Here is a 66,052-nt window from a genome sequence, read left to right on the forward strand (position 1 = left end):
CCATTCTGCAAGGGCGGTTGACATCCAGGCGTAGGCAGAGACGTTGCACCACTTAGCCCTGGGGTCGAGGAGGGTCTCCTCCTCACCCCACAGGTCCAACACAGCCTGGACCTCAGGTCCAGGATGGGGCCTGGCGCTTGGTGCCGTAGGCGGGTCTGGTGACCCCTCAGCTGCTTCCTCCAGAGCTCTGGGGGTCTCAGGATCCCTGGCTGTCTGCCATCTGGGAAGGCTCGGTCACAGGGAGCAGCTGCAAAGGCATGGGGCACTGCAGTCTGTAGCTCTGCTGCTTCCCACACTCTCAGCTTCCTGCCACAGGGATCCCTGAAGCTTTAAGAATGGCTGGAGGCAGGCACCATAGAATGCTGATTGCTGTGGACAGGGTGTCCCCCAGGACATCAGTGTGGTGCCCCGGAGGCCTGTTCTGTCAACAGAAGCCCCCTTGGAACATCCAGACTGGCTTTCTGTTGATAGAGATCTGTCAACAGAGGCATTATACCTCGTGGGTATCAGGATACAGCTGTCAACAAAAGTGCTGCATTCTGTCAATTTACTGTCAACAAATCTGGACACTCCCTGGGTTTTGTTGACAAACCACCAGTTTTGTCAACAAAACCCTCTGATGTAGACATAGCCTTAGAGCCTCAGCATTCTAGCCCTGCTTTATGTATATACCTAATACAGACTCATCACTTCTAAATACTTCTCAGTCACATACTTCTGTAATTGTTGAATTTAAATATGTGGAGCTTATATTGATTGTATATGAAACAGTATACAACTTGATCATAGCATCAAATAATACAATGATAAATGGATGATAAAATGAACTCTTTCACTACAAATAAAATAAACAGCAAGTCTTCAGGCAAAGCAAATCTCTCTACCTACCACTGGAATGCAGGCATTTAGCTGAAAATAGTATCTTATTAGTATAAAATAAAAAAATTAGTGCTTTTCTTCCATTCATTTCAAAGTACTTTACAAAGGTATCAGAGAGGTAGCCGTGTTGGTCTGTAAGTTAACCAAGAAAGCGTAATAATTACACTAGTGCATAGATTCATCACATTCATTTCAAAAGCACTGTGGATAAGAACTGGGTGTACTATACAAGAGATCTGGTTTCTAGTACCAGCTCTATAAGGGATGATCTTGTGCAATCTCTGTTAAATTATAAATTTTTAAATATGGGCAAATGGTTCTTGCTTCCTAGGATAGCAGTGTGCTGCCTGACGCTAAGAAGTGCACAAAATTAACCTTACTTATGAGATTCACCTGGAGCCCAGAGAACATGCTTGGTTCTTGGTTCAAAAGAAGCACTTGCAGGCAGGAGAATGTTCAGTACAGATGGAATGTTCAGGTATTTTAACAGCAAGCCAACTACTGAGCATGTACAAATAACAACCTTCAGAAGCTATGAATCAACAAAACTTTAACTGATTTTCACTGGGACAGCCAAAGGTATCCCCCGTTCACCCAGCTCGCTCTCTCTACAAAATTTCATGTTCAGGCTTTGAAGTGTGGCAGTGCTAGAACTCTGCAAAGAAATAAGTAGGAAAAATGTTAACATTGGCTGGGGGGAAAAATCTATTTTTTCATTTACCTCACTCTTGGAATTGGCAAAGTGATTTTTGCTGATGAAGAGGCATGGAAAACTACTAAAACCTGGCACAATTATAAGCATTTGGGAAAAGAGGGTTTATAATGAAAATGGATAAGTAACTCTTACATTTGGTGTTGTTATCTTGCTCCTTCTATAAGGCTGATCTAAATAGTTTTTAAGAAAGTATTTCCAAAACCAGTTATTTCCTATGTATGGGAATAGAAATCTGTAAGCTGTCAACTCCAGAATTCCATAAGAACTTTACCTGTGATAAAAGCCTTAACATACAAATCTCATGTAGCAATTATTATAAAACTGTTTATTTAAAAAACTGGGTATGTGTTACGTTACAGTACCAGCAGTATCAAATCTTTGTACTTTATATTCAGAGAAATTCTTTACTAATGGAAATACTAGTTTCCCTTAATTCATTAATGATATATCACTCAATCAACAGTAACAACTAAATGGAAATACTACACAGAAATATTAGCAATAAATGAGCAACATGATTTATCTGTGGTGTTCTTGTTAAGACTATGAAAAAAATCAACTGGCAGTCATACTAGGCAGTGGTGACTAAAATAACAGCTTTGTTTCAGAAGCCTTTTCTAGCTGCGCTCTCATTTGATTTAATGCCATTTTGGGAGATGAGGGGGAGATCTATGAAAAATAATGTGTAAAGAAATAGGTTATATTACTATATGACAGTAAGGTTAAAAAAAGTGAAAAATAAAAAAACGGTAAGGAACAAAGCTGAGAGTCTTGAAAATGTGTGTATTCAGCAGCATGATGTATGGATGTGAAACAAGGATGACAATGAAAGATTCAAAGAGAAGGGTATTGGCATTTGAGAGGAGTTGTTATAGAAAGATCCTGAGAATAGGGTGGATGCAGAAGCTAACCAATGAAGAATTACATAGGAAGATACAGCTAAAAGAGAACCTACTGCAGAAGGTTGTACAATGGAAGTTACAGCAATTGGGGCATATTTGCAGTGTGAACAAGCGAAAAGTCAAGATCCTGGTACTTGGCGTAATGGATGGTTAGAATGGGAGCAGCAGACCCCACAGAGAACGGGTAGATGATATAGTAGACTGGTGCGGAGCTAGTCTACAGAAACTAAGCCACTCCGCACTGGACAGGGAAAGATGGAAGGAAAGAGTGAGGGAGGCACTGGACACCAACAGGCCCCGAGCCTATGGTTGTTGTTGATGATAAAATAACTAATGTTAACTATATGGAAAATAACTTAAACACTCATATACAGTGTTTGTACACAGATATACTTTTCCCTAGTTTTGTGAGTGACTGATCTTAAGACAAGGACCACATTAGCTTATGTATTTGTACAAAAGGCTCCATAACTGACTGGGGTCACTGGGAACTAACACTGTAACAAACAATAATATAGAACTGTAGAATTACGTTAATTTCACTGAGTTTGTGGCTCAAGACAATTATGTGATGCTGCCTTTCAAATTATATAGCATTAATGAACTTGGAGTGTGTAAGTATGATATTAATACCCCAATGCGAGAATTGAGGTAGATGCTCAATTTTACTACTTCTGGTTAAAGAATCATTTCTTTCTCCCACCAACGTGCTGTCAAGGCTCCTCAGCAGGAAAACTGCAATGAATGAGACCATGATAGTAATAGCTTCCCCCCTGGTATCTTGAGATAACTATACATTATACCTGTGTTGATTAAATTTGTATCCCAGTGCAAACAAAAAGAGCACTAAATAAATATTGTAAGTTTTTGGACTCTACTTACCCGCTAACCACAGTAAAGTCTCATCTGTTCCTTTTTTCCTTTGAAACTGCCAGTAAAATTAACTATTATGAACATTTTTCTGACAGCATAGTGACTAGTGAATAAAGGAGCAAGTTCACACCCTTGACATTGTTAAGAAACGTCCTCTCTCTAGTCTTCTCATAAAACTTACAATCCAAACTTTAAAACACCACCCCCTTTTTAATCACTTTTCTCCACTGTCATACCGCTTGGCTACCAATGAAAAACTGTTAAATGTAGCAATGGTGTCATAATCAGTTTGCTTTAGTTCTTCTGTGATAGTATTATATTCACCAATAAGAGTAAGGTAAACTTTAGTATCCCAGGCCTATCTTGGGAAGTCTGCATGCAGCCACTGGTGCCAACAATAGGCACAAATTTGTATCAGTCTAATTTGGGCCCAACTATAAAGATAAGGGTATTAATTTTGCCATAGATAAACTACATCCAAGTACAAAATGAACCATTTAACACAGGCTACAAAGTCTCCTTATAAACACAAGACACCACGATCACAGCTCAAGACACCTGCACCTGTATTCCCCATCTATGCTTTAACCAGGCAGCTGTCTGACCTCTGGCTCACCAACCACTGAATGGGCTACTGTTATTCCCAGCAGAGAGAAGCCCGCTTGCTTTGTCTGAATCAAAGATGGTTAACAGTATGATTGCCTGCAGTTATAATTACCACACTGCTCACTTTATGCACTCCTATTTTATTTGTAAGGTTAAAACTAGAGAGAAAACATTCATAACAATAAAAACGTCTGCGCATGTTAACAAGCTTCCCAGGCACCACCCCAATTCTAGTATGGGCTCTGGGAGGAGCAGCCCTTCAACTCCCAACCCAATGAGTTTCCTTGTAGCTTCAAGTTCATCATAGCTTCAGCTCAGAAGAAGCTCACCAGCTTATACATGAAAAGAATGGCTGGATTTTTCTATTTCTTTCCCAGAAAAATTTCAAGAACATTGAAGTGAAAACTCAATGCAGAACCCAGAATTTCTAATTACTTTTATTTATACATCTATTTATCCAGAAGTTTAATGTTTGTATCTCTGTAAAAGAAGATTTATAAATGGAGGCACTAAAAGAGGAAGTTACTCACCGTGTGCAGTGTGATGGTTCTTTGAGATGTCTCTACCTGTGTGCGCTCCTCTTTAGGTGTATGTGGCCCTTTGTGCCTCTAATCGGTGATTTTTGCTAGCAGTGTCCATTGAGCCCATGCATATGCTCTCCCTCCTGAGGTGCACCAGAAGTGCTTCAGTGGCATAGCAAATTATATATTTCCTGATGAAGCAGGTCCTCAGGAGAAGGGGAACAGGGAAGGAGAGTTTGAATAGAGAAAGGATGCAAATTAAATGGTGTAACTCTTAGAAATGATCCCTGGACAGTTGGTTTAAAAATGGAGTTATATCATCTTTTAGGCCTATAAATAGCCCCTGTCAACTAGATAACAGACACCACCCTCTCTGGTACCTTGTACTCTATGTTCATTAGAAATGCTAAATTCAAGCATCATTCATGCTTCCTTCCATTCAGCTGTGTTGGCAGAGGGTGGAGGGTGGCACAAAGTTAGCTGTGTGGGAAGTGTGGTATTCACCCATATTTTACTTTTCCTATTGTTCATCAGTGTCTGACCATCTGACAATAGTAGGCACACTATTCCCATGAACTTTTACACTTTCTCTTGGTGATAGCTACGCAAAAAGACTCACAGATTTTAAGACCAGAGCAGACTATCATGATCATCTAATCCAGGGGTGGCCAACCCACGTCTCTTTGAGCCATTAAATGCGGCTCCTCCTCAAAGCCGCACACCAGGAATGCCATCTGCTGTTCTCAGCACATGCCCCACTGCATGCTGGGAGAAGCACGTGGTGGCAGCATCAAGTAAAAGCAGGGAGAGGGGAAGCCTGGGGGTGTCTGGCTCTGGAGGAGGGTAATGAGCCACATATATATTTATCTATATCTGTCTAGCTATAAATATATATATATATCTATGTATGTGGCTCTTTGGACTCTATCTGTGGCTCTTCATCTCTAACTGGTTGGCCACCCTGATCTAATCTGACCTCCTGCATATTGCATCCATCCTGCCATAGACTTCTAAACTTTGATTCATTTACTATAGTCCTCAAGTCTTGATTTGAAGACTTCTTGTTACAGAGAATCCCTAATTTACTGCAGTTCAAGCCCCATGCTGCCCATTCCCCAAACTACAGAGGAAGCTTCGCAACAGAACCCCAAGTGGTTCCAGACAATCTGACCTGGGAGAAAATTCCTTACCAACCCCACCTATGGCCATTATTTAAACCTTGGGCATGCAAGTCAGACCCACCAGCTGGACAGCTGAGAAAAAATATGGGAGGGTTATAGCTCAGTGGTTTGAGCACTGGCCTGCTAAACCCTGGGTTGTAAATTCAATCCTTCAAGGGGCCATTTGGGGTCTGAGACAAATAGATTGAAAAAAAAAAATCTGTGAGGGATGGTGCTTGGTCCTGCTAAGAGGGCAGGACACTGGACTCAGTGACCTCCTGAGGTCCCTTCCAGCCCTATGAAATGTGATGTATATATTATAGTGATACAAAGTCCTTCTAATCTAGCATTCCATTTCCAGCAGCTGGTGGTATTTGCTAACAGTAAACAGACCATATGTCAGTACAGGCAATATCATTTTACCATTCCCCTGATAAATTTATCAAGTTCTGGACTGAAACAAGTTAGGATTTTTCCCTCCACTATACCCCTGAGAAGACTGTTCCAGAAATTCACTCATTTGATGGTGAGAACCCTTAGTTGAATTTCTTGACTATGCTTGTTGAGGGCCCATTTGTATCCATTTGTTCTTCTCTTCTCTCCAACGAAAATACTTCTTCTGGCATGATAGTACTGCCTGGGATTGGTTCCCATGCCACTTCACATCGGCAACTCATAGTGATCACATTATCAACCACTATGTGCAGGACTTTCGCCTGTTACTTCCAAATAATATATCCCAAGTTTATAGCAGAAATTCTTGAGTCCCCAGATGAATTACCTTAACTACTAAATTTTACCGCTTATCATTCAAATGTTCAAGGTCATCCAAATGTTTATACAGTATGCCTGTTTTCCTCTGTATTGGTAATACCTCATAACTTTGTCATTTGCAAATTTTAGTAGCACACCTGTACTTTTTGTACCCAGGTCACTAATGCAAATGCTAAATATATGTCCCAAGAGTCATCCCTGAGGAATTCTATTAGTAACCTCCCTGCAGACAGTGATTATCCCTCACCCATCTTTTAATTTTCATATTTATCCCCTTCTTGTCCAATTTAACTAATAATATCCTATATAGAATCACATCAGCTGCCTTACTGAGTTCCAGGTAGGTAAGAGCTACTGCTTTTACTTTGTCTAGAAAAATCACTTATCTTCTCAATGAAAGCTCAAGGTGATCTGGCAAGATTTAACTTTTTTAAAACCATGTTGTATTTTATCCCACTTACCATTCTATGTCCTTAATTACTCTCTTTCAACACTTGTTCTAAGACCTTGTATGCAACTCTAATGAAATTAATGGGATTGTAATTTCACAGATCAGTTCCTCCTCATTATTTAAATATAAATATTTATTCCATTTACAATTTTCCACTCGTAGGGTACAATCCCTGAGTTTAGGAATTCACTAAAAATTCTCACTATTGGGCTTGCCATTTCATGGGCTGGTTCCTTTAAAATTCTATGATGCAAATTATCCAACTTCCTCCCTGACACTTTGGTCACATTAAACTGTGAGTTTCCCTTTCACATCTGATGTGGTAATTTTTATTTTCATATCCTGTCACGAATGAATGCCCATAAAGGGTTAAACCCACAGAGTGGGTTCTCTGCTAGGAAGCAGCCAGATAATCCCAGAGGAGGAGAAAAAGTGGCCTTTTGAATTGAAGCAGTTAACCTGCTGAGAGGAGTCTCTGGAGGAAAGAGACAGATGTTTAAACCCGAGCAGACTTAGAAATTCAGTAAATATCAAGACCACAAAGATCAGGTATACAGATACATTAAGTAGAGAGGCAATGTTTTAGTCAGAAGGGACCAGGGTTTTATTTATTTTTGTGTTTGGTGCGGGACTTCTCAGGCTGGCTAACTTACCCACTTGTACAGTAACTTTTAAACTGAATTCCAGGGAAGTAATCTCTATGCTTTGACCTACCTCTTTTTTTTTTGGCTGTAACACCTCAGCAACAAAGTATGTTTACCACCCAAGTCTTTTGTTATGTCAATACATCACTTTTATTTCTTAAATGCAATGATTTGATCCCTGTGTCCTACAGCAGGGGTGCACAAAATGAGGGGCAGGCCTCCTTATGGGGACATGAAATTTTGTTGGCAGAGCATAACACAAATGGCTGCCAGGTCTCAGGCTCATTCATCTCATTAAAAAGGATGAAATGTTACTATTTTTTAAGTATGTGTATTCACATATCAATTAAAGTTTTACATCCTACAAACTTCATGTTCAGAATTTTTTTTTTTCATATGAACATAACTGAAATTTCCATCCCTTTAGATTACATTAGACAGGTTGGGGAGGGTCCTGCTAATTGCAGGGATGAAAAGTGGTCTCTGACACGAAAAGCTTGCTCACCCTATCCTACAGCAGGGTCTGTGTATATGCATGCCTATGACTGAAAGGTCTATGATGGGTGCAGACCTGTGACTCTCTCCCAGCCCACCCCCCTTGTAAAGCACAAGTAACGAGACACTGTTGAGAGGTTATGAATTTTTACTTAGAGAACAAAATGAAGCAAACAGTAAAGGAGTTTGTGGCAGGAGGGGGTGAGAAAGAGGTGTAGGTATGTCATCTTTCTGTTACAGGAAACACCCCCAGGGGCTGAACAGAAGAAAGCCATGCCCCCCTTCTCCTCTCCTGCATTCTGGGTCACTTAGGGGGAGAAGGGCAAGAGGCTGTGGAACATGGTGAGGAGAGCATGTGGTTCAAGATAAGGCTCTGTGCTCTTCTACCAGGCATCTCAGGAGCTCTGTTTGCTGTAGCATGCGCTTCCACATTTCCTTCTAAGTCTGGACTTAATGTTCCCTGAGCACTCACCTCTCCTTGCAATGCACTATCCTCTTGTGAAGTACTGTTCTCCTCCATACATTTAACTGTGCCCTTGCATGCATTCAGAATTTGTCTTCCCTATTGCACCTTCAGATTTGTGCTAGATTAACAGCTGGAGGTGCAAGGGAGTGGTAAAAACTTGTTGCACACACTGCAACAAAAAAAGCAAAGGCCAGACATTAGGGAGGCACATTCACTGTAGGTGAGAAGTTTTACAACACAAAGCAACTTCATAGAACAGTGTCTGTGGAAGACAACAGGGATGTGTTATGTACAAGGAAAAATTTTTGGTTTTAGGCAGCAGGTACAACAATGAGACCTTAAGAGAGCTGCTTGACTCGGTCTGCTGCCAAGGAATGGTAATTGGGGTATGCTTTCAAACAACGTGCATGTCAGTGGATTCAAAAAACAAGTCCTTCCACTGTGAAAGCCTACGGGGTGCTAGTGGGGCTGTGGCTTACATGGTTGCCACATGCTTTCCCCTCCCCATCTTGCTGGGAATATGAGAGTTTCTCTTTCCCCAGGAGCCCACGGCAGGGCATGAGGGTACAGGCATGGTGGTGCAGCTTGTGCTATTGGGGCTGTGCAGCTCTGACAATCATACCATGCTTCCCCTTGCTCTCTCTTTGCTGGGACAGCGAGTTTCCCTACCCACAGGAAGCCGGGAGGCAGAGCGGGTGAGAGATCAGGCATGGCAGTATTTGCTCTAATTTTTTCTAATCTATGGGCAGAAAAAGTTTTGTTACATGCATCCAGGCATGTGCAGATGTACACCACTAACACAAACACATGCTGCCCACTGTGGATGGCTGTAGGTGTTCTGCTAATGAGCTGGGTGGCACCCTAATCTCTCCTGGATAACCTCCACAAGTGCTCACTTACAGGAAATACTGGCAGTGGGGTTTTTACTATGGGGGGCTGCATGCTTCCATTGGTAACTGTGGGCTTCCCCTCCCCATTTTGCCAGGACAGTGAACATTTCTCTCAAGTTACATACAGGTTCACCTAAGTTGCTGTGTGCAACATCGCCTTCTCTGAAGCAGTGCGGACCAAAGGTTCTTCCTTATGCTGCACTGCTTTGTGCTGAAGCAATAGCAGATCACTTACTGCTATCCTGCCAGGGAAAGGTATCCTGTTGGCAGAGATCAGAATAATGCAGGCTGTCCCAGAAACAACGTGAAAAGGATTTTAAACAAAAAAAAAACCAAAACAAAACAAAACAAAAAAAAAAAACCATCTGAAAGCTTTATTGAGAAGCAGAGGAAGGATTCCTGCTCCATCTCCAGACACATTAGGAAGCTGCTCGGGGGTGCCCAGACTATGTAGTTTACAGAACCTGCCAGAGATCACAGTCAGTTACCTTCATTCACTTGTAGCACATCTAAAAAATGAGCACGCAGGAGGTACAGTCCCAACCATCAGGGTCCAATAACAAAATATCCTCCAGGGTGGAGACTGGCTCCAAAATTTAAAAAGAGCTTGGGCTGTCAGTAAGACTAGCTGCCCCATTCACCTGCTCACCATTCTCCTCCTCTTCCTCACCCACCATGTTGCCAGAGGCAGCCTGAAGTATCCACTGACTCTTTGGGGACAGTGGTTGGGTACCCCCAGAGTCCCATGCAGCCACTCAGAAGCAGTATGAATGTGACAATGACCAGAATGTCCATTTGCTTGCTTTGTCTTTTGGTATGCCTGTCTGACGGACTGTACTGCTGTGCATCCCTGGTGTCTCTCTTTTCCACCATGTCCTGCAAGATCTTGGCATATATGTTAGTCTCTTTTGAAGCTTCACAGTTCTGCCAGCACACCTTCACACTGACCCACCCCACCCCTGGATCTCGTGCATGCTCCATGCTGAAGCTCACCAGCAACCTTAGGCATTCATGGCCAGATATGCTGCTCAGGTGTGCTGTGCTGCCTGCTTGTTACACTGGCCTAACAGGAAATTAAATTCAAGTCTACAGCAGTCATCAGTTTCTTAATTTTAAGCCTTGGCTGTCTTGTTTCGAGAAGATGTCTTTGATTAACTTCTCTGGTCCCAAGCTCATTCCCCAGATCTTGAATAGGTGAATGCAGTAGGCAGCTAGTGCTCCTCACTTTCTGGTTTCTTTTTTGAGTTGGAGGTGGCAGATGGAAAGTGGAGAGAGCATAAAGTGACAAAAAATTAAATATTTTTGAATTGAGGAACTATGTTTAATGTGTCCTAACAAATCTCTTGCCAAATTTCATTTAAATTTGGTAAAGATTTTATACCAACCAGAGATTTAGTCCTAATCCAGGCAAACAGATTAAATCTACCTTGACTCAAGCGAGCCCTGACAGTGCCAAGGTCGTGGTGTCTTGGTTTGCAGAACTGCAGGTGGAATAAATGGAAACTCAGGTCACAAGCTTAGCTAGGGAGTGGCTGCCTTCTGTTAGGCAGGCCAGCAGAAGTCAAAGGATAAATCCAGTCAGAGAGAAACATCTCACCCTCTCTCAGCGCCAGAGCAGCTTGTACATCAAACCTCTCATCCCCTGCCCCACCCATTTTTCTGGTAATGAGCTTAGCAAATGTTTAAAAAAATTAAACTGTTCTTATGTCATTTATTTACTTATGATTTACAAAGCCTTGATTAGACAAAAATAGCATGTTGGTAACTAAACAAACAAAAAAGGTACAAACCAACAGATTATAGAAGGAAACCCTATGTAGTTCTGTAAAATATATCACACCCAGTGCAAGCACTGTTCAGCTTTTCTTATCAAATATCCCCATTACTACTGAAATGAAGATTTCATAAAGAAACATTTTGGTCTAGTTTAAGTGCAGTTACAGTTTTCATACAGTTGAATTATGCTGTAATTTAATTTTGACCACATCATGCTTAGTGTTCACACTGCAACTGCAGGAAATCTGTCAAGAAGTTTAGTGCAATCAGAAAGTAGAATACAGCTTTGAGTATTTAACAGATAGGAGCTATAGACTGCATTAAGTACAGTATGATACATTAATTGGAGCTAAAAGTTTAGTATGCTTATTGCAAGTTTCATTTTTAAACAAGCGGAACTTCTCTGTGAGTGTTATTGCTGTGGGTAATAAGGCTGTTGAGGGTATGGATATCCAGGTTGTTGTGGTCCTGGGTATGGTGCTTGTCCAGGGTTTTGATACATTTGTGGTGCATATGGCAGATTATACTGACCATATGTATAAGGGTTGTAGCCCATTGGCCCTGGCATCTGACAATACCTGTGGAAAACAGCATCCATTAATTGCAAAAATTACAAGTTATATAATGAGGCAACAACAGGATGGGCCATTAGTAAGAAAGCTAAGCAAGGACACATGGGAGAGAGTTTCAACTTATTTCCTTCTTCACAGTATTTACTACTGCACATAAAACCTTTAGGAAGCGTGTATTAAATCCAACATAATGAGGAAAAAACAGCTTCTCATAACCTGACCTTGCTCTAAACCAAGATAAATATAATTGTATTTAGTATTTTCAGACCTTGCCAACTTACTGGCTAAGACAAGTTCTGCCTGAATAGCACAGAGTTGAATCAGGGACAGTACTCTTTGCAACAAAGGTGACTAACAGAAAGAGTATCTGCCTCAGAAATGGAGATATCCTATTCCTTCTACTGGCTCCAAGACAGGAGAGAGAGAGAGAGAGAGAGAGAGAGAGAGAGAGAGAGAGGAGTAGGAGAAGGTCATGAGGAGATAAGCAGGCATTAGCAGAGCTTTAGATGACTCCCAATTCTGCAAATGCTCCTAGGGTGCAGAGAAAGAAGTCTCAACTCAGGAGTTCATTCGAATATTCGTATAGAATTCTCTTACTAGTCTCTTCTCCCCAGTGCTGGCTTTCATTGCTATTTAATTCTCCATTCCTCCTTTCACATTTGTATTTTGGGCAGTAGGATGACATATGGAGCATACACCACAGCAGGCACCAGACGAAAGGGAGACAGGTCATATATACTGCTGAGGGTGACCACAGGTTCTTGGATAAAGACAACTCCTTCCACTTTCCCTTCTTTCTCCTGTCACCTCTGCAAAGCTGCTAGATCAGCTATCGACGGCTCCTTCCTGCCCTTGCCCTGACTTCAAAGCTCTCCGCAACACAAGACTACAAGCTGAGTTAACTGTATTGCTGACAAGGAGCACAGCTCTTATTACACGTACATGTATATTTATCATTGTAATAAGTTTCATACGTATATGTTAAGGAAGACTTCTGAAATGGAAATGAAGTCTTCATTTTACATTTAATCTTTCAAGTAGTTATTAAATTCACTAAAAATTGTTCTTACCACTCTTTTAGTGACAGCACACTCACAAAATACACAACACCCTACAGTCTTAATATCCCAAACAGACTCTCTTCTTTTAAAAGTGTTTTAATTTTGTAATTGTTTAGTTTTTTCAGTTAACCAGCTAAGTGATTAAACAGGTGGTGGGGATGCGTGGCTGAAGCAACCCATCTGCAGCGACCCAGCCTGGCCATAGCCGTCCCCCTCTGTGGCAGCCCCAGGTGCACTGTGGGTGGGGGTACTCCAGCTGGCCCAGAGCAGTCCCAACCCTGGCTCACTGGGGAGGGGCGCATTGGCCTCCAGCCCTGATGAAGCAGCCCCTATCTGCGTCCTCTTCATTTACCACCTCCTGTCCCTCTGGGGCCACCGCAGATGGAGGGGCCCTGGGGGCATCGGAGGAGGCAGGGCACTCCAGCCATGACAGAACAGTCCCTGGCACTCACAGCTCTAGGTGCATTATGGAGCACTCCAGCCAGGCTGAAGCAGTCCTGATCCTGGCATGCCAGGTGAGGGATGCTCCAGCCTCCAGTCCAGCTGGGCTGGAGCAGCCTTTCCAGATGCCCTTCCCCAACTTCCTTCCCCTGCTGGAGCTGCTGCAGATAAGGATATTCTGCCTGTGGCACTGAGGGGCTGCTCCAGCTTGTAGTAGTTAACTGCAACAGGTAAGCCTCATTCGTTTAGATTCTGGCTTACTGGTTAAGCAGTTAAACTTTAGCATCTCTAGCTGTTTGTCCATCCTGCTCTAAATCAAGTAAGGGTATTTCAGGAAGGTCAAACAGTCTAGCTACTAGTCTTAAAGAAGTGAGTGACACAAGATATGAAAAGTTAATGCCCAATACTAGTTGTTGATCATGAAGACAATACTGCCAACAGAAGGAGGTCCATAATATATTCTCCCACAATGAGAGTACACTTGAGCACATGCAAAAGCAGCATCAGGGACCATTGTCAACTACATGATGCTGGTCTGGCAATCACCACAGGTTGTCGCTGTCTTTAATGCAAGAACTAGAAGCAACAAGCGCTAGCACTTTGCGACCAGTCAGTTAAGCAAGGTCCACCACAGCAGTCCCGAATTAAGAACTGCTGTCGCATCTGAACTGTAGACATGACAAATCAAAGAAATATCAGATTTCTACACAAAAATGGAAACTCCAATCTCCACCGTAACAGTTGCAGACAGGGGCAGCTTCAACCATGCTGAAGCACTCCCAGGGATCCTCCAGTCAAGCCGAAGCAGCCTTGGTCCCCAAGACACCGTGGAGGGGGTACTCCAGCCTGACCAGAGAATCCCCATCCATGGTAGGGGAGCTGCTCCAGCTCAGTTGGGCTGGAGGGACCTCTCCCCAGCCACCCCCTCTACCTGATTAATCAGCTAACTGGTTAAACCTAGCGTTTAGCTGGTTAACCAATTAAACGGGATTTTACATTTGTAGTAAGAGCATCTTATTTAATTTCAATTCTCTGATTCTGAAAATTAGATTTTCTTATAGCTTACCCTGGGTATCCTGGATAAGTTGGATATGGCGGCCCCTGTGCCTGTGAGGGTGCAATGGTAGCTGCAGGTGAACCAGCCGGAGGAGCTGAAGAAGCTGTGGCTCCAGCAGCTGTTGATACAGGAGTGGAGGGAGTACTTGCTGCAGAAAACACTGGTGGTGGAGGGCGTGCTGGAGGTTGTGGTTTACTAGACTTAATATAGTAAAAAAAGTCAGGTAGCTCAAGTTTGTCAAGGCATGTATCAGATTCAATTCTATAAAGTTTAGTGAACTGTGTCTACACTGACGTTTAAAGCGCAGCCACTCCAGGAATGCTAGGTGACAGCTCCCCCACTGCTCTAGGTAAACCACATCATTGAGGGGCAGACAAGCCAGCAAGGGGGTAGGGTGGAGGGGCAAACGCACAGGAATACAGCTTTTCAAATGGCCCGGAGCCCCCAGGCACCGCCACTGCTCCTGAAGCAGCATCTGGAGCCCCAGGCTCTGTTGAAACACCACAGAAGCACCACTCTGTGTGACTGAAGGCTGGTGGGAGAGCCCAGCATGCTGCTCTAGGTGGCGCTGAGAGCTCACTGCATTCATGCTGCTGTACACTTTCTTAATTCAATCTTTTTAGAAAGTTACAGTGAAAGGTGATAAAAAGGAAACAAAGTTTACTACCAACTTTATTATTTGAAACCATATGATATTTCCTGAATGTTTCACGCCTCTTTAACTTGACAATAGGCATTTAAAAAAGAGCCATAGAATCTCAGAGTTATGGACACCTTGGGAATGGAAGCTGTCTCTAACTCTGAACAAAGAGCAGTTTCATCAGCTGACACTCCTGGCCTGGTTTCAATGGCAGCTGAGCTCCCTACTCAGCCCCAGTATACATTCGCAAGTTTGTCCCCATCTTGGCTGTGGATGGGCATGTGTGTGTGAGAGGGAGAGAGCGCGCGCGCACATGCGCAATGGTTGGTCCCCCTCCTGGCCAGGGGAGACAGGGACAAAAACAGCTGTTAAGTGAGTGCCCAGCACAGGTGGGGCCAAGCAGCCCACCTTCACATGCCTTACAGGCACAGGACAAATATTTGCCTTTTTTGGGGTTGGGTGGGGAGGGGGAGCAGGGTGTGAGTGTGTGAAACTCTCCAGCGCTGCCTGACTGAAACTGGAAGTAACAACTTTGTGTACAGCTGACCAGTCAATCCTAGCTCTGAGATTCTACTGTACCCCTGTACATTAATTATAACAACTTTAGCATATCAATTTATTTTAAACCCCTGTTACTAAGGATGGCCCATCTATAATCAACTTGAGTATAAACACATCCTTTACTTACCACCATGGTTCTAGGTGCTGGAGTTGGCGCAGGTGATGCAGCAGGTTTACTTCCTCCGCCTGTTGCAGTTTGGTACGCAGGCTGCGAAGGAATAGAAGGAGCACTTGGCTCTCTAGCAATGCTCTGTTGCAAGTCTCTATTAAAAGAGAGTAAAAATATAGCTTAGATTTTAGATGGACTTTATATTCTGATCACAACCTGAGGTGAGGCAACTCAGGATTTGGCAGTATCAATCTGATTTTAAAATGTAACACTTAAAATTGGACCCACTTTTGACTAGTGAATGATCTCACCTTATTCAGTCCTTCCTCCAGCCAATCCTTTTATTAACTTGCACAGCTCTCTCTTATTTGGGCCTTTGCTCAAGCTCTAAATCTACCTAGAGCAGGAGGCTGCAACCTGCAGCTCTTTAAGGACTTTTGTGGCTCCTGATGCTACAATTGCAAAGTAAAAAAAAAACAAACCCCTGATTATCTTCAAAAAAAATGAACTCACATCTGAATAGCAAATGATGTGATCTCAAAAGGTTGCCTAACACCCCCAGCGTCTTCCAGAGAAAGAAGATTTGGGAGTGAAAGTCAGGAAGACAGTGTTACAAACACACATAAAGTGTGAGGAAATAGAATATGTAAAAAGTTTGTGAACATCTTGCAGTAAACGTGTATCGCATTACAAATCAGTGTGTGCTCTGTTCTTAAAATAGGCGTTACAGAAAGTATGGTTTGGCATTATTTATTAATGATTGTCTCGTATTCACACGCATTGCCGTTCAAGGTATTGAGCTTTTCACCAAATTGGAAAAAATCTCTTTTTGCTATTTTGGTTGCTGAACGCTGACCTGGAACATAGCTTAAGGGAACCAATGCTCTGTGAACAATATATTCTGGGGAGTGGGGTGTGTGGAGAAGAGATCAGGAAAGTTTTCACAACTGAGAGTCTCCAAAGGTGTCTACAGAGCACCTCCTAGCCCAGACAAACAGATTAAAGCTACCTTGGCTCAAGCTAACGTATTACAAAACAGCAGCCTGGATGTTACAGCACTAGCTAAGATGAGCCACTCAAGCTCAAAACACCTTCATTCCCTACCATCCTCTATCCAACCTTGGGTGGCTATCCCAAAATGCCCACACTGCTATTTTTAACATGCTAGTTTCAGGCCAAGCTAGTGAGAACCTCTTAACAGTTAGGCTGTAAAGGTTCTACCTCTTGACTACAGCACACGGACAAAAAAAAAAAAAAAAACTAAAGATCTTTGTTCTGCAAAGGCATTGTGTTTCAGAGACAAAGGACAAAAAATTTCAGATTACATACACATTGAGATAAAACTGGCCACATCTCATAGTCGGATGGAAAAGTTAGTCTACTAGACACCCCAGTGGATATGATTTTCTGGACTAAAATTAAGTCTGAAGAAAACCAAAGCAGAAGAGAACCTGTTTGAGTAACACAAACTACCAGAAACCTGCAGCTCTCAGAACCCTTATTCTCATGTTCTTCAGCATTCTATTTTTTTTAGTTACACTTTACATACCTTATAAGATGCTTGCTTAATGAAGTGTTAAGATACTATAAGATAATAAAAGCAACACCAATTAGCTACCTTTTTTCTTGTGATACTATAGTTCCACAGAAATTCCAAACCAGACGTTTGGAGATTTAAGTCAGACCTTCTGAGAAATGTGGCATATTCTAGGATATTCGTATAAAGTTAAATATTTGAGACTTGGTCAATGCTACTGAGAGTCTTTGGAAACCACTTAACTTTTATGTGAAGTAGACATCCCCAAAAAGTATGATAAATTAGGTAAAAATCAAAGTGTCACAGCTGGATAGCTATGCATGGCTTTTTGAAATAGAAAACTGACAAATACAAAAATGTATCACTCTCTCCCTTCTCACTAAAAATAAATTAGAATTGAAATGAATATGAAGGTCAACTCAAAAAAGGGGACAGAACTGACCAACTATTGGTCTGGCTGGTTAAGTGAGTAAGAAAACTGTCACTGCAGTTAAGAGAAGGAAATCTTTAACAAGACAGCAATACCGTCCTGATGGATTTTTATGAGACGTTATATGAACAGCCAAACTCAATTTGCTGCAGGCAGTGGAACTACTTTTTAATTATGTCATCCCAAAAGAGTCACAAACAAAAAACACCTTAGGCAAGTGTATCTAGGGGTGATCCAACAACTAACCAGCATTCTCCCTCTCTGAAGTTCAGCCCTGAGTACACACAGCTTAACTTATGCTTAGAAGAATTCAGGATACTGTTGCCAATTTAGCAATACAAAGATTAAAAAGCCAGTCTTTCAAACTACAAAGCTCTTTAGAAATGCTGGAGAAGTCCATTTTAATGTTCCCCCTTATACCCTGATTAACATGACTATGAAAAGTGTCAAATAGCGGTTCCAAAACCAACCAAGACACAACCTGCTGGGCTGGGGATGGAGTTTTACTGACTAAACTACGATTTTAGGTTTTGTATAACGCAGAAGAGTTTTTAGTAGCGATACTAAACTGGTAAGAACAGATATTAGATCAAGGTCAAGAACCCCTGGCAAGGGTACCATGAATGACATGTGAGCTGATTTTCATTGGCATGCAAGGCAGAAGCTCAGCCCTGCCCATGCAGCCAGGACCTTTTTCAAAGCTATGCCACCTGTGGATTAACAAAATACCAGTCCATGATACCAACCACCACCTAAATTAAGATGCAAAGCTTTACCATTTATTTATTAATAAAGCTGTTGAAAGCAGAACTACTACAGGCTTTAAAAATTATCACCACCAGCACTCAAGACTATATAGAGAGGTCAAGAGGTCGGATTTCAGCACTTCCCCTTAAGGTTGCTAACCTCTGTATTAGATAGTGTTTTCAAACACTAAGCCATACTACAAATATCCCAAAGAGTCTGATTGCCAAAAGAAAATTGTAGTTGGGTCAGGGTAAGACAATCAGTTCCTAGTACAAGTGGAAACAATGCTAGTGACACTAAGCAACTACTGACAGAATGGTAATTTTACTTGTAGTGATTTTATAGTTTTAATACCATACACTGAGCAACAGACACTGTCAGGCTTAAAAGTCACTTTTGTAATCCTCACCACAAATATACCACAGGGAAGAAATGTAGGTTCTTCGTTGTTGGCTTGATGGTGAGGCAGGCAGGGAAGCAATACTGTCAATGTTAAAATTTACTTTACAGGCACAATTTCCATATAAAAACACTTCTAAAAATGGAAAGATAGGATTTGAGGATTGAGTTTCGATAAGGCATGTGTAATGACTAAAGTAACACATTCCCAAAGGTATCTTTAGTAACAAGTAGTCTCCACCAGTGCTTTGGTGAGTAGGATGATTTGGTTAGAAAGACAACATATGTATCTTTGACAAAATTTTCTTAAGTCTAACCTTCAAAAAGCATATTACTGTACTGACCTTACCCACTTATACAGCATGGCTACAGCAGGATACTGTCAATCCTGCAGATGAAGGCTGAAAAGCTGTGCTAGTGTCAACTGTTCATGGTGAAAGTAATTACATCACAACATAATTGTCACACACGATCAGACAGCAGTCCAGGCCCGTAGCAAGATCACAAGCACTTGACCATCCTGGCTGATTCAGTGGAAGGCGAAGACTGAGGCTAAGAGTTAGTCACAGATTCCGTGACTTTTATGAGACTTCCATTATTTACTCAAAATTCCATTAGTTCAGCCTCGGGTGGAGGGGTGAGGATCCACTCTTTAGTTTCTACCCTGGATGGATCACAGTCAGTCTAATGCCAGCCTGTTCTTGCTTAGCAGTAAGACTTTAATATTTGAGCAGTCAAGCATGGGCAGCACACGTAGGAGCTTCACATGGTTGAGAAAATGGCAATGCCAACTACACTGAAGAGCTTAATGGCAAAACAACTGCTAAAGAGAGCAGAGGTAAAATACTCAAATGGAACATTTCATGGAAGTGACAGATGGAGGTTTTGAATAGCATGTAACACTCCTGTAAAAAAAACATGTAAAAAACAAGCTGTGACAAAGATACAAAGAGTGCTTTGCACAGACATAAAACCTCAAGAACTTGTCTGGTCTTGGCAAGAAGTCTAAACAAAATAACAGCATCAGTTTACTGTGAAGATCAAAGGCAAGATGCATTGTAGGACAAATGTTTACAGAGATTTTCTGCAGTGCTTACATGTCTTAGGGCACATCTTCCCAAGATCAGTTCTGCTGAAGTCAATCTTCCAGAGTTCGATTTACCGTGTCTCATAGGGACGTGTTAAACTGAAAGCGCACAGCACCTGTCAGCACCAGTACTCCTACCCCTTACGAGAGGTAATGGAAGTTGACAGGCACATTTGTGCTCACTGACCTCCCATAACATAGTGCAGAAGCTCAAATTAAGGTACATCAACTCCAGCTATGTAATTAATGTAGCTGGACTTGAACCTCTCATCTGGCCCCCTGGGGACCTGACCAATGCTGTATGAGACAATTTCCTGGACTATGGGAGGTCAATACTGTCTAGCAGGATTACCAACACTTCCACTGCTTACTGGGCTCTTCGAAAACATTTAGGGGTCAATTACAGCTAAACAACGCACAGAACACTGAGAACCAGGACTCGTGGCTGTAAACAAACTTCATGAGGCTGCAGGATACTTTGCAACCCCCATGGTAAGTGGTTGTCCGGGTGGCTAAAAATCATGCCAGATTATGGATATTGTCAGATGAGAGTTTCTGCTTAGAGAAGTTCAACCTGTACCTGAAAGAACTGCTGAATCAATGTCTTGGAATTAGTCTCATGGCAGACTAAAATATATAGTGAATATCCTGGCAGTGCCCTGTTTGTCTTTTGAAGATATTTCAAGCAGACGAGGAGAAGGAAGTTTCTGATTGAATTCTTTCCTAAAAATGTGCGCGTGTTTAGAGACAACTAAACTTTAGCCAAATCACACAATGGTGGAAACAATTCAGAAATATGGAATTCTTTCTGAAAAAGTTTTTGTCATTAACAATGCTACATACGTGAACACCTGGGAACAGCCTCAAAGCACCTTTTAAAAATGCAGTGCATGTAACATGCACTATATATCTTCTCAATATAGTGGGCAATACCTGGAGAAACACCATTTGGAGAAGTAAATGAAATTGTCATTGCTGTAAAAAAAAAAAAAAGAAAAAGAAAAAAAAGCATATTTACTGCCTACCCTGCCCCATAACACACAGTTCCATCAATCATTGCAGCAAAGGGAACGTGCCTGCAATTCTACCTTTGCTGGTAATTATAGGATGGAACCCATAGTTTAAAGCTATTTTCTTACCAGCCACCTGTAGGGATTACGTGGAATATATTATTTAAGAAGTGCAAACAAAGCTGTAACTCATCTGCTGAAGATGTGGTTGCGAAGTACATAAACAGAAATAAAACCAGATATTGCAGCATTAAAACTGTTTGCATAAAAAATATGACAACACTCACTGCTTATAAAAATAACAGAAATCATATCACGTAAGGTGGCTGATCCTGACAACAGGGTGAAGTCCTTCAGTGGCACTACTGATATGTTAGCTAAGAAAGCCTATCTGATTGGTTCTGAATGATTCTGTCAACTAGGTGCCACATTGTTTTAAAAGCCTGTTGAATGATTCCTATTAGGACCCAGCTTCTTGACCTTGCATTACTAAAGATATGAGCGTCTACTCCCACAGATTTGGCAAAACCAGAGTTCTGTAGCTACAGCAGAACAGTTTCTGAAAGTTCCCTCACATTGTAAAATTTTGGTGAAGCTTAAAAGATCACTTTCCAAGTATAGACATAATAGTTCTGAGATGTTTATCAGTGCCTGACAACAGTTCAGGCTGGTAGAGAACAGTTTAGTCTTACAAAGTTATTTTGTGAAATGACACTCAAAGATGACAAGCTGGTGAAATACAAGCTATTTCAGAAACATGGATGGCTACATTAGTAAGTGACCATTTTACACTAACAATTAACTTTGCCTGTAGTTAAAAAAAAATCACAAAGTTGAACAATTCAAAAGCTTCTGTATTGTGTAGTGAAAATTTTATTAGTATGTGTACATTTATTATTTATTGCCCGTGTCCTGTTCATGACTTTTTATAAGAATAACCATGACAAAAATCTTAGCCTCACACCAAGATCACCACAATGTATTAGACTGAATAGGGAGCACTAGGTTTACAATCACTGTGCACACCAGCAGCAAGATGATTTCCTGATGCTAGGTGGTGATCACCTTATGACCTGAACCATTCAGCTTGAATATTTCCCTTCAGAAATATACGTGAAACAAAGAGATCCAAAGAAAGGTACAGAAAAACTAGCAGAGGTAACAGAGGGGTTTGTGGAAGAAGCAATGTTCTGAAAGAGAACAGACTTAGTTTATTCCATACAATCTTAACAGGACATTTTGTGTGTAGTACAGAGAAGGCCAATTGGGTTATCATAGAACAAAATGTCATGTGACGATAGAAAACAGCTTTTTCTTCAGGGTTGATACAGGAGGAGTTCATCCCACAGTCTTGTAACTCCCTCATTACGTTTCACCCCAAGTGTAAGGGGCATTTCTTTGACCTTTTTTTTTTTTTTTTTTTTTAAAAACAAATACATAGCAACATGCATACTAAGAAAAACTGGGTAAATAAGACACTCCATTTAACATGCATGTCTGTAGTCAGAACCAGCCAGTGGAAGCTGAGCGATTTTGCTGTGCGTGAAAGTAGTGCAAAGCCTCTCCCACCCACTCCTGGCATGCAGTACAGAGAGGGACACAGAGCAGACAGCCACTCTGAGCGGCTTGCAGCTGCTCCCTGCCTGAGAGTCCAGGTGGGGTGGGCCATTGGCCACGTTCAAAGGCTTGTTGGTCCAGAGCCTGCCCACAAGCCATATCTTGCCCACCCTGGTTTAGATAATCTTTTCAAATAACTTTAGGGTGTTTGAAAAGTATATTTTATTCTTATGAGAGCTGTGCTTCATCCAGAGAGATATACTTTCTCCCTCCTCTCAGTTAAGTTCCACAGTATGTACCGTCAGTGTACTTTTAATGACTAATACATTACTTTCAATAACGCTTAAAACAAAAAAGATTCTTACTTTAGAAGTTCATCTCTTTCGGTCTTACGGGCAAACACAATGTCACTGCATTTGTTTTGGAATTTCAGCAGGATTTCCGTCAGTTCATTGTAAAACTAGCAACGAAGAAGTAAATACATTGCAATGAATACAAATACATACTCCATTTAAAAATAAGTTAATATTTTTATAAACCGATTGAATGAAGCAACAGCACACAGATACAATTGCTCTTTGTTTGGAAACCACCAGGATCAACCAACTAGTCTTGGCAACTGCATGCCTCAAAAGTCACCATTTTCACAAACAAATATATCATTATAAATTCAAGACAAGCTTGTTTCAGGTCAAATAGAAATCAGAATGTTTAAAGTATGAGATAATAAATAAAATTTAAAATCAGATTAGTACACTTGTAGTAATTACTATAGTATCAAATTTCTTATAAACAGGCCGATAAACAGGCAAGACAAATTGTCCAGGAGACAACTTTCAGAATAAAAATAGGAAGCCAAAGAAAGGCATCTAATGTGACAACTGCAAAGTTTGCTATCCTTCATTGCTTTCTTACATTTTTCCGTGAACAGTTTGCTGGCTTCCTAATGATTACCATACCTTTGTGCCTTCTCTTAAATTTGCAACAAGTTCCACAAAGTTGTCATTTGCTACAGCTAAATTCTTCAGAACTTCTTCTCTTAAATTAGATTCATTGTTTGATTGTTTCATCTTTGAAAATTCCTGATGTGTATTCTGGGGGGAAGGGAAAAAAAAGAATGAACCATTTCAGCCCTAAAGGATAGATAAAACTCCTGAAATTTAAAATCGAAGATTGTCTTCATTTAAGAGACTTTTGCATTTAAAAAGTAGGCTGTAAATATGAATGGCACTGTCATTCAGAAACTCTTTCCTTTGGCTGGAAGAACGGCTCATCATGAAAAACCCAGAGAAGTAGAAATTATAGCAATTTTTACTAAGTTATAAACAATAATTTCATAGATAAATAATTATTCAGAAACTCCTGGACACCTGATCAACATCTACTGAATTATTTTAATACTCATACAGAAACATTTTTGAAATAGACCAAAAATTTGATTTTTCCTTTTTAAACTCAACCTTCTCTTTCTTAAGAAATAACTAAGAAGGCCTGTCATTAGAATTCTCTCACCACCCTAATTGTTGTTTTCTAGCTGAAAAACAGATGAGCGATTTCAAAAAGTACGAAAGTCCTGAATGGATAAAAATAATTATATTCATGGATGCAGATATCCACCAGTACAAAATGGCATGCACAGAACAGCAGGACTCTCCTGGGGACCAGAGGGGATCTAATCCAGTACCCATGAATCTGTAGGGTTCTCCAGGGAACTGCAATGGTGAAAGTAGCAGAACATGGAACTGTCAGTCCCCAGAAACCAGTGCCCTACACTGGTAACTGATCACCCACCCTCAGGCCCACCCACATTTTTGAAACCTAGTACAACGTCTACTGTTAATGTTTTGTACCTGAATGTTTTTGAGAAGTTCCTCCTGCTTTTTTAAGGTCTCTTGCACTTTGTGTGTTAAACTTCCATATATCCGGTCCAATTCAGTAACAGAGATTGCTTCCTCATTTATAGCACCATCCTGCGCAAGTGCAGTCAGAAATTTGCTTGTCATATCAAAATTAACAGATTTTAGGTCGTTCTCAAGTTGTTCTCTCTCCTTCTTCACCTCATCCAGGCCGGCTAGTAGAGATCTTAACACACCAACAACCTATGAAACAAAATTAAGTCAGTTAACATTTGTACTTTGTTTTCGAAGCACTTTTGTCAAGCTATACTGTCGCCTATTCATCTTGCATTCCTCATCAATTATTCAATACTGATAACCTCCGATATTCAGATTATATTCGAAAACATTTCGCTACAATATCCAGATAATGGAGGCAGCCAGCTCACTCGTGCAATATTTCATTTTTGTCCAGAAGTTTTCACCATTATTGACACAAGTGAGAATTTCAGCATGTATCAAAGAGCTTGTCTAACAATCCTAATTTAAATTTTATATGCAAACAGAGTAACGACAACCATTGAGTAACATCCGATTACAGAGACATTATGTATTAAATGAGGTTTTACTTTCAAACCATGAACCTTTGATTTTATGAAAATGAACAGAAGAGAAAAAAGTGAAGAAAACAAAAAATGAGATCCATGGGTTACTAAAAGATTATCCTGCAGTCCTTTCTAGGAGCTAGCTTCCCTGATTTCAGTACCAGCTGTTTAATTCCAGTTTATACTCTAGAGATGAATTAGTTTGGGAAGTACAGAAGGAAGTTCTAGCACTCCCATGTAAAATAGCACCATTTAATTTTCCATGCCAGTCTTTTCCTGTGCAAGACAAATAATGTTAAATATTCAGGGTATTCCAGATAATTGCCCATTTAATTTCACAGATCCATTATTTTTCTTCCTTGAAGAAACCAGAGACAAGACTCTAAATAACTGTTTTCCCAATACACTGACGTTCACAGAGCCAGTTATACAGAGCCTTTAATTTTCTTGTCTTACCTCACTTCCCTGCATGGTTTTTGCTGGATTGGCAGAAGGAATGGCTGCATTCAATTCTGCCTCTGGTTTACACAAAAGCGCAATCGTATCTCGGTGAGTCTGATAGCGTTCTTTAACCTGTCCATCTGCTTGTATAGCTTTATCCAAAATATTAGAGAAATTGGCTCCCTCTAGCAATAAAACAAAGGTAATATTTAAACTATTACAACACTGATTTAAACCAAGTCTTACAAAATACAGCAACATTTCTATCTTCAATCAATTTTAATCAAGAACCTTCCAAAAAAAGTCCTAGTCATGTAAAGAAAGGTTTAAAATGTCTAAATTAAAATCCAATTTGTTGGCTATTCCAAGAATTACAAAGTACATTAAATTTACGTGATGTGAATTGCTCATCAAGTTTAAGGTTGCACGTCAGTTACTCAAAAAAATACAAACAGAACTCAGAGAATGTGATAATGGTCATAAGTTGTAGTGTAATGAACTGGAGAGGACAGCCATTTAAGAACAGGATTTTTTATGAAGAAAATCCTTTCAGAAAAGGGCAATAAGTGACTTTCTAATCCGTCCTAAACTTTAAAAAAAAAAAAAAAGGCAACATACAATTTTCTTCAGACCTGACAGATGACGTTCATTATACCCAATGATACAGAATAAGCTTGATATTCTGACATAGGGCAGCCTCTTCTCAGCACACCACAAGTGGGATCTGGCTGCACAAATAGTACATCTAGATGAATTAATAGACCCTTGCATGAATACAAAAATCCGTATCTGCATCTGATCCATCAAATTGGTCCACCGATAGGAAGTGCCTATCCACAGATTTGCAGTACTCTATGAGTTAACCTTATTTGCTGGGGAAAATTAATGCTCTGATGGAGCAGAACCAGCAAAAAAGGCTCCTGTGGCAATATCCCCATCATGGCTCTTTTAGATTAACAAGAGTACAGAAATATCTTTCTTAATTGCATACATCTTGTTGGAATTAATAGTGGGTAAATTAAATTAAATCGAAGTAGATTTAAATCGAGAATTTCTTTCAGTCATCAGTTCCAGGATCAGCGAAGTGAAAAGGTGAGATTTACCTGCCCTCAAAGGTTTGTAGAGGTCATTGGATGGTGTTCTTTGCCAGCGCTCTTTGAATTTTGCTCTCAAATCATTGTCTGTGGCTTCCTCTTCATCCAATATTCTTAGTGACTTAAAAGAGTTTTAAAAAAGGGTTACATGCAATGTAATCTTCTTAACTCTGAAGTGGCTGTACAACTATGAATTGCAAAAGATAAATTTTAAAGCATAATAGAAGATGAAAATAGACTTACTAAATCTAACTGCCCAATAGTTATTTCAGTGAATAAGAGCCAAAAAGAGAAGGTTATTTACCCTATACAGTAACTATGGTTCTTTAGGGTACAACCCCATATGGAGCTCCACTCAAGGTGCACTTCTACCCCTTTTACCTCAGATCAGAGATTTTCGGTAACTGTATCCATTCAGCCTGCACATACGTGCACCGCAGCCCCATGCTCTGCACAAATGCTATATGGAGCTGTGCAGGCAAATTGCCTTGGCACCTTCTCTACAATGGAGCTTGCTGAAGAGCTCTGAAGCAGAGTGGAAGAGGATGAATAGTGGAGTACTTATAGGGGGACACATCTCAGATAACTACAGTTATCGCACAGGATGAATAACCTTTATTTCTCCTTCATCTCTATAGGTGTTTTACTCTAGATAGCTATGGAGCAGCAGTCTCTGTGGAGAAGTGGAGTTTTGGAATGAAGTCTAGGGTTGAAGAAAGAACAGAACCACCAAATCTGGCATAAGAAGCTCAGGCATCGGAGACTGTCAACAGGAATCACATTCTGACTTTTGCCATAGCTTCCCTCCAGACCATAATCTACAGATGAAAAATTCTGTTAAGACAATGCTACCTGTAACACAGAACACTTGTGGATAAAGTGTCTAACAAGCTCCAGGCACATCTTTGGACTTCAGTCTTAAAAGCCAAAATCTTCATACAATCAACTGGTTTTATTATGTCACTAAAGTGACAAATGATTTTAGAGAACAACAAGAAGTCCTGTGGCACCTTACAGACTAACAGCTATTTTGGAGCATCAGCTTTCATGGGCAAAGAGCCGCTTCGTCAGATGCGTGAAGTGGGTCTTTGCCCACGAAAGCTGATACTCCAAACTAGCTGTTAGTCTATAAGGTGCCATAAGACTTCTTGTTGTTCTCGAAGATACGGACTAACATGGCTACCTCTCTGATAAATCATTTTAGGCAAAACTAAATTAATTTTACATGTTACAACATGAACACTTCTATTTAAAGAGGCCAAGTTAGATTCGTGAAGTTGCACACTTGAATGTGCCAGGTGTTTCTAAACTTACTTCATTTAAGATCTCTCTGTTCCTCTGTAGCAGTTCTGGTAGATCTTTGATCAGCTGATCAATGGTTTGAATGCCTCCCTGTTCAATAACAGACTTAGACTTCTGCAGAATAGACTGAGGAACACTGTCACCAGACACATCTTCGATGGCAGCAGGCAGATTTAGAGAAGCCAATACTCTGAAAAGGTCAATGTCAGTCACATTACAATTAGTACCTCAGAAAAACACACAGCACCAAAAGTGATGTTTTTTGGAATCCAAATTAAACAGGCCATAAGAAGAAAAAAAAAGTAATCCTGGATAAGGCTGGAGAAGTTTACAAATTATTCAAATGACACACTTAAATCAAAAAAGCAATTAGTTTTAAATCTTTTTAAAAAGATATGTTAACTTGTCTATCATTTTCTTTGGTATTTTAGTGCCTATAAAAATGTATAGCAGTAAACTTACTAGATCATTTTAAACAATATTGAACAAAAAATGTTCATCTACCTTCATCCACAACATTGGGTTTTATATTTAACTTGTGTTTACTTTAAGACAAGTTGTTCTTCCAATGACTCGCTATAGTCAAGGCTTTGAAAAAAAAAAATCCAATCATGAAGATTGAGAATAGGAACTTTTTCTGAGCACACATCAGCCTTTGTGGAATTGAATTTAAAAAAAAAAAACAAAACAAAAAAAACCAACTTTGTTCACGAGGAAAGCCTAAAAAAAATAAGTGTAAAACTCTTTTCTTATGTCTACAGAGAAGAAACTAATGCCTCTGATGCTGCTCATAGTTTTGCCAAACTACGATAGCTATTTGATTCAAATGTCTGCAGTATTAGGGAGAGTAGTGAGAATTAGATCAATTTCACCTGAACTTTACTTTGGAAGACAGAAAAGCGGAAGCACACTGGAGCTATTTAACAGATTTGGAAAGGGATAGCGTATTGGAGATGTATTCCTTGCAGCAGACAGAAAGCAAAGTAGTTCTCCAGCTGATGAAACAAAGTGTCCCCACTGCTCTATCCCTCTTCAGCCAAGCCATATAGAACAGGGCAGCCATGAGGAATCTTTGAGGTGACCAGGATGAGGAGAGAGACCATTCCTCCTATCAGCCACAGGTGGTGGGTAAGGGCTTCAATATATAGGTTATCTACTAACTGAAGAAAAATACAAGATCAATGGGGCAGAGCCTAAGGACAGCTCTATGGCAGACACCTCAGTGCCCTTCCATTTCCCAGAAGCTTAGGAGGGGAAGGAAGTAGCTTCAAACCTGGATGCTGCCCCAAACAGTGTGACCCTTAACCTTTTGTTCCCATGTGTCACTAGTGGGATTTTAATCGTCTGTTAGGTATATGGTAAAATTTCCAGACAATATTGAGACACAACCTGGTTTACGTCCAACAACAGAAAAAGTCTAACTACTATAGTATTTGCTGGCCCAGTCCTGTAAGAGGGTTACTGCAAAGTGCTGAGCTAATGGAAATCAGGAGCAAATACAAACTTTGCGTGACTAGGTCTTCATTTTAAAATTACTGGTATTCACACATTTCTCTTCACCACCCAACCAGAAATTTAAAAAAAAAAGAACTTAAATAAATCTTCAGTGAAGCGGATACAGGTAAGTTTTTCACCACTCTGGACACAGTTAAAGTGTTTTGAAAAAGCTAAGAAGTCTGAATAACCAATACTTACCCATTTGCTAGATTGGTGGCTTCTCTCATCTGGGCTATTGATCTATTTACCAAGTCTGCCTTCCTCTGGTTGTAGATGCTCAAAGACTGCTGCACTGCCAGAGGAACCATCTTCTCAAAAAGATCTGCAATTAAGGCAAAATAATTATTTTAGTGCAACTATAAAGGTATCCAAAAACCTGCAGCTTCAGGTTCTTTTGCTGTATCTTTAAAGATTCATCTAGATCAGCGGTTCCCAAACTTTTCACTAGTGCAGACCCCCAGTTACCACCCCCTCAAACAATTCATGGACCCGTTATCAAAGCCAATTCTAGCTGCTATGCACACGTCATTAAATGAAAAAGGAAGCCATAACAGATTTTTTTCAGACAGCAATTACTACTAATGGAAGATATTTAAAAATAATTGATTGCAACTTTGCAATTTAAAATTTGTTTTCCATTTTTCCCACCCCCCACGAGCTCCTGTAATCCCCTCGTGGACAGTCCGCAGACTCCAAGCTGGGAACCACTTATCTAGACAATTATTGATACAGGTTGAACCTCTCTTATCCAGCACCCTCGGGACCTGCCCTGTACCAAATATGCCAAATCACTGGAGACCAATATTGTCTAAGAGCATTATCAAGATGTCCACTGCTTACTAGGATCTTCAAAGACATTTGGGAATAAATTACAGCTCAAGAACAGCACAGAACAGTCAGGACTGGTGGCTGTAAAAAAACTTTAAGGGACAACAGGAAACTTGGCCACACCCATGATAAGTGGGCATCCAGCTAACTAAAGCCATGCAGGACAACAGATATTACCAGACAAGAGAGGGCCGGCCTACAGAGTTTCAACCTGTAGTTTGAAAAGAGAAACTTGACAAATCCAGGTAAGTGGGAAATACCATCAAGTTAACATCTCCACAGACCTGATATAAGCATTCAAAAACTTGCCACTTCAGATTTATTGAGAAAGAATCTTCATAGAGGATATGTACACAACTTCAACATACTGCATTTAAGCAAGTTGTAAGATTAACAACTGGGGTTGTCAAAGTTAAATTGGTAGAACTTTCTAGTTAAGATTTTTCATTAATAGGAGGAAAAGAGCTCTTCTGCAAAGCTCCTTTTTCAGAGACCACATTACGTGTTTCATCCAAGCAACTGGAGACAGTAGCACAGATTTGAATAATTATAAACGTGAAAAACTTTTGTAGGGGGTCCATCAGTAATCTTTTTAACATTAAAACCAATGGCTTAATACACAACAGAATAGTTCAGAAAGCATCCTGATATGCACATTAGAACAACTTCACATATTTCAGATATTCTTTGCATACCCAACATACTTATTCAAGATTTTCAGCAACGAATAGCGAAAGAATAAAAAGAGACCAATTACCCAAATATAAATGCTAGTTTGCTGAAATACACTCTTGGAAATTGAACACTGACCTTTATATTATGCAGTAAAATTCCTTAAATCCGGCCTCCGATGGTCCAGAAATCCTGATGGTAAAGCATCCCCCGAGATACACATACCTCGAAATTCATTTAAGTCAGGGGGCTTGGGGCCGTGGGGGAGGGGAATGGGGGGGGGGGGGTTAGGGCTGCAGGGAGGCGTTAAGCCAGGGCATGCAGGGATTGGAGCTGGGACATGCAGGGGTGGTGAGCAGCAGCTGGTCACGGAGGTGGTGAGCCATGACGGGCCGGGGGTGGGGGGTTGGAACTAGGGCTTGGGGGTTATGGAGACGTCCAATAGTCTGGAAAATTTGGTAATCTGGCACCTGTCCGGTCCAGAACGTGCCAGATTAAAGGAATTTTACCGTACATATAGATCACTTGTGAGTGAACTCTAGAGCCCATATTAATCTACAGATAAAATACACTTCACCTCAAAATCTGTTCTGAATATTTTCCTTACCAGTGAATTTCTGGCTGAGGGGGATAACAATAGAGGTAGATTTCACAAGACTGGCTTTGCCAATGGGTTCTAGATCTTTCAAGTCAGGAACCCGGTCGTGATAGATGAAGTCATTGTCCTTTTTGGCAGCTGTAAGGGCGCGGCTGATTTTGTCAGACAAATCTTTTACATTTATGTATTCTTCATAACGAGATGCCACTGTTTTCACCAAATCCGAGGCATGCTAAAAATCAAAACACACAGTATTACAATTCAGATATTCACATTTCATCTCTCACACGAACAGTATATAGGAAAGCACCTGATCGTCTTAATTAGCTAACTAAGGTTATTGCAAAAGCATAGGATTCAGTATTAAGAATGCCCTACCTACTAAGGGAATTCCCTAGACATTTTGAAAAGGATCAGGAAAAATTACTCCTTGAAATACACTCACTGATCTGATATACAGTTCATCATTAATGGGTTCTTGAGTCCTCCTGCAGTTCACCCTAAGTAACCTCCCCAGTAGTATCCCAAATCCAAAGAACTCAGTTATAATTTGGGAAGAAGCAAATTATTTCACAAGTTCACTCCAAAAAGCCAACACTACCTCAGCTCTAAGGACCAGAGCTAAACTGACTGTTCCCAGTCCAAGGAGCTTTACAACAAATGCTGCAAATATGCAGTTGCTTTGTGGGTATTCCCTGTGTGCTGTTAAAGGTTCACGGGAGACATCATGTTCTTCCACTCCATTCCCCAATTATTGCCTATTTCTCAGTGGGAGGGGGCGAGTGTAGAAGCAGCCTAAGATACAGTTGCATAGCTAGGGTTAGTTCCTGCCCCCAGTCATCTCTGTGCTGTTAAGCCCCAGCTCGGGCTCTAAAAAGTTCGTATTAACAGAACACAGAACCCTATTCCAACCTGACCTGCTACCTAACCCCAGGGAAAATACCTGTCACTCCGATTACCAAACAAGAGACACAGACATACTTTTCCATACCACCAATACCAACCACAGGAGACCCATCTTCCCACCTGAATCTGCCCCTTAGCATAGGCTTCCCATTTTGACAAATCATTTCCTTACTTGAACAACCACCACCACAAGCCACAAAACTGTCCCACTCATGGCCTCAAGACCAAGAGGGCTAAAACAATTCTATTGGATTATGGGGACAAAGTGAAAGACTACTTCGTAGTTATTCAACTGTTATAAACTAGAGCTTGCCAATAAGTTGTTTATAACCTTTTCTATTTACACCTAACATACTTACAACATTAATCAACCATTTAATAAAATATTTTCAATTAAGGGCACATTTGAAAACAAATATTTATAAATGGGAAACGTGTTCCTTAAGCCATGCCCTGTTGTTTTTAAACTGAAATGTTTGGAACCAACCTGAAAGAGGGGGCACTGCTGTAATGATTTAGAAGGGGGGGGGGGGGGTGTGTGTGTGTGTGTGTGTGTGTAAAGGCATTAGTGTAACTCAATCACTGAATAGTTTTAAACATGGTTTGAGATTTGGTATACAGATACCTCAACCTATTTAGTACCATGACAAACATCATGAAACATTCTTTGTGATCTTTTAATAAAACAGAAGTTGAGGACTATGAAAAATTTCAGATCCCAGAAAACACATTCATTTTTCTCAACAGTAGGTGAATACCTGCCACCTATGGATCAAAACCTAGAAGTATTGTCAAAGAAGCCCACAGTTTAGCTCTCCATCACACACTGCATAAACATATGCCGTGCTAAGCACATGAAACATTTATAGTTCAATTCTGATCAGTTGGTTTCTAGTCTAGGACTTCTATAGTAATGGTCCACGGACCACAGGCTGAATTTCGAAAGTGGTCTTTACTTTCATCCGAAATTCTGTAGGGGGTCCATAAATGAAAGCCACTGTATTAAAAGACACAGAAAGCCACAGAATTTTAAATGTAAAGCGGTAAGAAAGGCTTCCATGTTAAAATCATCACTTGTTCCCCATAACTGGAGAGAGCTCTTTGAAGGAAAACGTCCTTTGCCTGAGAGTCTCTCCGATGGAATTTAAGACAGTAATAACTTTTTAGGAGAAAATGTACTAATTGAGATGGACTGGAGTCGTCATTATTCAAAGACCAATACCACTTCCTAAAAGACAAAACAAATTAAATGGGGAAAGAAAAGAACAGCAAACACAGAAAATTCAGGATCTTTCTTTGCTCGACTCATTTGCAACCTCACTCAGGAAAAATACAGGTATGACACACAGTGCTATCAGCCACCCAAATACAGCTGGGCAAGGGTTTGAGGGGGGAAGATACATAAAGTCTTACATCCCAGGTTGTATTTAGGATTTGGTTGAAGCTGGTGAAGGGGGAAATGATTTATGGCACCCCTATCTGGCGTAGTCTGGTAAGGAAATTTTTCAGAAGAAGGACAAAAATGTCAGAGTTCCCAGGTGATAGCAGGATGGATGACGTGTTACTGAAGCTCACTCCAGTAGGCAGTATTTCTCTCACTCTTTTTCTTTGGAGGACATCAAAAGTAGTGACGGACTGAATATTCATCCTCTCATTATTTTGTTCCTCAAGTAGGCTTAGTGTGAGACTAAAACTGGATGTGTTGGAACCTATTCTCATTTACCAAATATGTTCCTTGAATAATATCACTAAGACGTTATTTGTACTAATTCAATTTCACTTTACACCCTTCCTTCCTTGACATGTGTTATGGCTTCCTGGGACATTTTCTGAACTTCCACTTTTCACAATTGAGCTTCAAATTGGGATAAATTTATAAGCCCAATTGATTACAAAAATGCCATTTTATCACTTCCTCTCCAGGCTCAGGAGAATCCCCAGAACTACTCAGGAGAGCGCTGAACAGCTGCTCTCACTAGTGTATTGCAGTTGCTCAGCAAAGCACGTTATTGTTCATCTTCTGTGCTGCAGAGCAGAGAAGATAAAACACTGTCTTTCTCCATTGTCTATATCCATGCCAGGTCCTCCTGGGAACAACTAAGCCAATTACAACAGGATTGTGAGTGGATCTGCTTGAGATTATAGAAGCACTTTCCAAAGGACAGCTCCACTCCCCTCCCTCCACTGTCACAGCAGCTGAAGGTAGAAAAAAAGCCAAAAATCAGTTGCAGCTCCAGTTCTCTGCCCCAGGACTCGATGTAACACCCCCCCACTCCATATTTCAGATTTTGAGGGGAAGGAAACATGTAAGCTTGCTTTGCCAAGTGAACTGATGAGTAGAACAGGATGAAAATTCTTTTCTTATGCACTCTGTGGCCCTCAATCTTGTTAAAGTAATGTCTGACCAAGCCTTTTCCATCTTAGATACTACTGCCATACAGCAATATTGCTACCAATGGTCCTGTGTACTAATTACTAGTGCTCTGTAGGTCTTCTGTAAGGCCCGGAGTCATGGTCCTTACATTCCATGTGCCCAGCCTGAAGGCTGGATTATTTTGTTGCTTGTTTGTTTTGCCTGGTGTAAGGTTAACGATCCACCTGTCGGTGATTCCCTGAGCCCCACACACCCAGTGGAGCAAGTGGACCATGGCGAGGCAGCACCTACTTGGCTGGGGGCTGCCCAGCTTGAGGAAGGCGGTAGCTGCCCAATGAGATCTGAAGACCTCTCCCACCATTGGAAGCAACCCCTGGCGCCTCACTCTACGCCAATCGAGTGCAGTGGCTTAATACCAGTAACTGCTGCTTCCCGTGTTGTGTCACCGCTCAGAAAGCGATGCCGGAGCAACCTCTCCAGGGCGCAGGCCTGGGCAAGTAAGTTTGAAGAACCAGCTGATGCCCAGCAGAAGGTTCCCCCTCTCCAAGCCACTGATGTAATCCAAGGGAAAGGTGAAAGCCATACAGCTTGGCACCAATGTCGTCGCAGGAGCTGCCAGAGTGAGACCAAGCACAACCTCAAACTGCCTTAGGGGCTCCATCTCCAGATTTTTCCTCGGGGTTTACTCCCGAAGCCTCTCCCATGACTAGGTATTGCCGCAAGGCAGCGGAGGTTTTAAATCAGTTTCCTTCTCCTAGGTGGGCGGCCTTCCCAGGCTGACAAGCCCCATCTGCCCGAAGCAGCTGGTTTTAAGGCACCAGTCATCCGCCTTCGCCTCTTCTCCTGTCAGTACAAACAGTTTCGCCGGGCTTAGAAACTAAGCCACACATGAAGGCCAGGAGCTGGACTTCGGTTGTCAGAGGCTATTGGAAATGCATGCCATGGGAGCATTTTATAGATAGTGGGAGCTAGCCCTCAGGAAGATCCGTGTCCGTGATACCAGAGCGACACCTGCCTACTGCTGCTCACAGTGCGGAAAAGACTGCCACTCCCAGATTGGACTGCACAGCCACAGAAGACGCTGCTCAAATCAGTCCAACTGGGGTGCAAACCCATGATCCCTTGGGATCGAAGGATGCCTACCTACTGCTCCTGTGTAACATACCCTCAGGTACACTTGGAGGAGGAGGAGGAACAGTCTAAGATGGGAATGTATACAGAATGATGGATCACAGCACAGAAGAATATTCTACCCAGAGAATGCCACACATCACTAGTGAAGTCTGAAAATCTGAGGGAGGCGACCACTGAAACTCAGTCAGCGCTAAATGAGTGAAACTCAAAAAAAAAAAAAAACCACACACACCATCATGAAGATTAGTGAAACCTTGTTAGGTTTATTACTGAAAATTACTTAAATGCATAATGGAAAATTTAAAGTGATAAGGACAAATTCCACATGATTTTCTAACCTCCTTTGCTAGCATTAGACACTGTTTATTTTGGAGTCTATCACTAACATTAAGAGCTACTACCATGGAAGGCATTAGCAAAAAATTAGCATCAGCTTTATGAAAACTTCTCTTTGGCATAAGCATAAAGCAAGCAACCCTAGATCAGCCATGAGCTGCCCTCATAAATTGGGTTAGAATAGCACCAAATGAGACAAACTCAAAATGTTGTAGGGTTGTAAAATGGAACCTTGAAATAGCGTAAGGTGTCCCTACTAGTTGAGTTCTTCCTGCTTTCAGTTGTACCAGAAGTAACAAAACCAGCCTCTTCCGATTTTTTCAGATGGCATTTGCCAGAAACTGAAAATACGGAAGTAAGGGACAAGAAAAGTGTATTTTCTTTCTTATTTTAATTTTTTAATAGCTGTCAAATTGTTCTGTTTAATCTCGGTCAACTTGTCCATCCCCCAGTCATTTATTTTAGTACTTAAACTATCTGTATCACTCACAAACTTGACTACATGAAAGATTCATGAAGATGCAGGTGAAGGCTGCTAAGGCTGGCCATTCTCTGTGCTTGTGCTAAGGACCAACAATTATTAAATGGTCACCATTTTATTAATAAAAAGAGAAAGTGATAGTATTTTAAGCTCCTCTGAAAACTTACTAATTGCTCATGAGACCATAACAGAGAGAAAGCTGTGCTAGTCTATATATTATCAAAACAAAACAGCAGTAAAGATTAACAAAATAATTTATTAGGTGAGCTTTAGGTAAGTGGGTCTGTCCCATGAAAGCTCACCTAATAAATTATTTTGTTAGTCTTGGAAGTGCTACTTGACTGCTTTTTTGTTTTCATGAGACAGTGTAAAGAGACAAAGGATATATTTCTCTCCAATTTGGGTAGGTCTACACCTTTAAACAAATGAAACACCTGCAAATACCACACCAGTAGAAAATTAAAAAATATGGAAAAAAATTACATTTAGCCCACAAAAGTAACAAAGGCTGCCAAAAAGTTTGTTGGATTTGACAGACCAGGGCTACATCTACACTAGCCCCAAACTTCGAAATGGCCATGCAAATGGCCATTTCGAAGTTTACTAATGAAGCACTGAAATGCATATTCAACGCTTAATTAGCATGCGGGCGGCCGCGGCACTTGGAAATTGACGCGCCTCAGCGCCACGCAGCTCGTCCCGACGAGGTTCCTTTTCGAAAGGACCCCGCCTACTTCGAAGTCCCCTTATTCCCATGGGAATATTCCTTTCGAAAAGGAGCCCCGTTGGGACAAGCCGCGTGGCGCCGAGGCGCGTCAATTTCGAAGTGCCGTGGCCGCCCGCATGCTAATGAAGCGCTGAATATGCATTTCAGTGCTTCATTAGTAAACTTCGAAATGGCCATTTTGCGTGGCCATTTCGAAGTTTGGGGCTAGGGTAGACACGGCCCAGGTGTTTACTTCCTTACTGCTAATAAAGTTACATTCTGTCTTCTAAGCCCTATCAATACACAGAGCTATTACATTCAGTGTCATGTGACATTTAATCTCATGGTGCTTGGCCCCACCAAGAGGGCAGGGGACTGGACTTGATGACCTCCCAAGGTCCCTTCCAGTTCTATGAGATGCGTCTCTCTCTCTGTTATGTTTCATATTATATCAACGTGTAACATGCAATGTGGTACTCCCACACCCCTTCCAACACTAACAGAAGTTCATGAATAATACAAACCCAAAGATTAAAATTTCATTTCCTTAGCAGGCATATTGAGGCATTCAGTAACAGAGCTCAACTTTCTCTACTGTACTTCAAATACCAGTGGACCTTATTGCTTTAAAAAAAACCACACACCTTGCCTGTGACACTGTTTATATGTTATAACAGATATTTCCCAGCCATGAAAAGAGATGCAGTGGCTAGGAATATGTTTTTTAAATCAAGTTATAGATTAAAAATAAGGTAGTGGGTTTATACCAGTACAGCCAATATTTCAGTAATGTCACAGATGCATCATCCAAACTACAAAATTTGCTTCTCACTTGCAATTATTGCCAAATACATTAGAAAGACTTAGACACCTATGTACCAATTAGTTCAACAAAGAATCAGGTAAGGAAGACAGAGCATGATTTTCCATCCCTGCCCTTCCTGGCTAATAGCCTATCCCTAACCAAACCTGACAGAAGCTAGGAACGAGTGATAGGGGATGCACCACTTGACTACTTATTCTGGTCATTCTCTTGGAAGGATCTGGCACTGGCTAACGTAAGAAAGACAATACTGAGCTAGATGGACCACTGGTCTAACCAATGTGGACTTTATGTTTTCTGTACTCTTATATTTTCAAAGATCTGGCTGAAACACATACTTCGAAATACAGATATTTCTCATTGTTCTAGTATGAAAATTCAAAGACCTTTGAGACGCATTCAACATGTGGGTTGGCGGGGGAGGGGCGGTTTGTTTTGACAGATTTTAAAGAAATCTGCTACTATTAATTATCTAAGTTTTGCACCTCAGAGTATATTAGCTTTTTCATACAAAGAAAGTCATGCTACTTTTCTTAAGAGTTCTGCCCCTACCCACCTGTAGTCTCCCAATTTCTTCACCAAATTTCTTCTGTTGCTTTGCCAGGATAGACTGATGATACTCGGCATGGGCCTGCATAATGCAGTGCTTCGCAGCCAGCACAGGAAACACCTCCTGGAAATAAAAATACTGACCAGGGAAAGTCCAACCACATAAACCACCACAGACAACACGGGATGCAGGAAAGAAAAGGAAGAAGAAAAGGAAATTAGATTCACCCAATTAATGAGATTAGATAGATTAAAACATTGAAAGTAAATGTTAGAGACATGTGACTGCATGGATTTAATTCAGCCAAAGTAAAAATACTGCGCTGATAAAATTATTTCAAATGTTCTACGTTGATTTGAGGACCGCACTTCATTTAATTAAAGCCATAAAGTCACAGCATTTACTTTACGAAGATTAGGAATTCAAACGTGCATTAGTAAGAACAGAGAAGATATCACAAAGATCCCCAAGATAAAGTACTTCCAAAAAGTCTGAAAGCATATTTAGCCCTCTTAGGTAACCCAGTTACCATGCCTCAGATGCTGATGTCATAGTTTCCCCCGCCCCCCCCCCCCCCCCATCTACTTTTATCCCCATGTGACCATTATTAAGGGTAATAAAACAGTTATCCCTCAGAAACCACTGTTACAAAAGTTTTCATTTACAGGTAGCCAAGAGTACTTAATTATCGGCAGACCTACAAAAAACCAACAGTTCTAAGGATACATAAACAAAATAAAATTTTAATATATGAAAATAAAGTCTGCCAGGACCCGAACAGTAAGACCAGAACCCATACAAGCCCCCGCATTAGAAAGTATTAGTTTGAGAAACTTACTAAGACAGACATTAAGCGAGCCATCCCTAAATACACTGTCACAAGTTAACCCAAAATAACAGTTTTAATAAAATACTATTTCAAAACAATGTGACTTTTAATACTGAAAGTGATTAGCTTTTAATAAAAACTAAAGTGTGTTTCTCATAGCCGACAACTTTAACTGAAGGAATCCAGAAAACCCTGCAGTTCCTCAAAAATCCCCAGTTGCCCATCTTCCCACCCATCCCACAACCTTGCTACATTGGTGTGATCAGAAAAAGGTTTGAGAAACTCTTACAGATGATTTAGAGAATGTAATACTCTGAACTAGGAGTTAAACAAAACAGCAGAAATGTAGCACTTTAAAGACCAACAAAATGATTTATTCGGTGATGAGCTTTCATGGGATAGACCCACTTCAGATCAATCTCATTTCCAATACAGAATGACATATATAAGCACAGAGGACCAAAAAAACTGCAATGAAAATGGAAAAAATCCAGTACATAGGACTGAAGGAGAGGGGTAAGAGGAGGGGGATGTTAAGAGTCCTGACTCAGATAATCCTATGGACTTGATTTGTCTTTTTTTTCGGTCCTCTGTACTTGCAAATTTCAGCCTGGATTGGAAATGAGATTGATCTGATGAAGTAGGTCTGTCCCACAAAAGCTTATCACCAAATACATCATTTTGTTAGTCTTTAAAGCACTACATTTCTGCTGTTTTGTTAGAGTACAGACTAATAGTGCAACCTCTCTGTTAAACTGGTACATTTTATGGTTTTTTTATTAGAATTACTAACCTTGGGCAAAGTGTCTCTATACTGACACTGTTTGAAAGCATCACCATAATAATCTGCAGCTTGATTAGCCAGTTTAGCTATGATAGCATCTTTCATTTTATCTAGAATTAAAAAAAAAAAAAAAAAAAAAGAAAAAGAAGGTCACCAACACCAATGTTTTCATGGCAAGAAAGGTTCCCTACTTGTAACTGGAGCTCAGGATTGACTCTACATGGATGCGGCAGTTGCGCTTCTCTGGCAATTAAGTGCTTCATAGAAGTGTCCATAGAAGAGCGGCACTGCTATGAATATGATTAAGTAAAGTTTTCGAGTTTGGAATATTCTAAGTTTAAAATCTCAAACTTGCTATACGACTAGTTTAAAATTTATTTAGTGCTTCATTCAAATGGAATGCCACACACAGATCTTCCAATGAGCTCCATCTAGAATGTCTATTTGAAAAAGTGTTATATACACAATGCAGTTATAGCTTTGTTAGGCCCAGGATATTAGCGACACTATGTGGGTGAAGTAATATTTTTATTGGACCCACTAATTTCTCACCAACAGAAGAAGAGCCATTAAAAAGTAACTGTCTCACCCCACATTGTATCTCTGAGATAAAGCAGATAACAGCAAGAATGTTTGCCTATATCACTAAGATGCATCTAGGATACTTTTCAGACAGTTCTTTATCAAAATCTCCTTTACATCGGAGGTTGGAACAAATGGTCTAACCACCAAGAAATATAACATCTTCATTGTACAGAAGTGAGACAGTAATCCAGCCTATGAACCAGACATCTCAGTAAGAAGGGGAGTTTCACCAAGACTTACAAATAAATACTCATGTGACTTGTTGCTGCCTATGATCAGGTGGAAGATTTCATGTAAACATTTTTCATTCAAAAGTGGGTCAGGAATATAGCTGGGCAAAATTTTTTATGGGAAATTACATTTTACGTCCCAGCACTACTCATTTTGGATTTGGGGAAGAGACCATCCTGCAACAGCGTTTCATTTCAGCTTTTATGTTTGAAGTAATATTTTGCTTTGAAATTTCACTAAAAGAAAGATTTAATACCTCATCTCTCAAAACTAAATACTTAGAAGATTTTGTTGCTTCAAAACGTTTTATTGGTCTCAAAACTTATTTCAGCACGAACAAAACCCAAAATAATCAATTTTGGTTCAAGCCAATTAACTCTTCCCTCCCGTTTCAGCCCCCAAACTGAAAAAATAAATTGTTTGTTCAGCTGTTGTGATACATGTATGGGAAAGTTTTGAGACAGTCTACACAATGCACTTCAAAACACGCCCCACTCTGCCTCCCAAGTTATGAGTGTAGCACGACAGATGCATCTCTACTTATTTTTGTGAAGCACCATTCTGATCACCCTGCAGCAGATCTAACATGAGCAGTCTGCTTTAGCAACATACATTAACACCATAAATTGGTCACCGGACAGAGGTTTTAAAAACGTGGTTGCGTGGTTTACTAGCGGACACACTTGTAAGTATTTTCAGTATTTCATAGCATGCTATCGGATGTTTCGCTTCAACTCTCTCTCTGCAATGGCCAATTAAAAAAAAACAAAAGCTAGTTCAATGCCCCAAATAACACTGAAGCATTTTTATCAAGGAAAATTAAATCCAAAACCACAATGCGAGTTATGCAGTAGTCTAGCAAATAGTGTTCTGTGCCACATGCAAGACCTGGGTTAGATTTCTGGCATGAACAAGGTCACTTTTCACTCAGCATGCTCAGTCCTGAGGGACTCAGTAACAGAAAGAAGGGATGATGAAATGGTACATCGCATTACGCAACATCACATCATAACTGGACAACTGATGTTCACTGTGACAAGAGACAGCAAAAGGAGGAAGAGTTAAAGAGATTTTATATATTACTACTATTATTCATAGACAACCAGCACCTCTGTTATGGTGAAAAGAGAAGCTAACTGAGTCTGTAACTTCACAAACAAGCCATCTTGTAGTGCCTTAGAGACTAAGAAATTTATTAGGGCAAGACTCACTTCTTACCCATGAAAGCTCATGACCTAATACATCTGTTAGTCTCTACAGTGCTACAGCCTGTCAGCTGATACATGAGTGAAGTAGTTCTGAAAGGCCCATGAGATATTTAAAAAAAATGTAATACATCAAAAATCAAAACATCTGTGGAGGTTGTGAAGCGCACTTAAATACATTCGTAAAAGGCAAAGTCATACCTCTTGTTGCTTTTAAGAAGAACACCTCTTGAGCTTGAGCCAACATAATAAGACTAAGGGTTCCAACTGTATCCGGAGAGATATCCACAGTAGGCTCTCTGCTCAGTGCAGATAAGACTGTGTCTTTAATGTGTTGAAAGGCACCACTAGCAAACTGAACCAAAGCACAAATGAATATATTAGTCTTCATACACTTAAAACAGACTTTTACTGATGGAAAAAGTACAGCACAAACAGATGTCTAAGAATTGTAATAGCAACAGGGAGACCAGAAAGGACAAAATGTAGAACACAGGGTTAGTAAGACTTGATATCTCAGTTGTATTAAGTTGACCTAGGCTATAAACTAATCTTGGAAGAAGATTATATAAATATGGAAGACATAATTTACTCAACTGACAGTCTGCCTACATCATAAACTTAAATCATTCGAAATTAGGTTGACCTATAGTCACTTCTGCAGTTGCTATGGTGGTTCAGGCCAAAACTGGCCTTCTGTTGATGGTTTGCATCCATCCCCAGCAGTACTTCTATCAGCTTAGGAGGGGAAGCATTGGAGGATCTCTGCACCTGCAGGCAGGCTTCTGAGCTCTGCGACCACCTCGCTGCAGGCTGCTCACCAACAGAGCAGACATAACTGGCCTCCACTGGGAACAGGGAACTCAACTGGACACCAGACACTCATCTACGCCAGGCTCCCAGTTTCCCACTGGGAATACAGGTGTGCCCAACAGGGACCAGGGAACCAAAATTCTGTGTGGCAGCCATGAAATTGACAAGAATAAGACAGCCTATAGATGTAAATAATTCAATGTCTAAAGGATCACTGAGAAATTCTGTAGCACCTTACAAATTAACAGATTTACTTAGGCAAAAGCTTTTGGGAGTGAAAAGCACCTCACCAGATGCATTCACGCTGCATTTCTACAGTAAAATCCTTCAGAATTTATACACAAACTTTCAGGCCTGTTGTCACCTCTCTCGTGATACTTAAGTATTCCTTATGCACATTACAGAAAGCTATTCTCATTCTAGAGGAGGCAGTATCAAATTCCAAATATTGGAGTTCTATCCCAAAATTGGCCAGAGACCTGCTGAATGACTTAGGACAAATCCTGTCACCATCTCTGTGCATCTTTTCCTTCTTCCTCCCTTAGATCTGTCCTATTTTCTTAGAAGAAATTCTTCGGGATAGGAGCCGACTGTTATGGTTGCACAAATGGAACCTTAATACCTGGCTGAGGCCTGAGCTATGGTACTTCAAAAAAATCAGAGTTGCGCTCCTCTGAAACACTGATGGCTGTATTCGTCACTCTTTACCTCCCAAAAAGGGGCTGTTCTAACTTAAAAAAACAAGTTATGAAAGTCTAATGTTTTGCACAGCAAATTGTATTTCTTCATGGTTTTTTTTAAAAGGGGCAGTAAATTTATATTTTAAGACATTTGAGATGGACAACCAGCACTTTTGAGACCATTAATCCACATTTTTCATAGTCCTTGTTTTCCACCCCACTCTCCAATGTTCCATCTAATCTTTTCCATTCAGCTACAGACTTTTTCCATCCATGTGCAGAATAAATTTTGTTATGTGTAAAATATATGACACCAGGAAAAAAAACAAACCTAACTGTGGATGCTCTGCTTCATCAGCTGGGTGACATCAGAATCTCTCCCACACAAGCCCACAGCTTACAGGGAACAGAGCTGAGCTCAACTTTCTATCATAAATTTACCAAAGTTACAGTATTTTGACTGCTCATTATTGTTACCAAACATTTCAAAGCTGACTCTAGCTGGAAGCAAAACTGCATTTTTGCTGAAAATATCCTGCAATATCCCAGTCTTCCTTGTTTGATCCAAAACCAGGCAAGAGTCTTATGCTCTTATCACAACCACCAAAACCAGTATTTTCAAAGAACACTGGAGAAATCTTGTACATTTTCATAATAGTAAAAGCAAGTCCTCAAAAATACAACAGCAAATGGATGTGGTGGTGAAGCCTTATTGCAATGCTCACATTTCTTTGGGCTCCTAATTTTGGAGTGGGGAGATGTGACGGACTCAAGTTAAAGATTTTGAACAACTTATTATTAAGACACAGCCATTGCAGTTCAATTGCCTCAGCAAACAGTTTGCCACCTATTTAGGATTCTCAAAGAATCTGCAAACATGACTTATTGAACAGTCATACTTTACTCACTCTTTTCTAAATAACATCAGTAAAGATCATCAGCTAAACAGACCACTCAAAGCAAGGCATGAACTGTGGGAAGTCATCTTTACAGGTTGAGAGAGGTTTATTTGGAGTGTTCTGAGTTTGGCCAATCAGCACTCCGGTTCTCAATCAACTGTCGTAAGTTTTAAGCTTTTTGGTAACGGCAAATTTATGTTTTGTTTTCGTTTCCTGATCTGGAAAATTTTTAATTTTCCAACTAGCTTAAGTGACTTCTTAGTCAGTATAAAGAGATTACTACACCTGATAATGTTTAGCAGCAGTTTTAAGTCCTTCATCATTATCCAGATTCTGTTCTGATGCAATCTGACTAGCTAATGCTCCACAGTTGAACAAAACGCAGGTCTTCTCGTAACCCAAACTTGCCAGAGCTGAAACCAAAAAAGTGACAGTGAACAGTCTGTAAAAAGAAGCTTTTAATATCCTGAACTCCAAAAGGCAATGGTTACAAAAGGGTACATGCTTTCTGAATTAAGAAATTACCAAGAGTTTCAAACAAGAAGTTAAGGAAGCAACTGTATTGAGCTTGTAAGCACCTAAAAATCACTCTGATCCTACATGTTAAAGAAAGCTACCAAGAAAGAGGAATCCTTGTTTATCCAGAGAAGGCTGAATCTTACACCTACCCCATTTCCCAAATTTTTGAAAGATAAGCCCCATATTAGGAAAATGGGGTCACAAATCTTCAGTTCCAGAATGTGTTACTGTTGAAGGTCTGCTCAAAGTGAGCAGCTGTTTAAGAGTAAATTGTGTAGCTGTGCCTGATACTTGAAACAATCAGTGCAATAGCTAATTATTTACATTTAAATGTCATCTCTGATATTCAAGTTAGCACCTACTGAAATGAATGGAGCATTTCAGACTTGAGAGTTATTGTTCCACGATCTCTGTAAATTCTGGCAGATCTCTATATTCCTTGAACTGGTTTCAAGTTGTCAAGATTATCACTGCAAGCATAACAGCAAGAAACCTAGGGTAAGCCAACAGTGCAGATAAGAGGTATGATTCTCGGCACAGACCGAATCATTGCTCTAGCTTTTGTTGAATTAGAATGATAAAAATGGCAGTGTGGGCGCTGCAGCACAGGCAGAGGCTTAGGCTGGCCCCCTGAACTTATGCCCAGAGGGTTGGCAGGCTTATACTCAGGGAATTAGCTTGATATGCTACCTGTGCCAAAATATCTACTCTGCTTCTTTTAGTGCATTCATTTGAGCAAAGCTAACCTGAGGAACACCATCTCCTAGACGTTCCTCATCTCCAGCTATCAGTGGCTGAGACTAAATAATGGGACAGATCACTCAAAACTACCTTGTTCTATTCATTTTCTCAGAAACATCAAAAGACACAAGATGCCAGACTAGATGGACTTCTACTCTGACTCAGTATGGCCTCTTAGAAATCTGTCGCAGTTCGGTATTACACCTCCCAGCTGCAGGGTAGACTTTATTTCAACTAAACCTTCACTAGGGAGAACTGAATGGTCTGTCTAACGCCAGCAGTCCTTCCCCATCCAAGATGACGTAATTAACCCAAATATTGGGAAACACTTGGCTCTAAATATCAAGCATCCAAACCCAACAGCAGCCTTGAAGAGGTTATTAGTCATAGGCAGCTGACATGAAGTGACAGGGTGAACTCACTGCTGCTGTTAGTGCTTTTCCCCACCCATTTGCACTAAACTAGTCTCTTCCCTAAATACTTTCCTTTCCCCACACAATAAAGCATACTGTAGAAAAATTAACAGGAGAGAGGAAAGAAAGGTAAAAAGACAGGTGCACAGTGATACAGCTGACACAAAACAGCTGAAGGAGAAAGCAAACTATTCCTGTCTTCCCTTCAGTTCTTGTTGTTACCCAGGGACTTCAATGTTTCACCACTTGATGGAGAGGAAGTATGGCCCAGCAGAACACCACAACATCAAGCAGAACTGTAATAAATGCATCTTTTTGGCTTCAATAAGAAGCCAAGTGACATACCAGCCATGAGAGGCAAGCCAGCTGAATACAGTGACTTCATGTACTACCATGTGAGAAATGTTTGTGTTTAAGGAGAATTGCGAGTATTTTGTTTCTCCACTCACTTTTGTATTATGTCCTAGCAAACTGAGGGGCTTAAATTCTCATCTAAGACGGGGGATAAGAGATGGATGATGGTCATGTATATATTCTGGGTTGGTAAGAATGGACCCCCAATAACTGTCATCACACTGAATTTCCTTGAAGAAAATATGGAAGACCAACCACCAGACAATGTCAAACAACTACTTCCCTTTGTCAGCAGGGCACAAGAAAACAGGAGTAGAGCTTGAAACAACGAATGCATCAGGAGCTGTAATAAGTATTCTGCTGCTCAGTACAGAAACACAACCCTGGATAGTGGGGCCCAGGGAGGAAGGCAGTGCTGGCAATACAGTCACAATGTGTAAGTTTTGCTTTTACTTGCTAAAAGAGTACCTTAAAATACCATATTCCAATTGGCTAATAAAAGCTGCCTTATTCTGAATAGGCTCTCCTGCAATGCTGCGGCAACTGGTTGCATAGCTCCAAAAGGATAAAATTGCCAGGGGGAATTCTAGTGCCTGGATTCATTGCAACAGCCATAGTTTTAAAAAAGAAGGGATGCTGAAAAATCAGACCACCATTACAACATCAGTAGTCTCAAAATTCAGTATTAGAAGAAGATTTACATACCAAGTTTGACAGATCCTCCAAAAAGCGACCCTTTATCAAAGGCATCTTTCCATGTAAATGTCACACAGACCTGAAAGAAGAGAAGACCGCTCTGCATTTATTTTAGAAAGACTTATTTTAAAAAGGCATTCGCTACACAGCTTTATCTGTTTTCTTCTAATTAAAGTAGAGTAGACCCCCAGCTTACGCAGGGGGTTGATTTCTCCTCAGTTTCCTGGGTCCAGGAAGTGGACCTGGCTCAGTTTCCTGGTGCCCACAGTGAGGTGGGGAGCTGGGAAGGAGGCAGCAGCCTGCTCCAGGCTCCCCTCTGCTGACAGGAGACAGGAAACAGACCAGCTCATCGCTGGTCAGTTTCCTGGCTCCAGTAAGCAGAGAGCCAGACACAGCTTCTCCCCAGCTGGGGGAGCCATGCAGGCAGACAGCCGCAGAGTGGCCTCAAGCTGCACTTAACTCATGTTAAGGCAAGTTAAGCGCAACTTGAAGTCACGCATTTCAGGGGTTTACTGTATTGTAATGTCTAGCAAAGTGTTACAACCCTATGAACCTTAAGACTACAGTCTTAGAAAATTGAGTAGGAAAATGTGTAATTGAAACTGATTTTACACAAAATTTCTTCAAATAAACAAGTTTCACAGATCCTCAAAATAGGTTTTTAATGCTCATATTTCAAAAGAAAACTTATACCTGTGAATGACAGAAAAGAACCTCCTTCTCCTAAGGAATGCACCACCATGAGAAATTTCCAAAGCTTCAAGGAATTTTAAAACTTTCTCCAAAGTATATTGACTTCCCGCCCCCCCCCGCAGGGGTGGGGATGGGGTAGAGCACCACAGGGGAAAAACTATGACAGATTTAAAGATACTCTACAAATAAAAGTTGTGAATACCATTTCTTGCAGAGATTATTGTGCTGCTTACTGCATACATACACTGAGTTAACAACAGGACTGTTGAAGAAATCCACATTCCTTCTTAGGTGTGCATATGTGGCTCCCGATACACACTTCGCAGCAAACACTTCAGAGACTATACAAAGACATTCACTTTGAATTTCCGCTTCTGAAACCAGCATTCAAACTGGTTTTACCAAGCAGATCCACGCTAAAAGGAAAAGCTGGACTTTAAAACACTACTAAACTCCCTCAACAGCAATGGGGAGAGAGCATTAGGAGACAGGTGCAGAAACCCAGAGGTTTGGTGTATGGTGCAAACTAAGTCTGCCTGGAGTCTGAGCATAAGAGAACCCTGTCTTGACCTTTTGTTTTATTTTTTTTTTGTTTAATGTTCTGTCCCTATTGTTAAGAACAAAAAACACCGTTACAGGAAGGCTGTTTGGATCCCTATTCACAAATGGTCAGAGATGCATACTGGAAAGAACCACTGGCACCTGAATTCAGTTCGACCTGCCAGGAAAAACAGTAATTAAATAGTAGTCTGTACGCTTTTAGACGAGATCATACACATCAAGGATGAGCAATAAAAAAAAGCAGTGTTCTGCCAGAATTAGTCACTGCTGGAATGACACCGCTATATTTACCTGCGACTCCACAGGTAACAGGCTACCTTCATGGCCAATGGGTGTATCAGGAAATGGTATGGACCAGGACACCACTTGCCATTGCTCCCATTGACCACGAATGGTAGTCCACAGCTAATGACAGCTGCAATTGCCCAGTACCTGCAGAAACATAGGTAAATACAGACATGCAGGCCCACCCAAGTACGAAATCTTGAGGAACTGATCTGGTCCACAAGATGGTATTCACCAATCCCTGTCCTATATCCTAGGACAGTGTTTCCCGAAGCATGGTACGCAAAAGGATTTCAAGGGATACGCAGCAGAAAAATAAATTACTAAAAATCAGGAGATGAAAATGATGTAGCAATACATTTTACACACACACACGTTTATGTTATTGTCTTTCCTGGGAGACATACAGGATTAAACATTGACCTAAAAGGAGCAGTAAAAGAAACAAACAAACAAACAGTCTTAAAAATATACACATCTGGTTTCCATGAAATATTGCCCTGATATATTATATGTGAAGGAAATGCACATAATCTACACCTTACCTGATTTTCAGAAAATGGAAATTTTGGTTCTATGGAACACAGCTGATCGTAGTATCTAAAGCAACAGAAAACAGGGCTAAGGTAAGTACCAGATTAAGACTTATATAGGTTTTGTTTACATTGAGGAAAAAGCGGGTGGCTTTCCACATACAAGCCATGTACCTCCCCCCACTACTCTGCAACATCCTGGGAGAGACTGCAGAATGCATAATGTGCCTCCACTGTGTATCTCGGGACAGATGTGGATGGAAGGCAAACCACACAGATGACTTGTCTCTTCCATCTATACACAGGTAATAGAAGGAGTAAAGAGCTTCTTGTGCAAAGGTACAAACAGGGAAACAAATCTGCCCTTGACATTTGTGCTGTGTTACCAAGAAATAAATTAAATTTTAAAAATGATGAAACTAACGCAAAATTTGCCAACCACCACTGCTGACAACCTGTATATTCTCTCTACCACCAACCATTTGTCTAAATTCTTTGATCACTGTGTTGTCACAGCACAATGGGACCCAATTCTCTACTACTGTGGGGCCAGCAATAATGAAAGTAAACCAGAAGGTTCCACACTTCCATTCACTGAACTTATTGCATACACCAAGGGCTCAGTTTCCCTACAGTCACCCCCATAAAATCCCTTTGTGCCACACACCCATTCCCTTCCTCCTTAGCGACTCCTTGAAAAACCCTCAGTATTCTTTCCTCATGCCAAGGCCTTTCTGACTCTCTCTCCCTTCATCTTCTCCTGCAACACACCCATCCTTTCCCTGAACTGGAAAGGAGAAACCCTCTCCTTCTCCCCCATCCCCTTCCAAACTGAAGGCAGGGCATTAGAAGAATAAAGCTCTTTTTATTCTTCACTCCCTCTGCTGGCTAATCATCCACTCCATAGCCGCACAAGCCTCTTTTCAGGTTTTCCTAATTTTCATCAAAATCTATAGGGTTCTGCCCAGTGAGGCTGAGAACACTCCCGGAAGGAACAGATTTGATACAATGTTCGGGAACTACGCTACATCCAACAGACAGAAATGTCATCACTTTGACTAGAGCCTCACTTCGCCAATAAATACTGGATTAAAATATGGGATATGGTGTATTTACACTGATTTAAAGCAAGGAAGACAACTCTGAATGAAGGACTAACAACTTTACGAAACTATTTCATGATCCCTGAATTCTAGAAACATACCTTACAGAAGCAGAGCACATAAAGGTCTAGTGAACAAGAGCTATGAGGAAAGACTGAAAGAACTGGGCTTGTTTAGTTTAGCAAACAGAAGACTCAGAGGGGACATTACAGTGGTTTTCAAATACCTCAAAGAGGTTACAAGGAGGGAGAAAAATTGTTCTCCTTGGCCTCTGAAAATAGGACAAGGAGCAATGGTCTTAAACTGCAGCAAGGGAGGTTTAGATTAGACATAAGGAAAAACTTCCTAGCTGTCAGGGTGGTTAAACTCTGGAGTAAATTCCTGGGGAGGCTGTGGAATCTCCATTACTGGAGATACTTAAGACCAGGTTAGACAGACACCTATTGGGGATGGTCTACACAGTGCCTGGTCCTGAGGAGAGGTCAGGGAACTGGACTCCATGACCTCTCAAGGTCCCTTCCAGGTCTTACGTTCTATGATAAAATGAACATTTTTCTCTATATCTCACTCTCGGCAGGTGACAAAACTTAAATCAAGCCATGCAGAAAAACTGCTTCCTCCTTTTCCTCAGTAACACCTCTGCTCTGATAGGAATATAACAGGCCCTCTAAAAGTGCTAATCAGAGATTAATGTTGTACACAGTTTGCAAACTGGACATTCAAATAGACTTCAGATGGCAAATCAGTTTATTTCTAGCATTCCAAGATAGCTTCTACTAAAAGCATTTTTAGGTCGAAGTATCAAAACAAAAAGCAGTCAAGTAGCACTTTAAAGACTAGAAAAATAATGTATTAGGTGAGCTTTCATGGGACAGACCCCACTTCTGAAGAAGTGGGGGGTTAAGTTTGCCTAATTCCACAGAAGGTGTGAACTTTTTCACAACCCTGAACAATGTAGCTAGGTCAGCTTATTTTTCATGTGGACCAGGCCTGTAACTTTTTAAAGGATCTAATATACATTAATTGCTAACACACTGAATTGGACCTAGAAGTGTACAGGAAGCAAATACAAATATTTCAGCATGTGATTTTTTTTTTTTTTTTTAAAACAACCTTAAAATCACTTCTGTCAACATCAGCTCATTCTCATCCCCCCCAGCCATACACCCATGAACTACTTTGACCTAACAGAAAAGGAGCTGAGCTAGTCCATACGCTATCAAAACAAAAAGCAGTCAAGTAGCACTTTAAAGACTAGCAAAATAATTTATTAGGTGAGCTTTCGTGGGACAGACCCACTTCTTCAGACCATAGCCAGACCAGAAAAGACTCAATACTTAAGGCATAGAGAACCAAAAACAGTAATCAAAGTTGACAAATCAGAAAAAAATTATCAAGGTGAGCAAATCAAAGAGCAGAGGGACCCGGGGGGAGGGGGGGAGGAGTGTCAAGAATTAAATTAAGCTGTCTCTGTCTGTCTGTCTGTGTGGAGAATGCAACAGGGCTGCTGTGCAGAACGAGGGCAGGAGATTGGGGTGAAGGGTGATTAACTTAGCTGTCCTGTACCAGTAAGCAGAATGAACTCACAAAGCTACTGAGGATGCTGCTCAAAACACTTTGCAGTGTAAGCCTACATTTGGTCTAATTCCCATTTTAGAGGACAGTTGCTCATATGGATCCTTTTACAGTATCTTTTGCCTGTGTAAGTGGGCAGCATAACTTGCTCTCTTTGCTATCAAAGTGGCTATATGGGGTATTTCCAAGATGGGTAAAACTAGATTTTGCCTCATTAATGCAGCATTTTCCCAAAGCATTAAAAAAGGCATTCCTATAGCACCTTAAAGACTAACAATATTATTTTATTAGGGGATGAGCTCTTGTGGGACAGACCCACTTCTTCACCGTGTATTTTGTTTTGTGAAGATACAGATTGACACAGCTACCTCTCTGACACAACTTGCCAAAGGACTTCACACCAGTCACACAAAACTAAACAGATTGCAGTCATTCCTTCAATTTTAGCAAGGGATCAGTCATTACAAGTCCCAACATGCACTCTGTTATTTAGATATTAATAAAAGTCACTTGGTAGGCTGAAACCTGTAATCAGCCCCCAGATCCATGTTTTCCCAAGCAAGCTCTGCCTGATCCAGCCAAGAAGAAGAAAGGTGGAGCACTCCCACGGGTTAAGGAGCAAGTGATTCCCATAACATCCCCAAATGTTAGACACAGAAACTGCTCACATGAACAGTCCAGCAGGTTTGGAGCAGCAGCACAACTGTGCCAAGTTCCTTTTTCAATGCCATGCCACTCGCCTGAAGTGCAAATATCCCTGGCACAGGGAATTCCCCGTAGCCGTGACGGCAAACACTCTAATCACATGGGGCTATTTGGCCCGTTGAGTGTGTCTAGTTAGCTTGAACAATACATATATTTTCAAAATAATGCGGCTAATTCACTACTGTGGCTACTGCTTCAGAACTGGTTGGACATTAGGGCCCTACAGTGAGCAGCACCCAGACACGGGAAGCCGGGAAGCGACGCAAGGCACACAAGAAACCACCCCAAAGTTAAGGGGCAGCAGTCTAGGGGGAAGTAGAATGAAAACGGAGGCGCCGTGCGCGTGGCGGGGGGAAGGCTGCAGGCCTTCGGCAAGCGCCAGTAAGAATGCACTTAGGAGTTACCACTCATGGCAGCGGGCCGCAGAGGCCGCCGACGCAGCTCCCACCTGCCTGCCCGGCCCCAATCGCACCCCTTGGCCCGGGGAGGCGCCTGCAGCGTCAAATGAGACGCGACCCGCCCAAGGGGCCCCGGCACGGCGCGCGGACCCCTGACGTCACGCAGGTGACGCGAACTCAGCTGAGGTTAAAAAAAACCTGCCGTTCTGCCAGAAGGCGGGGGGTGGGGGAGACGGGGACCCACCCCGCTGCCCCCCGAAGGAAGGGAGGACTCACCCCACTGGGGAGCGCAATTTCCACGGCCCGGCTGGGAAACGCCAACGCCGCTCCGCAGTCTTACAGTTACCGCCCGTCCCTCCCTAGTCCTGCCCGCCGCCGCCCGGTTCGTCCCTCGCGGCTCCCACCGCCAGAGACCGCGGCGGGCGTTCGCTCTGCAGCTCGCCGGAGCACAGCGCCGACCTTCTCCGCACGGGGCCACTCCCACCCCACACCGCCCCCCAGCGCGCTCCTCTGCCGCACCTCAGCAGCGTCTCGAGCGAGCTCTCGTGCTTGTCGAGCGGCCGGCCCACCGCGCTCTTGCGCAGCTTGTTGAGCTCCTCGGCCGCGCGGCAGTGCTCGGTCTGTTCCTCCCCGGACGGGTACGTCTGCTGGATGAACTTGGAGAGCGGCTTGACCAGGTCCACCTCTGAGGCCTTCTTCGACTGCACCGAGATAAAAGTCGCCATGTTTCGTCCTTCTCCCCCTGCTGCCTGCACTCGGTGGGCGCGTCCGTCACTGCACTTAGAGCACTACCCGCGCCCACCCGCCGCAGTTCCGGGATCTGCGCGAACTTTGACCTCACCGCGTCACCTCAATCACGCGCGTTGCCCCTCCTTCCCCGGTGTCATATTCCAGTTCCCTCTTCTCTTAGCCCCGCCCACTTACCCCTCCTCCCTTCCGAGCATCGTCCTGTATTCCAACTCCCTCTTAGCCCCGCCCACTTCCCCCTCCTTCTCCCCCCGAGAGTCGTACTCTAGTTCCCTCTTTTCTTAGCCCCGCCTAGTTCCCCTGTTCCCTAGTCCTGACCAGCCGGCGTCTGGTCCACCTCCCAACCTGCAGCGATGATGCAGCGCTGGGCGCCTGTTCGGCTGCCTGTGGCTTCACTGCCCCTGGTGTTCTCACTTCCCCAGCACCGAGAGCGATGCAGGCTGCCTGGTTTTGTTATGAGCCACAAGAAAGTTCGCCCACTGCCCTGTTGTTACCCTGTGGTTCTCCTTTCCTCCTCTCTCCCCCTTGTTTGCTTGTTTATTCTTATTGAAAGACTGCAAGCATAGTGTTCCTTACTAGATGGGCCTAGCTTTGCTGATCTCTCGGTGCTAATGTAATACAAAACAACAAAGCAGAAGGTACTTGTGCTTTAAACTTTGTTTTTCTGCACTGGTATTTCGTATTACCCCACCTGTCTTCCCCCATGCAGCCGGGAGCTTTCTCAAAGCCATGCTGCCTTTGGCTCAACAAAAGACCTGCTAATGCATAATGCTTCTCCATAGGGAGAGACAGATGGACCACACTCTGCTCACATAAATCCCAGGACCTAGTCTATGATCCCAACTGCTTCTTCCCTCACAGGGAACACCAAGAGGATCAGACTATCTTCTATGTTCTAGTAGTTGAAGGGAAGAGAAATACTTCAACTGGGCTTCTATTGACCACCCCATAAATAGAATATATGGCACCTCTCACTCCCCTACCCCCTCCAATTTGGGTGAGTTTGGTTTTTTTGCTACCAACTCATATTGTAGCATGAATAGTGGCAATCTGTGCTGAAGGTTCAGGGTTAAAACACTGCTTAATAGTGAAGGGAGATTGTTACAGTGGTAGGGAACATAATTTTTTATATTATTTTTAATAAAACTAGAAAATTGTATGCAAAAAGCAATATTAAAAGAAAGTGATTTAAAGTTGCAAAGTCAAACATTCACAGGATAGGCGAAACCAGAATTCCAGTTGCTCCTGTAATCTTTATATATAAGATAATGCAGTTAAAGATTGCATTATCACATGCTGTTTTTTCTGCACCTTCCTCATTTCAATTCAAAGATTGGATACATGAAGAGGCAGAATTAAGCATGCTCAAGCAGTCAGAAATCTGGCATTTCCTAATTTATCAGCCCTAGACCTAACAACCTGAATAAATTTATTTTAACATAGATTTTGAATGAAATTATTATTTATCCAGCTTCAAAAATGGATATGATGCTTTCTTTATGAACAAATAAAAGACAATGGGCCCAATACTGCATTTACTGAATTAAATGAGAGCTGATGTGATGCTGGCAGACCAGGGACTGGCTCATGCCAAGGCCCAGTCTTCACTGACCCCTGACAAATGTATATTGGACTGTCTGACATACTTGTGGGTTGGTGAAAGTAATGTTATAAGAATATGTTTTATGCTTAGACATTATGGAGTGCTTGTAGGATGCTGAATATCTGAATCCCATGGTATAAAGCTATACTGAGCAATTTCCATTGCAAACCTCTGTAATGGTAACTCACCAAAAAGAAAAAGAACCATTAATTAAGGTAAAGTGCTGGTCTGGCAGTCAACATAGCCCACTGAAGGCAAATGACAAGCAGTCAGGTGGCACCTTAAAGACTAACTACTTTATTAGGTCATAAGCTGTTGTGAGTAAGACCCATCTTTTTAGGTGATTGGAGTAAAAGAGAAATAGAATTTAGGGTTAATATAGCAGTGATGGAAGAGAGAAAATAAAAAGGTTATCTGTCCTGGTAAGACCAGTGAAGCAAATTAAGTAGGATGTGTAAGGTGATGTCTGTCTGTGCCTTTGCAAGTTTCTTCATGTAGCTAGCTGATATATTTCCACTCCAAAGGGCTAAATGCAGTGCTTTGCATGGTGAATAGTCTGAGAGGTAGCCATGTTAGTCTGTAGCTTCACAAATAACAAGCAGTCCTGTAGCACCTTATAGACTAATACATTTATTAGGTCATGAGCTTTTGTGGGTAAGATGCAGATGAAAAATTGCAGGAGAACAAAAATAGAATCCAAAGATTGAAGTAGAAAAATAGAATCCAGGGTTTATATAGCAGGGTGAGAAGAGAAGGAAAGGGAGGCCAAAGAACAGAGACCCTGTTAATTGCATTCCCTACTCCCCCAGGAAGGGGAGGCCTGCACATGAACTTATCTCATCAGCTTAGATTCTGGGTTGAAAGGGGTAAAAATCCTAGCAGAGAAACTGGGATCTTCATGCTCACTGAACTCTGGGGGCAGAGATTCCTTAACAAAAAAAAAAAAATGCTGCTTGCCATGGGTCAGACCTAAAGGACACATAGGGTGCATCTACAGGAGCCCACTTCTTCAAAGGGCGCATGCTAAAAAGGAGGCTAATAAGGTGCTGTGATGCACATGCAGCACCTCACGAGCATAATGGCTGCTGCAGGCGCTTCAAAGCTGCTAACTTTGAAGCACTGACAGGCAGTGTAGTCGCAGGCACTTTAAAGTATATGCTGAACTTAGAAGTTCCCTTACTCCCAAAAAACAGGAATCAAGCTTTTGGGACTAGAGGCAGATGGTGGCTTGAAAGGCAGACTCCCTCCCTGGCCCCCGCATCAAACATCTCTGCACCTTTTTTCCAGTGACATGCCCTTCTGCATTTAAATCTATCCTGAACATTTGCCTTTTCTGTAATGCTCACAATAAACTTGTTGTGATGGGGGCAGGGAGGGATTCGACCTCTCAAACCAAGATCTGCCTCTAGGATGACAGAAGGGGCACAAAGTATATTTGAGATGAGGTAGGGGTAGAGTTATGCAGCACTCTTGAAAGTCAGGATAAGACGTTTATCTTTGATACAATAAAGCCATTGGGATAATTCGACAAAGTTGGGATGATCTCATACTGATACATAAATTAGGAGAATAATTTTATCTGCTGCCTTTTGAATGGAGTGGAGCAGGAGTCAAGAGTCCAGGCATTCATAAAATATTTCAAAAACATTAGTTATATGCACAGTTGTTTCTGAACAGAATGTTCCTTAAAGTTTTCTATCAGTAGCCTCCAGAGGCCGGTGGGTTACTGCTATGCCTGCATTTGTTATGCAAATTCACAATGTACTGTGGTTTTAAAAATACAGGAAAAGTAGTTCTTCATTACACCACAATGCAAGCTGTAATCTTGGGTCTCTGGAAACTAATAAACTCATTGTAACTTTTTTCTAACTTATTTTTAAAATGTTTCAAAAGAACAAGCTATTCAAAACATTTATCATGAAACAGTTCTCAAACTCAGGGTGATTTTTTTTTTTGTGGTACTCTTTTAAACAGCAACAAACTAAGTACTTTTTACTGTCCTGATACAATATTTTATTTGTGTTGTTGGTACATCCTCACATTCATATAAAATTTGCAAACCAAAAACCTTGGGGAGGATACTGACTGTTTTCAGCTTAATGAGAAATAGTTCCAGCAGGTATTGTCAAACAGTGAAATTTTTGAAAATGCCCATATAAAATGCAAATTTGTTTCCCAAAACAAAAGATTTGGATAAACCTTTTGTATTTAGCTGTATTGATCTGAGATTTGCTCCATACTACTGAAGTGTCACATTCTTCCCTCTGATGCACATGTCCAACTTTAAGTGGAGTTAGTGAAGGATTTACCTGCATGGGGAGGTATCAGGAAGTTTTTACTGGCATAAGGCAAGCTATGAATCCATACTGCAGGAGTTATACTCTTATGGGCTACGTCTACACGTGCACCCAACTTCGAAATAGCTTATTTCGATGTTGCGACATCGAAATAGGCTATTTCGATGAATAACGTCTACACGTCCTCCAGGGCTGGCAACGTCGATGTTCAACTTCGACGTTGCTCAGCCCAACATCGAAATAGGCACAGCGAGGGAACGTCTACACGGCAAAGTAGCACACATCGAAATAAGGGAGCCAGGCACAGCTGCAGACAGGGTCACGGGGCAGACTCAACAGCAAGCCGCTCCCTTAAAGGGCCCCTCCCAGACACACTTTCATTAAACAGTGCAAGATACACAGAGCCAACAACTAGTTGCAGACCCTGTATATGCAGCACGGACCCCCAGCTGCAGCAGCAGCAGCCAGAAGCCCTGGGCTAAGGGCTGCTGCCCACGGTGACCACAGAGCCCCGCAAGGGCTGGAGAGAGAGTATCTCTCAACCCCCCAGCTGATGGCCGCCATGGAGGACCCCGCTATTTCGATGTTGCGGGACGCGGATCGTCTACACGTCCCTACTTCGATGTTGAACGTCGAAGTAGGGCGCTATTCCCATCCGCTCATGGGGTTAGCGACTTCGATGTCTCACCGCCTAACGTCGATTTCAACTTCGAAATAGCGCCCAACACGTGTAGACGTGACGGGCGCTATTTCGAAGTTACTGCCGCTACTTCGAAGTAGCGTGCACGTGTAGACGCAGCCATGGGGAGTTATAGAGATATAACTACTGCTGTAAAGATTAATGGCTTGGATATGTCTACACTGCAGGGACAATAGGCATAACTCTGTAGTGGAGATTGAATTTACAATAATAGACGGCGTTTTTCTGTCACTTGAAAGAAACATAATCTCTAGATGATAATAGTGTTATTCAACTGACTTAGCCCTATCTACCCTTGGGATTGAGTTGACATAGCCATGGTGCTCATGATTGTGTGTTTTTGCACTCCAGAGCATTGTAGCTATGTCAACCTGAATTTTAAGTGTAGAGCAGGCCCTTGCTGTGTACCAGTATGCTGTCCTAGTAACTTCCAGTGTAAAGAAGCCTGAAGTCACCCAATCCAGACTTTGGCATGAAATCTCCACAGTCAGTAGCCACATCTACACTAGTAAGTACTTTCGGGAAATCTGTCACTCTTTCAAAACGTCTACACACAAAATGCACTCTTTTGAAGGAACATGGTGCTGCTTTTGAAAGCATTCCTCTGGTCCCATAATAGGAAAAGTGGCCTCTTTCAAAAGATTCTTTTGAAAGAAGATGTGTGTAGATGCTCCAAGGGCTGTTCTTCCAAACGAGCAGTCCACCATGGCGCTGGCCACTAGGGGTGTGGAGACGCTCTGACCAGTGGCAGCAGAGCTCTATGCTCCCTGTGTCCAGTCACCCTTAAAACTGCATGGACCCAGAAACCTTGTGGCAGGAAGCTGAGAGTGTACTGGTGGCAAAGGCACGAGCCACAAGCCGCATGCCCTTATGCCCCCACCTGAATGTTGAAAGACAGTCACGGCCAGCAACCTGCAACCTCAGGAGCCCCAGGGCCCACGGCAGACCCCTGACAGGGCTCACAGGAGCCCAGCCAGCCCCTGAAAAAAAGGGCACACTCTTGGCCAGAGCCAGAGCTCAGGGACCCCCTAGGACTATGGAAGGAGGAGGAGATCCTGAGAGAGATGGGTGGCAAGCGCCATAATGTGGCTGCCTTTGGCCAACTGGCCACCCGGGGACACCCTGCCCACACCCCAGACCAGATGAGGAGCAAAGTCAAGGAGCTCCATCAGGGCTATGCCCAGGCCAAAGTCAGCTGCTCAGAGCCTCCTGGGGCCCCGGGACTGCTGCCCACCATGGCAGACAAGATGCAACCCAAGGACCAGAGGAGCCTGGACCCCAAGGCAGCACCACCCTTCCAGAGACAGAGTCACCCATGGAGTTGCCCAGCGAGGAGGGGGACCTGGTCATTGATCTTCCCTGGCGGTTGTCCAGCTGGGCGACACTAAGCCAGGCATCGCCAGACCTCAGCGAGGGACCCTCTGGTAAGTACCTAGCAGGACACATACTCCGGCTTGCAGGGCAGAGGCACATCAGCCACCAGCAGGCCATTCACACGCCCAACAGACCCAGGATGGACACCTCCCAGATGGTTATGGCTCCCAACATGATGCAACAGCCGCCGGCAACACTCAGCACCCGCCGCTGTAGACAACACCATGAGCAGCATGTGTGGGGAGGGGGTGGGCAGGGCTGACCTATGCCACAGTGCCCATGACACCCCATGTCAGCTGTGCCGTTGGATGGGAGGGTGGGGGACTGCTGCCCCCTGGGAGTGGGAGACATGGCCCTCAAGCTGCTAGTGCAGGACTGACGTGTAGTCCATCCCTCCCTTTCTGTCCATACATCTCTGCCATCACAGGGCGGGGGTTGTCAAGCAATTAAAATAATGCGATTAATTGTGGGACAGCCAGGTTTCCCTGGGCTCAGCCAGGGTCCTTGCAGCTGCAGTGCTACTAGCAGGGCTCTGTGCCCAGCTGTCTCCCAGCTGTGGGGCTGTCCCAGTCCGGGGTCCCATGGCTGAGAGGCTACTGCCAATGGGGCTCTGGGCCCCAGCTGGCTCACAGCCTTGGGACTGACCCCAGCTGGGGTCCTGTGGCTGTGCAGATGCCCACAACTGGGATACTGCAGCTGCGGGGCTGCCTCTGACTGGGATTATGCAGCTGCAGGGCTCCCCCTGACTGAGGTCCCACGTCTGCGGGAGGCATCCTAACTGAGGTCCCCCCCCGTCCAGCCCTAGAGTCCCCCTTACCCACAGCCAGCCCCTGGCCTCTTGGAGGTGGGCACAAGCTCTGGCTAGGCTGCCAGCTCCAGACCCAGCCAGAGAGCTGGCTCCAGCAGTGGCCTGAGAACTGTGGAGCCATCACCAAGTCCCACTGGAGAGTTAGGCTCCCGGCTCCAGCCCCGACTGCAAAGCCAGCTCTAGCCCCATTTCCATTAGGGCTGTCAGTTAAAGTTAAAGCCTGTGGTTAATGCACATTAATTTTTTTAATGCATTAATTCTGCTATGCCTTAATCACAGGCATTGACGCGCATTAATTGACAGCCCTAATAGGACTTGCTTCACCCACACTAAAATACTGCTAGTTTGAGATGCGGGGGTGTCAGTAACTGGCAATCAGCTCTTATATAGTAGACTACTCAGTAGATGGATAGGAGGAATCTTGGCTAAGGACCTTCTGAAAAGTGTTAATGACGTTGCCAGGACTTTTATTTCTAAGGTCTCACCAAAAAGAGCTTCATACAGTAAATTACATGCAACTCAGAAGAATCGGTCTCTACGCTGTTGAGATTCATTCCAGTGCTTCCAAATAATCTTTACTGAAAACCAGAGTTTTGGATAACTAAGCAGCCTGACCTGTACTAGTGAACTATTTCATTTTCTGGATTTTAAATAGACATGGGTCTGAAGTAAACCTCAGCTCTAAATAGCCACTGCTGCCCTTTCATTGCATAAAGCAATCTTGTGTCCTGCGAACACTGTCATAAACATCGGTCTTCCTGTTGACTGCACACATACCCTGACTGAAATCAGCAAGTTGTTTTGGATACAAGCCAAGAAGCCTCTGTCCTCCAGTGGGAGCAGGGATCTCCAAGAATGTGCCTATATGCTTGTTTGATCAGACATGCAATCCACATCCTGATTGTTACTACATTGCCTGCCATACTATCATGATAAATAGTGAAGGATGCTGTGATTTGTCTATTCAGCAAGGCACTCTGTAGGGTGATGTCAAAGTGATTGAATAGAGGTAGTACTTCCAAAGCCAAAAATCAGCTGGAGCATAATCCCTGTGGGTCCACCCACAATATTTTCATGGTTTGCTTCATGTCCATTGACAACTTATGTTCAAAGTTTAACAACTCGCCTCTCACTGAAAAGGGGGAAAAAAAGAGAAAGTTTTCATTACGAGTAATTCTTTACATGTAAAATCTTTGCAATAAAATTAAAAAGCATTTATGGGGGCTTCCTTGCATTTAGCATTTGCTGTCTTTCTCTACTGGTATAAGAGGTTGGACTTGATCTGTTGTGTAGCAAACATATGTTTTAGGAAACAAGAAAAACATCATGACTCAGCCATTAATTGGAGCAAGTTAAAGAGAAACCAAATGAGCAATCTCATGCTGTGAGATTTCACTGAAGTTAATGACTACACAAGATGTATCACAGCATAATTTGGCGTATTATTGTTCACACATGATTCATCCATGTGATGCAGCTGCAAAAAAGGGTACTGTCATTCTGGGATGTATTACCAGAAGTATGGTAGGTAGGACACAAAATGAAGTTGTCCTGCTCCACTCAGCACAGGTGTGGCTTCAGCTGGAATACTGTTTCCAGTTCTGCATGCCAGGTTTTAGGAGCAATGTGGACAAATTGGAGAGAATCCAGAGGAGAGCTACCAAAATGACAGAAGATTTAGAAAACTGACCTATCAGGAAAGCTTAAAATACTGGGTATGTTTAATCATCAGAAAAGAAGGCTGAGATGTGAGGGAGACCTGATAATCCTCTTTACGTATATGAAAGGCTAGTATACAGTCTTCCCCCACCTTACGAGGGTAATTCGTTCCTGAAAAACCCTTCTTCGGGCGAATTCTCATTAAGTCAAAAATGTAGTTACCGTTAATTTCAATGAGAAAAAATTGTATGTGTTCCTGAGCCCCAAGATTTACACCCATTTGTGCTAAAACAACACCAAACCCCATTAAATCCAGTGCAAGGGGGTGGGCAGGGCAGAGCCGGGCACGGGGAGGCAGCCCGGCTTGAACACAGCTTAGGTTAAGAGGGGAGGGGGCGCAGCCAGGGGCTGGCTGCATGGGGAGCTAGGCAGGCACAGGGGGGCCCGAGCTGGCAAGGGCTGATGCCTCGCTCATGCGGGGCTGCACGGCAGAGAGGCCCCACTGGCGGTAGCCAAGGCAGCAGCAGCGGGTGAGCCAGGCACTAAATGGGAGGGAGCACCGCAGACGGCGAGCAGCGCCCGAGGCACAACTGCACAGGGTGGGTGGCAGCAGCCCCCCTAGCTGCCCAGGGGGTCAGCAGCAGCAGCGGGGCCAAGGTGGGCTGCACGCACATCATCCACATCTCGCAGAGCGGCATGATCTACTGCTGGGACTTGGAGATGTCCACCTCCCCACACCAGACTGCTGCCCTCTCACAGGGCGCCGCCGCCCCCCTGCATGGCCTCTTCGTCAAGACCAGTGAGGCTGACTCCATCCCCTCAGTGCTTGCCTACCAGAGCCGCCAACCTCCAAATCGGTCCTCACAAATGCGAAGAAATGCCTTGTAAGCTGAAGTAGGGGTATTAAATGAAACTCCTTGTAAAGTCGAATTCTCATAACTCTAATGGGCGTATCTCGGGGTATGACTGTAAAGAGGTGAGTGATCGATCAATTGTTCTCTATATCTTCTGAAGATATAACAAGTAAGCAAGGGAGATTTAGGTTAAATAGTCACAAATTCTAACTACAAGGATACTTAAGCTCTGAAATAGGCTTCCAAGGGAGGTTGTGGAATCCCTAACTTGGGAGATTTTATAAGAATAAATTTGACAAATAGCTGTCAGGAATGGTTGAGGTATACTTGATCCTTCCTCAATATGGTGAGGCTGGATCAAATAACCTCTTGAGGTCCCTTCCAGGCCTTCATTTTTATGATCCTGGCTGGTAGCCATCCTAAGAAACAGCTCAGTAGGGCTCAGATAATACCAGCAATATTAAAGCAAGGAAGCTAATATGCAAATTGTTTTGTGAGCTTGGAAGCCTATACCTACCAGTATTTCATGCACTCACAGCAATCTGGTCTGCCCTGGGTTTGTGTTCTGTTTTGTTTTCTTTAAAGCTCATGGGAACGTGTACTATTTTACAAGGTATCTTATAGCTGCACTTAGACTTCTTAAATGGATAAAATTTGAAGGAAAATCATTCCACTTTCTTATGTGCGATATGAGCATTACCCAATTTTCTTGAGTCTTTACTATGCAATGTGTGTGTTTGCTTTTATGTATTCTCTCTGTGCCTCCCCAGCTACATGTTTTTTCTAATCTTTTTCCTCCACCTCACCCAGTGCATAAAGGGCATGAGTCATAGTACTTAGGTACACATGACTCATCAGAATGGACCAGTTCTTTCTATGATCATGTGTTCTGGTTTGTGTAATGAGTGTCATTTTTTCCACTTGACCTCACTAGTGTTATCTGCTTAGCATGTTAGTGTATTTATGATTCACGAGACACCTATTTTCAGTGAGGAAATGACTGAAAAATATTTTTTTCTTACTTAAGTTGTGTGGATGATGTATTAGTAATTTTCTGTTGTTTACACACTGATTGCTTGTATGTCCCAGTTCTTATTGTCTATGAATTTACACAGTAAATCAATTGTAAGCATTACCATTTATGAGGCATACAAAAGCTAGCATCATACATTTTATGCAGAACAACCAAGTCAGCAGGAGATTGGAAATTTTATTTGCATATGGAGTTTGGGTTTATGTGGGTGATAAATCATTCAGAAAGTAGAGAAACTGTGACTGAAGATGAGAAACTTTAAGCCAAAAAGATTGTTTATGATAGCTTTTAATAATTGATACTGCTGTGACAAGGTGCAAAGGCGGTGGGGAGCAGCCCCTGGAGCCTGGCCAGCCCCTGCAGTGTTCCACTAAACAGGCTGCAGGATGGAGGGGGCCTCTGGAGGCTAGGGTAGCCCCCAAAGTGCTGACCCACTCCCAGAGCAGTGTAGGGCAAGGGCAGGGGCAGCTGGAGGCCAGGATGAGCCCACAGAGTGCTGCCCTGCCTCCAAAAGACTGGAGAACAGAGCAGCCCTACCCCAAGCAAAGACCCCCGCCAACTGCAGGCTGGGTGCTGTCACCAGAGTGCTGCCACCCCACCAGGTGCAGGTCAAGGGAGAGAGATGGAGCAGGGGCCAATCTGTGGAGCCTCAGCTCCCACTGGACAAGCACAGGGCCCCAGGTCCCTCCCTCCCAGGAGGAGTCACTGGGCAGGGAGTTCAGAAGGATCCGCTGGTTGGAGAACACTGCCTTAGTCCCCTGGAATGGGCTGCTGCTATGGTAGCATCACTTTCTCTGCTGGGGTGGCCCTAATAACTATCCCCACACTTGCAAGCCTTGTATCTTGAGACCCCTGCCCTAACTTCTGTACCTCCTCACCTGCCTTGACTTCTGCACGACTATCATCTACCTTGCGCCCCCACCAACCCTCTGCTCTAAGCTACCCCCCACTCCTCCTCACTCCAGCCTTCCTTTTTTTCTCTATTTTTGAAAAATACTATCATTTGAAATGGCATGTACATTTTTCATTCATTTTGAAAAAGTACTTTGCTTAAAGAGCTAAGCAAGGCCGGGTACATTTACTAGTATATCATATGCATATGATAAACTTGTGATAGTTATATGTACGGTAGGGTCTCAACATTCATGAGGGTTGCATGTTAAGAACCTCACGAATGTTGAATTTCACAAATACAGGGTGTGGCAGGGTGGGGCCAGGAGACAAAAGGGAGGAGTAAAAACGGGGCAGAGATGGAGCTGACAATCAAAGTGGCAGCAGCTGAGGAGTAGGCTGTCCTAAATCAATTAGGGCCAGCTGATCCCACTCAGGGCTACCTTTATAAGCCCTTCTCCAAACATGGCAAGGGGTGGGTGGTTAAGGAGAGTTTGGAAGTGAGTGGGGGAGAGGGAAGGAGACTTGGAGGGACACCAGAGACCACAAAAGAGGATAGGAGTTTCATCAACCTGGGGTGTGAGGCTGCTCCACCCCATCCCCAGGGGACCTGAAGCTAAACCAGAGACTGTGAGGAACTGGTCAGCTGGAGGAGCCAAACAAAGGAGGGGACCTGCTTCCATGGCTACCACAAGTGGAAGGCGGTACCAGGGGGAATTGTCTGGGGGAAGTAGCCCAGGGAGAGGAGCTGCAGGGGCAAGGGTGAAGGGAGTCAGCTCTCGCTGGTAGCAGTCATACATTGTAACAGTATAATCAATATGGCTTCTCTAGCCATTTTGAGAGGCCTATAACTTGTCTGCAGCCAGACTAAATAGCAGCAGCCACTAACTGTGAAGCTACAAGTTACATACTCCCATTCTATCTACATTCCAGCACAGTAGT

General features: G+C 42.4%; 1 protein-coding gene across 2 annotated transcripts; it reads right to left on the minus strand.

Annotated features, from left to right (window-relative positions):
- Positions 1–11,067: 11,067 nt before the first annotated feature.
- Positions 11,068–53,976, minus strand: PDCD6IP (programmed cell death 6 interacting protein). 2 transcript variants are annotated; one of them, XM_074988195.1, is made up of 18 exons: positions 53,664–53,976; positions 49,376–49,430; positions 47,301–47,370; positions 44,854–44,981; positions 42,378–42,531; positions 40,165–40,265; positions 38,549–38,665; positions 31,242–31,464; positions 29,333–29,456; positions 27,650–27,827; positions 26,345–26,456; positions 25,257–25,426; positions 24,211–24,459; positions 23,320–23,454; positions 22,726–22,820; positions 15,612–15,747; positions 14,293–14,483; positions 11,068–11,730 (listed from the first exon to the last, which is right to left on the minus strand). In XM_074988195.1, the coding sequence occupies exons 1-18, from the start codon at positions 53,867–53,869 to the stop codon at positions 11,565–11,567; spliced, it is 2,610 nt and encodes an 869-aa protein (XP_074844296.1). In that variant the 5' UTR covers positions 53,870–53,976; the 3' UTR covers positions 11,068–11,564. The 2 variants fall into 2 exon arrangements, with proteins under 2 accessions (XP_074844296.1, XP_074844295.1); XM_074988194.1 differs by having other exon boundaries at positions 38,549–38,680.
- Positions 53,977–66,052: the final 12,076 nt, after the last annotated feature.

The sequence above is a fragment of the Carettochelys insculpta genome, chromosome 2, assembly GCF_033958435.1.
Source record: "Carettochelys insculpta isolate YL-2023 chromosome 2, ASM3395843v1, whole genome shotgun sequence".
NCBI classification, from domain to species: domain Eukaryota; kingdom Metazoa; phylum Chordata; order Testudines; family Carettochelyidae; genus Carettochelys; species Carettochelys insculpta.

Coding starts and splice junctions, on each gene's coding strand:
- PDCD6IP (XM_074988194.1), bottom strand. CDS start 53,869: ATGGCGACTTTTATCTCGGTGCAGTCGAAGAAGGCCTCAGAGGTGGAC. Junction 49,431..53,663: donor TCGCTCGAGACGCTGCTGAG/GTGCGGCAGAGG, acceptor CTGTTGCTTTAG/ATACTACGATCAGCTGTGTT. Junction 11,731..14,292: donor ACTTATCCAGGATACCCAGG/GTAAGCTATAAG, acceptor TGTTTTCCACAG/GTATTGTCAGATGCCAGGGC.